Below are 61554 nucleotides of genomic sequence, written 5' to 3' on the forward strand. Positions count from 1 at the left end.
TTTAACAAATAAACATGAAAGGACAATGAAAACGATTGAAGAGTGCAACTTTCATGTGTGACCATCCGTCAGTTTGTATTTTAAGTTTTTTTTTTTTATCTAAAGAAGGTTGCTAATGTAGAGGTATTAACTAGGTCCCGACAGTATGTAGAATATCAGTTCATCAGAAAGAAATTAATATACGACATTAAAGGGACAGTTTGCGGCAGTAGACAAACTAATATACTTTTATAATCGTAGCGCAGAAAGTAGTGCGCTTACTGATCTACCTTCAACTTAGATGAAGACAAACCTACCATTGATAACGCTTTAATACCACGATACCCAACTTACCTTTGTTTTATATAACTATAGTTATTTTATAAAATATTGTTGTGTTTTACAACTTGTGAGAATCTTTATACAAGCAATCAAACAGTATGTAATCAATATAATTTGCGCACACCGACAGTTATCTGGAGCTGAGCAGAAATACATGAACCGAATACGATAGCATGCATATTCAAAGATAAAAATGCTTTTGCAATAGTGATGAGAAACACCTAACAAAATAAACGTGGGCAACACTTTATCCTTAATCTACAGTATAAACATAGTGTGATATAATGACAGCATATCCATCGTTCTCATGTGCTTTTCAAATTATGGAAATCCAGTGATTGAAACTGTCGTATACTAAGGACTAGATATTTCTGTCGTGTTCAAATTTTCGGGAAAGAGGCCGACTCCATCGTAAAGTTTGTCTCGGCATTTCTTTGGACGGGAAAGTCAAACAGTTTTCTGCTGTCTGGTGACTGAAAGGATTGGAGTCACCCTCTTCTTCTGCCAAACCCTCCTCATCTGAATTTTAATTCTTTCTGAAAAGGAAGGTAAGTGTCGAGAGTTGAGTACTGTTTATCTAAGCTGACACTGTACGCTGAAACTTACGGAGAAAAGAGGAGAAAACTGCAAACAAGATATTGAATACCAGATAATGGTAGAACCATTGTTAGGACTTGGAAATTACGGAATCCAGAAAAGCACTTTCTAATAATACAGACCAGAACTAGAGCTTCAATTACGCAGACGATCTCTGTCTTTGCACAGTTTGATACTGCAGCGTGAGTAGAGGAGGTACGAGCACTAGTATCAAAATTACTCACGCGCTATATGACAGCGATGTTCGTAGAAGCATTCAGCAACTCAATTAAAGTTAGTCGCATACAACAAGACATGATATTAAACTGTTTATCGTATCACAGCCCATAGCTATTACCAAGATTAAACATATATTGGTGAGATGAATGTTTTTCATCGATAATGGCATATTTAATTCTCATGGTACGGTGCACATAAAAATCATACTAGATGTTTTTGTCGGTGTGGGATTTAAATGGGATTTAAATATCAATAGGTAGAAAACTGTAGTTTTCTTTAGAGTCGCAACTCAATAAATCCAAGCAGCACAAACTCAGCCTATCGTCATCAAAGCTGGTAGAAGGAGACTATCGTAAATATTTTGGAAATACAATCAGTAATGATCAGAGGCTGCAGCAGGAAATAGATTTCAGGGTGAACAAAACCATCTCAGCATTCGGAAGGGCGAGAGATAAAGTACCAAAGACGAGCCCATGTTGATTTAAAGGATGCACAAAATATATTGGCCAATAATTTAATGCTCTCTGTTGTACAGAAAGATGATTAACCAGAAAGCAAGTAAAGAGCTACAACATGTACTTATAAAGAAATATCCGAGAGTGTGATATATCGATTAAGACTCATTAGGGAAGAGATATTGATACAGTGAAACAAACACTATCTTGGACATATCAAAAAGAACCTGAGGAAACACCTCTCCTAAGGAAGGTAATTGCTAATGCTCCATTCACATCTTCCCCCATATACTAGATATCTGGTGAAACCCAAACAGAAACACAATTATATAGTTATAGATTATATAAGCTACCTAACTACCTAAACTGATACAGGAAGCTGAGCTCACGTCATAAACCATTGGGAGAAAGCCATCTCTTTTTTATACTCTGTCTCACCACTTTATATATGGATAATTACGTCATTATTAAACGTGACTCTGTCACTTATGTTATTATCTATTTCAGTTCTTTGTGTTGTTAGTGATTCCATTTAACAGATTTATATGATTGATAAATAACTAAATATTTTCCATTCGTCTGTATATCAAATAATGTATCGATACCAAATTTTTGGACTGAGTCATGATATAGTATTGAAAATTGAAACAGTTGTAATCTGTTCAAGCATATTTCAACTTCATTTGAAACTGTATCATAAAATCGGCCATTTCAAGGACATCGTAAATACACAAGTATTAACAACAAGTAGTGTATTGTTCCAAACATATACTCCAGAAAAATATCTACAAAGTATTGTAAGCAACATGCTAAATTTAAATATCTCAATTATTCTGTTGCACTTCGTGGTTTTCGTGTACAATTGTTGAAGAGTAGTGCGGCTTGAAATTCTGGTTCTAAATTTCAAATCAGAATTCTGCATAGTCCTTCAACATATAATTAGAAACATAATTAACATACTTAACATATAATTAACATTTAATTAGCAATATAGTTAACCTGATTGTACTAAATTTCCATAATTAATTTAACAAAATAAATGAGGTGGGAGAGTATATGTTTCGTAGAGGAGAGTGTGACATGGGAACATGTAACATGATTTCGCTAGTAGATTTAGGACGTCTCTATAATCACCAAGAAACATAAACACTCTCTTGGCCTCATAACACATGATCCAAAGGAACAGCGATGAAGTGGTAGACGAGGAGTGAGAGCGGGCTGTATTAAGACTCATTTTACCTGCGTAAGATGAAAAATATGTAATGAAGGACTCAGCACATCAACTGTCAAGGGATCGAAACGACCATCTTATGATGTCCGGATTAACACACCAACCGCAATGCCATATCCCTACATGAGGTTTATGTAGATATGGAAATTATTACTTATAAAGCATATTTGCTTCTCTCTCATTCAGCACCTTTCGTTGTATATGTGCTTATAAGCCTTAGCTTATCATCTCAATTGTACTCACAAGTGATCAGTGTGCGTGTTGATAGGCACCTTGTGCTGTATTCCAATAGAAAACTATTCAGGTGAGGTGAAAAACAGAAAACGAATTGTAGAAGGGTGAGAGTATAAGAATCGTAGTAGCAGAGCCGAAGTTGGATTACAATACATCGTGAGATGTGTCTGCTAGGCCACAATTCCTATAGATGGGTACTAAACATCTCAGTATAAGCTAGGTGTCTTTTGGTATTGTAATCTCAAATGCGACTTCAATATTGTATGTGATTCACGAAATCTTTGAAGCTACATCGTATTATACGTTGATTTCTTCATCTTGTTGATGTTAGCCTGGTTGTTCTGATTTACTTTCATCGTTGCATGTGCGTGGATATCCGTCGTCATAAGAATATATAAAATACAGAAGGGATCAAAAAATGAAATGATAATGAGCTATGTCGTAGGTGGCTGGATTCGAGTAATAAAATGCTTATACAACGCTTTTGCTACGAGGGTATGCTGAAAAGCGCCTGGCTTTAAAGTGTATCGCGAAAGGCCTGGTTAGAACCTCAACATTACGGGTTCTTTTACAGGGCTTAGAAAACCTGAAGGACCGCTGCAACGAGTATGTGAATCTGAGAGCGGAATATGTTGAATAAAATAATAATTAACTGATCTTCCTGTATTTTCTTTTACCGAAATCCGGGAAAGTTTCAGTATCCCCTCGTGTTCTCCTGGCCACCATAGAAGGTGCCAGTGACAAACATTGCAGCATGACTGACATTATTTTGACTGCAAGTTCTATATCGGAGTATCTTTCTCCTAAACAAAAATTGCTTTCTCCACGGCTTTGTCAAAGATAATAGTGGCCTCTTCTACCACAGGGGTGTATAACATTTAGATGTGACCCTGACAGATAGTACATTTCAGGTTAAAACAGAGAGAGAGAGAGAGAGAGAGAGAGAGAGAGACAGAGAGAGAGAGAGAGAGAGAGAGAGAGAAAGAGGGAGGGAGAGAGAGGAAAGAAGTGAGACAGCATAGCGACGGTTTTAGCTGACTGTCATCCTGTACTCCCCTTGTTGCCAGCGAAATGGTAAGTGCCGGCTGTCTGATCAACTCGTTGGATTTACCCGTATGTACGTATTGGCATGTTCCACACCTGTAACCATTCCACTTGGATTCTGAGAATGTCTTATTCTGTTTGTTCGTGTTGAATTTTGCCTTTGTTACTAGTTTCTTTAGGTTATGTGATTACCTTTTGCTTAAGATAAAGGTTTGATTAGTTATTATATTTTTAAATTTTTCACTTTGTTTTATGATTGGTATATTTATTTTGATGATGTTAAAAATGTTTTGGTGATGGAGATTGTATGTTACTGGAAGTGGTATTGTTTTCTGTTGATAGGTCCGTTTTTTCGTGTTGCCCTAAGTTGTTTTATATGTATCCCTTTTGCTAGTTGCATGTTGTTTTCTATAAGTAGAAGAGGGTAATTTTGCTTGAACCGAAATCCTTTGACTTCTATAATTCGTGTGTTTCCGGTATTTAGATTATATACTATAGTACAAATTTTCCTGGCTAGACAGTACGGGATGTTGCGTTTTGTGTGTTGGCCGGCATGATTTGAAATTTAGGTACTAGTGTGCATCTGTGCTTTCGTAATAAATATTAGTTGTGATTGTGGTATTTTTAATTACCATTATGACAAGAAATGGTAATTGGATTTTGCTCATTTCTCTTATGAATGTAAAACTATAGTGTAGATTGTTGAGGAAGGTACTGAATTCTACCAGATTTTCTAGGGATTTGGTCCAAATTAGGAAACAATCATCGAGATATCTTTTCCTTGTGTCTTCTATATGTGTTTTAAAGGTCGTGCCGTAGTTCTCTTCAATTTTTAAATATAGGTTTTGTTTCAAGTATCCCAATACTGAGTTCGCTAAAACTGGAGCAGATCGCGTCCCAATAGTTATGCCTCGAATTTGGAGGTAATTTTTCCGTTGAAAAGGAATGTATTATTTCTGAGGATGAGGCTGAAGGTTTCAGTAAATTTACTGGGGATTGCCTCTCTATGTATTTTGACCCAATATTTTGTGGCAGTAATTCCGAAATCATGTTAATGATCGTATATAATTTTGTTACATCAAAACTAACAGCGAATTGGATTCTGTTGTTTTGGGCAGATGTGACAGGAAATCGATGTCATTCCGAATGAAACTAGGTATGTAACTACATAGTGGTTTTTAAGATAATGTCAATGAGGTTGCTGAAACGATGTGTAGGACAGGCTGGACCAGTTATGATGGGTCTTAGTTTAAGGTTATTTTAGTTTAATAGTTTTATGCATTCACTAGCTTATTCCTTCATAGCGTGTTGTGTTTCTTTTGGCTTGTGTATTTTGGTTAAGCCATAGAAGTTGCTGGATTTCGATTCAAAAGAGTTGATATAGTCCTTTTTATTAGTAGCGAGGGTGTTATTATGTTTTAAGACTAAATAATTGAGTTTCATCCTGATGTAGTGGGCAATATTTGAGAGTATTTCATGGTAAAATGTATCCTTCAAATGGTTTTCAGTTAGAGCCCAGTAATATTTCGTATCGGCTATAATAATGACATCTCCTTTATCCACTTGTTTGATGACAATTGTGCTGTTATTTTTGAGACGTATAATGACAGACTTTTCTAGTTTTGAAATGTTTGGTCTGATGTTGATATTATGCCTCAGTGGAAATCTGGTGAAAATGTCAATGAATTAGATGTGTATTTCGGAAATAACAATAAAACCAGTTAATGATGTGGGTTAAAAATATTTTAAACATATGAATATAAAGGAATTACAGAATATTGGCACAACTGAGAGACCATGACGTTTAAGTTACATGGAGATTGGTCAAGACCGTATTCCATAAATTCGGCTCGTTGGGGCGTTCTAATAGGTACTACAGTTGTCAAGAACTCAACTGTCAGCGAAATACATTTGAAGTTCGATGATTACTACCAAAGGTATGAAAGCACTAATTGAACTTTATGAACATTACAAAATATTTTTTTAATGTTACAATACCTTAATAAAAAACAGGTGAAAACCAGACCATGTTTTAATTTTATTCAACTGATATATATATATATATATATATATATATATATATATATATATATATATATATATATATATATATATATATATATATATATATATATATATATATATACATATATACATATATATATATATATATATACATATATATATATATATATATATATATATATATATATATATATATATATATACATATATATATATATATATATATATATATATATATATATATATATATATATATATATATATAATATATATATATATATATATATATATATATATATATATATATATATATACATACAGGCGTAGGAATGGCTGAGTGGTAAGTAGCTTGCTTACTAACCACATGGTTCTGGGTTCCGTCGCACTGCATGGCACCTTGTGCAAGTGACTTGTACTATAGCCTCGGGCCGACCAAAGCCTTGTGAGTGGATTTGCTGCACGGAAACTGAAAGAATCCGACAGATGGATTTTGTTATATCTGCGGTGAATTTAACAAGAGAAGAACAAACAAATACTCTGTAACATCTGCTAAAATTTGTGAGGTCAACAAGGCATATTTCGGCATATCTATCGGGGATCAAAATAAACCATGGGCACCTCATTTCACCTGCAGACTCTGCAAAAGAACTCTTGAAGGTATGATGGAAAATTTTGCTTATTTGGATAGTGGAATTTTTAATTGTAAAAATTTTGGATTTTTTTTTTCGATTTATTCCTCTTTTTTAACCAGTGTTATAGAAAATATGTATACTGTATTTAATGAAAATATAATATACAAAATCAAGACCCTACAATGACTAATGTAAATACATCTGTAATTGTAAATATTTCTTTATGGTTGGAAGATGATGAATGATTTGGAAAGCAAGTGTAATATATTTGTGTTTGTATACTCATATTTTTATTCTTCTCTTTTGCAGGATGGTACAGAGGGAAAAAGAGAGTCATGAAATTCGGAATCCCAGGAATTTGGAGAGAACCAACTGACCACTCAAACAACTGTTTCTTCTGCATGACTGACCTTTCCAAACGTTGAGCTGGGCAAGAATGCACCTGTTATCATATGTCCAGACCTTCTGTCATCAATCGCCCCAGTTCCACACTGCACTGAGCTCCCAGTACCCACACCTCCAAAGAGAGAGAAGCCACCTCCAGAAGAGAGCACACACTCGAAGAGGCTGAAATCGTTGATCCAGATTTCAGAGGTGCAGCTAAAAAGAGGAACTCATGCTACCCCAACCAAGAAGACCTCAACGACCTTAACAGATATCTTGGTCTCACGAAGTCCAATGCTGAACTTTTGACATCGAGGCTCCGGCAGTGGAATTTGTTACATGAAGGTGTGCAAGTCACGAGTCAGAGAAGACCTTGATTAAAGCCTTGAAATATGAAGAGTACGGTTCAGATGGGTCTCCAAGGCGACTTTACCAAGTTCTCATGTCATCGTTGCCTTTCGAACAGCAGGGCAACTGCAGAACACTACCAGAGGCGGGACTAGCCTCAGCGGACCGAATTCAGAGTAGGGGAAAAATCATCAAATGGAAGCCACTGTTGGATCCCCGGAAAGTATTGTTTCCTCCACTGCACATAAAATTGTGTTTTATGAAAGAGTTTGTTTCAGCTCTAGATCAGGAGTCTGTAGCCTTCAGATATCTTAAAGACTTTTGCCCTAAGCTGCCTGAGGCAAAAGTGAAAGCCGGTGTCTTCATCGGACCAAGAATAAAGAAGTGCAAGGAATTCCCCAAGAAGTTCACTGAGACGGAGGAATCAGCATGGAATAGCCTTGTTGCAGTGGTTCGAGGGTTCCTGGGAAATCACAAAGCCATAAACTATGTAGAGCTTGTTGAGACGCTGGTGAAAAACTACGGCAAAATGGGCTGCAGGATATCCCTCACAGTCCACATCCTTGACGCTCATCATGATAAATTTAAGAACATGGGAGCGTATTCGGAGGGTCAAAGAAAGCGATTCCACCAAGATATAATGGACTTTAACGCCGTTACCAAGGATCGTATAACGAAAGCATGAAGGGAGACTACATTTGGCCACTTATTCGTAAAAGTAATTTACAGTATAAGCGTAAATCGCGAAAAAGTACTCGCTTCTAAATATTTTGCGGTGTTTATTCTACAATCCATGAATAAATACATGCCACTTTTGCATTATATGTCGCTTTGTTCCTACCTTGTATGAATGAGAATGTTCACATTTGCTGGTTTTCCCAATGGTATTAGTTAAACTTAAGACGCATCTTTATCCTGGCCACAAAAACAAAGTTTGAAGTAAATAATAGCCATTATTCATACTTTCTACATCTAACTAAATAGGAAAGAGCATTTGTTTCCTATACACAAAAATTGTGTTATATAGTGAGTCAACGTGGCCCTGTCATTTATTATATTATCTATTTCAGTTCTTTATGCTGTTATTGATTCTATTTAATCGATTTATCTGATTAAAAAATTGAATTTTCTTCGACTGTCACTCTGATTTACGGGTAGATTGGACCCTTTAGTCTCAGTGGTGACAACCTGTCATTCTCCAGTGGTTCCATGCTTGGGATGAAGGTAGATGAACTGTGAATCGGGACTTAACTCCGGAGCAATATTTGGATGAAAATACGGGACTAACTGACGCACACCTATCCCCTTGTGAGAATCAAGATCATAGCCCCAAGCACACAGGGAAGGGAATATGCCCACATTATGGGTAGTAAGAGTTCTGCAACCCTGGTGGACTCTTTCGTCAAACCAACAGAAGTGTGAGGAAAGGAAGGCTGTAACCGTTAGACTTTAATGGCAAGCAGTGTATGAGAAGGAACACTCTGAGTTGAAAACCAAGGGTGTAAGGGTCCTGCCACCTTGGCGGACTACTAAGCAAAATGAACAGGGCTGGAAGCAATTGTGAAGGTGCCGCACCTGGCTAGTGCTCCACTGTGCAGCAAGGTGGGCCCGGTCGTAATCCAGCAACTGCTAGCTATACTACAAGACATAGGTGGAGTAAACAAATAAACACGATGGTTATGGAGTGTTACTTCTGGAGCACCCCAGTGGGCAGGAATGGCGTTTAGTAAAAAAAACAAATGCTCAATGAATGGAAGGCAAAGGAACTGTTCAAAATTACTGAACAGAAATTATGTGATCAAGCAAGAGCAATACAAATGAATGGATGGTTAACAGAATGGGAGCTAGAAGCTATCAAAAGAAGGATGTCGAGTGAGGTTGGGCATGCGAGAAACGAAAGTGATATAGTGGAAGAAATGGAAAGTTGTCCGCACGCTTATAATACCGTGAATTGTGAAAGAATTGAGATCAGTGACTACCTAAATAATGAAGACTGATTAATAATATGTGAGATTTGGATGTGAGGCTGTCATCTCTTATGTCCCAGCCGTAAGGCTTCACTTCCACACACGCCAGCTTAATTTAATTCGTCCTTAGTCGAAAGACACCCGTTGTTAATGTCCTTTATTTGTATTTGTAATTGTATACCGTTTCTTATTTTTTCCGTCCTTGTATTCGTATACATTCGCTGCTTTCTTCCAAGGAATCTAGTGCTCTTAGATTAGTTTTTCCTTGGAGCAGGCCAGATTGGAGCAATCCCGAATATAACCAGCCGAAATTGCAAAGATAATCTGGAACTCGACTTAAGAAAGACAACTCTGAATGACCCGTCCTTGTTTTCTTTTATCGTCTGTCTGGATGTGTTGTTGTCCCTCTTTTTGTATTATCTAACTGCCTGAATGTTTTGCGTTCTTGTCCCATTTTTGATATTCCTTTATATATATATATATATATATATATATATATATATATATATATATATATATATACTTTATTTAAAAGCAGCAGAAATATAAAAAAAGCATGTTACTCGGAGTTTCACGTTCCCGTTCATCGGACATTTCTATCTAAACTGTCCGATGAACGGGAACGTGAAACTTCGAGTAACAGTCTTTTTGTTATATTTCTGCTGCTTTTAAGTAAAGCATATTACTCTACCTCTTGTATTCGAGTACTCTTTTTCCACCTTGTGCTTACTCCGGTATATATATATATATATATATATATATATATATATATATATATATATATATATATATATATATATATATATATATATATAGGGCAGGGAATCATCAATTAGTAATAAAATTAATAATTAACAATTTTGCCGGGTAGCTCAGTACGAAAAAACCTTTATCGGTAAAACCATTTATAATCATAAATATATAGGGATTAGCAGTAGCCTGCTTCTCCAACAACTGAGAATTCAGAAATAGCAGCCAAAGAACTACTGATTCCAAAACTACAAATTTTTCTCTAATTGATAGCGATATTTATGGTACACACAGAACAAAAAACAGAAGAGAAGAGTAAAAAACAAACCTGCCTTTAGTTAATTGGGTACGACGTCTCACAGTTAAGGGTATGAATTTCCCCATTCCGATCTTCAGCCACAATATTCTAATAAATTTGCCAATGTCTAAATAACTCACGTTAATTTTGACCATGCGACATCAAGACCACGTGAGGCAGACATTAAGAAATTTATCGGCCAGTGAGTTTAAAATCTCTCACCCCAATGAATTTAATTCAGTGTGTGTCATAAATAGTCCCGCATAGAAAAAAGTCCCGTACGACTTGTTGCGGAAAATTTGTAGCTTTGGAATCAGTAGTTCTTTGGCTGCTATTTCTGAATTCTCAGTTGTTGAAGAAGCAGGCTACTGCTAATCCCTATATATTTATGATTATATATATATATATATATATATATATATATATATATATATATATATATATATATATATATATATATATATAGCTAAGGATAAACCTCTGTACCTGGCTTTCGTTGACATGGAGAAAGCCTTTGACAGGGTCCCCTGATCCCTTATCTGGTGGTCAATGAGGAAACTTGGGATAGAAGAATGGTTAGTGAGAGCTGTGCGAGCCATGTACAGAGATGCTGCCAGTAAGGTGAGGGTTGGAAATGAGTACAGCAATGAATTCCGGGTAGAGGTAGGGGTCCACCAAGGTTCCGTCCTCAGCCCCCTATTATTTACCATAGTCCTCCAGGCAATCACAGAGGAGTTCAAGACAGGTTGCCCCTGGGAGCTCCTCTATGCTGATGACCTTGCCCTAATTGCGGAGTCACTATCAGAACTAGAGGAGAAGTTTCAGGTGTGGAAGCAAGGTCTAGAATTGAAGGGCCTTAGAGTCAACCTAGCTAAAACCAAAATCCTAATAAGTAGGAAGGTAGATAAAACACAAACCCCTTCAGGTAGATGGCCCTGCTCAGTATGTAGAAAAGGAGTAGGTAGTAACTCTATAAGATGTACCCGGTGCAAGCTATGGACACATAAGAGGTGCAGCAACATCAAAGGCAGGTTAACTAGCAAGTTAGTTTTTGTTTGTGGCAGATGTTCAGGTGCAATAAAGACTGCAAACAAACAGGAAACAACTTCTATCTCATTCCAGGGTGAAAAACTAGAGGTAGTCGATAGCTTCCGCTATCTGGGCGACCAAGTTAGTAGTGGGGGTGGGTGCGCTGAAAGTGTAGCTGCTAGAATAAGAATAGCCTGGGCAAAGTTTAGAGAGCTCTTACCCCTGCTGGCGACAAAGGGACTCTCACTCAGAGTAAAAGGCAGACTGTATGACGCATGCGTACGAACAACCATGCTACATGGAAGTGAAACATGGGCTGTAACTGCTGAGGACATACGTAAGCTCGCAAGGAATGAAGCCAGTATGCTCCGTTGGATGTGTAATGTCAATGTGAATACCCGTCAGAGTGTAAGTATCTTGAGAGAAAAGCTGAACATTAGAAGCATCAGTTGTGGCGTGCAAGAGAGACGATTGCGCTGGTATGGACATGTGGTGAGAATGGAGGAGGATAGCTGCGTGAAAAAGTGCCACACCCTAACAGTTGAGGGAACCCGTGGAAGAGGTAGGCCCAGGAAGACCTGGGCTGAGGTGGTGAGGCAAGACCTTCGTACATTGGGCCTCACCGAGGCGATGACTACGGACCGAGACCTTTGGAAATGGGCTGTGCGTGAGAAGACCCGGCAAGCCAAGTAAGATCGTTGCCAGTGCCCCTGGACTGGTTCTTGTGCGGTTGGCACATGAGATGCACCATTTTGAGCGTGGCCGTTGCCAGTACCGCCTGACTGGCTCCTGTAGGATTTTCGAGCGAGATCGTTGCCAGTGCCCCTGGACTGGCTTGTGCGGGTGGCACATAAAAGACACCATTTCGAGCGTGGCCGTTTTCGTGCGGGTGACACGTAAAAGCACCCACTACACTCTCTGAGTGGTTGGCGTTAGGAAGGGCATCCAGCTGTAGAAACTCTGCCAAATCAGACTGGAGCCTGGTGTTGCCATCCGGTTTCACCAGTCCTCAGTCAAATCGTCCAACCCATGCTAGCATGGAAAGCGGACGTTAAACGATGATGATGATGATGATGATGATATATATATATATGTATATATATATATATATATATATATGTATATATATATATATATATATATATATATATATATATATATATATATATATATATATATATATGTATATATATATATATATATATATATATATATATATATATGTATATATATATATATATATATGTATATATATATATATATATATATATATATATATATATATATATATATATATATATATATATATATATATATATATATATATATATATATATATATATATATATATATATATATATATATATACACGTGGAGGCGCAATGGCCCACTGGTTAGGGCACCGGACTCGCGGTCACAGGATCGCTGTTTCGATTCCCAGACCGGGCGTTGTGTGTTTATTGAGCGAAAACACATAAAGCTCCACGAGGTTCTGGCAGGGGATGGTGGTGAACCCTGCTGTACTCTTCCACCACAACTTTCTCTCACTCTTACTTCCTGTTTCTCTTGTGCCTGTAATTCAAAGGGTCAGCCTTGTCACACTGTGTCATGCTAAATATCCCCGAGAACTACGTTAAGGCTACACGTGTCTGTGGAGTGCTCAGTCACTTGCACGTTAATTTCACGAGCAGGCTGTTCCGTTGATCGGATCAACTGGAACCCTCGACGTCGTAAGCGACGGAGTGCCTTGAATATACACTCACATATATGTACATATACAAACATATTATATACTTTACAAAATTGTTGAATTTGTGTTGAACTTAGGAACGCGAAACAGCAGTTTCAAGGTTATGGTGGTGTGAAAGAATGCTTTGATTTCAATACATGTAAATCATCCAAAAGGAAGAACAAACAATATTTTATATCATTCATTATTTTTATTCCTTATATTTTCTGCACAATGTTACTTTCAAAATTTAAGCAAATTATCTCTGATTAACGATAGGAAATTAACTAAAGTCTTACATGAAGAAAAGTGATTTACAACGTTTTATGTAATACGTTAAAAAGGGTTTCAAAATCGGCGTCAGCAGCATTATATACCCTACGTCAATAATAGCATCGTTTATTATATTTTTTGAAATTAATAATCTATATAATGAATGTAATTATATTTATCATTGAATCATTGAGACAGGATCGAGCAAATTGTCATGTTACATTGTTAGATAATTCCATAATCAGAATATACTTATATGTAGTTCGGATTTACTTCAGCATATGAAATTATGGAAAAAAGGCCAATGATGATGACAGCAATGTTCGTGGAAGGGGTGTGACGAGGTGTAAGGGATATATCCACAACAGGCATTATTAGACCAATGTCGTTTTGGAACGATATGACTGTTGCAACATATTTCCCAAAATTGGTTATGCGGTCCACAATCAGGAGGTTGAGTCCAGCCATTGACAGAGGACATTGCTGTAAAATAGGAAAATAAATGTTATCAGTAAACCTTATAGCACATACGTTTGGAAAGTGGAAAACAAGAAAATGTCGCTTGGTCAAATATCCACACATCACATCTGTATAACTTCGTATTTCATATATTGTGAATATTCAAAGAAATTAAACATTTTCCCCAAAATCTGTATTTACAGATGCGCATACATACATAAACACATACATACATACATACATATATACACACACACATATATATATATACTTACATACATACATACATACATACGCACATACATACGTACGTTTGAATGCATGAAATGCATCCCTACATGCATATATATATATATATATATATATATATATATATATATATATATATATATATATATATATATATACATGTGGAGAATGGAGCAACAAATACAAGAAGAAGCAATTCTGTTGGGCTAGTTAGCCGTTGTTTTATTGTGTGGAGGTTATGTAATGAGTCATTGTGGAGGTTGAGGTTATGTAGTGAGGTTATGTAGTGAATGTTATGTAATAGTCATTTACGTACGTTTCAATCTAGCCAATGGATTGGCAGAACTCATCAGAATGTTGAGGAGTATGTTAAGAGTTCGTGGTGCGAGAGATGTATGAGAAGTGATTGGTGGGTATATTAATGTATATGGTGGTGTAATAATAGCGATAGGTAAAGAAAGCCTTACGTTTTAGTTGAAGTTGTGTTGGTCTTCCTGTAAGGGGATGTAGGATGGGTGCTGTATAAGTTCGTTATTCCGGTTTTAATCAAGTGCATCTCCACGTGATTTTATGATTGAGGGATCCGTCGTATATTTATAGCACCGGCGGTGTTAGTACAGGGAAGCAACCTTAAATTTAGGTGAAAAGGGGGCTAACTCTGGTCTTATTCGTATCTACTTATAATTAATAATACTTGGAGGGAAAGTTCTTTTATGCATATTTAGTTTAGCTTAGGAGGTGTAGTGTATTATATATTTAATTATACTTAGAGAATGAGTATTTAGTAGCGTGAAGACAGATTAGACTAGATTGATATCTCCTGTTTAATAGGTCATTCTTAGCTGTTAGGATCTCAAGGCACTCGGTTAAACAGAGCTGACAGCGCCTGTTAGTTGGGTTATAGGAATTAGCTACTTTTAGAATGTGCCAATATATATATATATATGTATGTATGTATGTATGTATGTATGTATGTATGTATGTATGTATGTATGTGTATGTATGTATGTATGTATATATTTTTGTATATATGTCGCTTCTGTATATAACAATTTAAATTCCTCTTCCAAGAAGGAGTTGGTTTCTAACAAAGATACAAAGCTCTATCTTTGGAATGTATATAACGAAAACATTTTACATTTTAAACTTACGAAAAGTCTTGCTTAATTTTAGTGTTTCTCTCACAGTAAAAGCTTATCCTGACTGACAGTGAAGCGTTTACTTAGAAAACCAAGTCTTCTGATTATTTTTGGTATAAATGTAAATTTGTTATCCGCATAGAGAAGCCAGAGGTTTCGAAGTAATTGTCCATAATTATCTTCTTTTTCTTCCAGAATTTTACATCAGCAGCATATCTGACCCCTATGACGGTACATACTTTTCTTCTCTGTCCCAAGCAAAAATATCCGGTCTGTTATGCTTATGTTTAACAGATGTTTTGATGGAAATGTTTCATCAGTATTCCTTGATCTGATATTTGTGTACGTATTCAATAAAATGGGAATTCTCTATATTTATTTCAGAATAATCTTTTTTTTCGTATGGCAGTGTATATTGTTTTTGCGACATACATACAAAATGGTGCCGTCAACATCAGACGTGCTGGTGAAGTTGGCCGTTTAAAAAATATTTTTGAACGTTCCCTTCTAAATTTATGCCGACTTCTCCAGCCTAAAACAGTAACTAGTTTAGTTTTCCTATTATAAATAAGAGAAACACTTTTTCAGTACAAACGTAGCATTAAAGCGGATTTCAAAAATATATCTTATAACACGTGGAATTTCGCTAACGCGATTATGCCTGAAAGTAACACCAACACAACCGACGGAAGCCGCTCTACAATACGAAGATGTAAGCATGTATATATGTGTGTGTGTGTGTGTGTGTGTGTGTGTGTGTGTGTGTGTGTGTGTTAAAGCGAGCGTGTGCATGTAAGCGTATTCGGCTTAAATTTAACTGTTTGCATAAAAAAAAAAGAAAATCTCTTAACCACAAATGAAAGTATTTAAAACAATAAAAGAAAGCAGCAGGTGGATTATGGCTGGGAGACAACGGTCCACTAATGTAATCGTCCTCAGCTTCCACCACAACCTCAAGGCGGTTCCGGAACCGGGTACATGCATTCCTCATTATGTATCTGGAAACATCTTCAAACATCTCGATTTTCGAGCTCCTTGGACTTCACCACAAGAACAACGTGTCCTTCTAAACTGCGCTGGGATGACAATCCACTTAAGTCTTGAAAGCCAGAGTAAATGTTTGGGGCCTACTCTTTTGGGTCCATTCTCATGGAGTCCACTCTCTTAGGGTTCAGTCTCTTGGGTTTCACTCTGAGCGTTTTGCAGAAGAGACTCGTGTGAAAATGGAAACCACGGTTCACCTTTTCCCTTTGCAATATATTTCGCCACCATGTTCTATCGTGACATTCACAGCAAAAATAAATTTATCATAAAAAGTGTTTTTAATCAAGGAAGGAGCAAACTATTCACCTCACTTTTTAGGGATCTACTGTATGCTGACAAATTATGACCTTGTCAGTCATACAGAGCATGGAGTGCAGACGTTGATTTCTGCATCTAATTCGTCATGTGATGTCTTTGGTTTAAAGAAAATTTTAGTTTTGTGTCATTCTGCGCCTGATTAACTTGTGCAGCAACTTAAAACGTATGTGAAAGATAATTTTCTTATGATTGTCGAGTCTTTCATATAATTTGGGTGCGTTGTAAATAAAACGGAACATTTGTATCAGAAATATATCCAAGGATTCAAAAGGCAGCAAATTCTTGGAAATTTTGAATAAACAGTTAAATACAGGTAAATACAGGTAAATACAGTTACATAAAGGTAAATATCAGGAGAAAATAAAAGACGGACATAAAAGGGAATACGGACTTGGTGGATGTTTTTTAGTTGTGATTTCGTGGTATAATATACCTGTCTGAATCGGATTAATCTCACATACGAGCACACAATAATGCACTTTCTATTAATATTGGAACATACCCATAGTTTTAATCTTATCAATATCCCATATGTCACGGGATACGCAAATCTCAATGATATTTGAAGGATCATTTCAAGGTTCATTAAGAGAATACCACAGGTAGTTCAAGCAACATCAAAACTAATGCACGGTTAATGTGGAGGTCTGTTTAAAAGTATGTCTGGTCTAAAAAGCCACATAAGGTCCCATGGCAGAATTGAACATCGTGTACACAGAGGTAGTCGATGCGGAACGTAAAAGCGAAATAAGGATTAAAAATGTTGACAAAAACTTAATGACGTTCTTGAAGGGAATCGGATAAGCTCCCTTATTCAAAATCCCCTTCTAATAACAATTGCTTCAGACAGAGCCATGACATAGAATATTCAGAAGCTGTTGGAAGCATTAGAAACTGACAAGAATGTGGATAGAATGTAAATTTGTTGTTGGCATCCTTTTTGTCTCGGGAGACAATGGAGTTGCGCATGAAATAATCTAGTCCGGTTTTTACATTTTATTCACTTTAATTTACTTTAAGGTATGGATGACTGAAGTATACTTTTAACTTCCCCGCTCTTCTAAATACCTAGTAAATAACGAACTCGCTTTGTTATCATGAGTGCACCAAACCACGCATGTGCTTAGGCTCACATTTTTGGTGATGCTTCTATGAGCGTGTGTACTCGTGCCATGCAGCTTGCCCGAGGGCTTTTATACATCCATATCTTTTAACGGTTATGTCCAATACTTTTCTCGCTGGATTATGTGTTCGTTTCTCTTTTATCTTCTGCAATATTATTTTTGATCTATACATATGAAGATCTTTCCTTCGTTTGGCTGTTTTTACATTGTGGAACAGTCATTTTAACGAGTTGCTTTTATTTATTTATTTATTTATTTATTTATTTATTTATTTATTTATTTATTTATCACCCGATGAGATACATCTGCACCACCGGATGCTCCTGAACCAGTTGTGGAGTGTCCCACAAGAGGAATCGATGCTAGATGTGTCGAAACAATTGTCGTGATTAATAATATATTCTCGTATATTTCATCTTCTGTCATTCATTTGTTATATATGTATATGCGTGTGTGTGTGTGTGTGTGTGTGTGTGTGTGTGTGTGTGTGTGTGTGTGTGTGTGTGTGTGTGTGTGTGTATGTATATATGTATGCGTGTATGTATAATATGAACATACGTAGGCTTTATAATTTGACTTTGGTCTCTTCAAATGTCATGCAACTACAGCTTGAGTTTTCTGATATCGCCAAAGTCAGGTATTTTATGAAATACTATCGATGGCTGAATTTTCTGGAAGCATTCACATCGTCCATGAATACCACATCTACCTCTGCATAGAGAAGTTGATGCAATGATTTCTATTAGTAATGTTTTAACAACTTGTAATTGATACTTTTCAGTAGGAATTTATTACCGACAAAATTATACATGCAAACCTACCTTCACACACATGCATATGAATGTATGTATATATATATATATATACACATGCATGTGTATGCTTCCATATGTGTGTTATAGATTTGTGTAAGCGGCGATACATCTACGCAGTAGAGAAATCTGGGGAGAAGAGTTACCAACGACTTGTAAACGATGCTAAACTTCAAGTGATTATTTTGTCAGACTTTTAAAAATCTTTTTCTAAAAGTGAATATCTACTTCATAAAAGAATTTCTACAAACAAAGGCAGATGAATAGAAATAACTTAATGATATTCCTACTTTTCTATAATCAATAAAATACATTTTTCAGGAAAGAATGGCCAACTGGAACAAATTTACTACGAAGGTAGACTGAAAAGTTCATAGGCTGACTGTGAAAGAGAGCTGTGGAATCTTGCATGCATTAATTTTAACCCTTCTTCTTAATAACTGCATTGTTTCGTTCCAGGTATACTGATATCTGACTTTCAAACGTAACTAGTTGCAACAACAGACATGACAATACTAGTTTCCAGTGAAGTGGTTTTTACCTGGGTAACAGATGATAGTCAGATAGGGTCAAAACAAGGAGATTTGGGAGGTGATCAAAGCCACAGTTACGCACGACAGCCATGGAAACAAAGGACTTGTGTGCTGGAGCATTGTTCTGATGAAACGATACCCCTTTCCTCAGATTTTCTGGGCGTTTAGTCTTAGTAGCGTTTCGTAACTTCTGCAGCAATTTCGCATACTATACTCCATTGACAGCGCGGCCCTTTCGAAGATAGTCAATAAACGCAGTACCTTTTGATTCCAACAAAACCAAGGCATCTACCTTCTCTGCAAAGGAAACAATCTTAGCCTCGTTTGAAGCAGCTGAGTTAGGGTGTTTCCACTGCATATATTGTCTCTTTGTTTCTGGCGCAAAGTGATGAAGCTAACACTGAACGTAGGTTAGGAAACGTTTACGGAAACCAGTTGGAACTGTCTAAATGTCGGGTTTTCTCGTGATATGACCAACCTGATGCTATTTAAATGAGCACGCCAAGTTCATTCTGTAGGATATTCTCAAATCACGCCCTGGATACGTTAAAAGGATTGGCTGTTTGATTTATATTCAGTTTCCTGTTACCCCTCATCGTGTGGCGCACACGATCCATGTTTCCTTCAGCGTGGTATATTTGGTTATATTCGAGACTCACCCTTCTCCTCTTAAATTCAGCTGCCCACTTTTGAAGCAACCATGCTACCATGAATGTCAGTGGGGGCTAAACCCTTCTTCTGCAGGTAATTCACGATGCAAAATTTTGTCTATCTCCAAGAGAAATCGGTATTAATTACATTTGAAGTCTGCTTACCTTAAAAGTAATACGCAGGTATTAATAAGAAGATTTGAAATGAATGCATACAAGTTTCTACATCTCTAGTATCAACCCTCCACTGTCAGCCTGAGCCTTTTAGCTCAGCCTCGTATTTTGCTAGTTTTTAGAACAACAAGCGCAAAAACATTTAAAGTACAGTTTAATTAACTAAATGTCTCATGTAATCGTATTTTACGTTCCATTGACTCTGACAAGCTACTGATTGTTAATTTATTACACGGGTAGATACGGTGGTGCAAGGGTAAACTCGATCAATTCTATCGCAGTTCTTGATCTAAAATTAGCTTTATCTATCAGAAATTTAAGAAAACTAAGTTGATTGCAGCGAGAAGTGATCGCAAATGAGTGGACTGACTGTTGGTAGTCGTATTGTGAGACCATTACTGACTCAAACGAAATAATTATTTTATAACTTACGAACAGGATTTCATACTTTAAGGAAAGGTATAAGACTAGTATATCATCGACCCACTGATGAGTGAAAGTTAACATCGGCCCTGGCCCTTATCAAACGAGGAACATAAAAGGTCTTAACTAAATACAACAACGGTATGAATATTCCTTCAATCCATCAAATCTTGGCTGCAAGCCAATATAAATACATAAACGCGAAAGAAATGTGATAAGAGGAAGGCAAATGTTTGTGTAGTTTTTCTTACCTGTTACAAAGAGCAGGAAAGCGAAGATAATTAATGTTTTTTGCATCATGATAGTGCTTTGGTCAACTGCCAGAACAAAATCTGATACTGAAAGACTTTACCATCGATATTTATGCGTTTGGGGAACAATTGAAGGGGACTTCAAAACGCTTGTGATGAGAATTTCTCACAAAACTAATTAAGAAAAGAAAATATGCAAATTAAGACTGGCAGATATCATCATGATTACAAATATGTAAAAGTTATTTTTAGTCATCTACTTTTGTTTGTAGCAAACTCAATTGTTTTCATTAAGGCAAACTGGATTGGTGGTGTTTGAAATTATCACGTTTTCTAACACCCGATAGCAATATTATTATAACTTGATTAAGTTTCATATACAGAGAATGAGTCACTAGAAGCAATCCTACTTAAGATATCAAATAGTTCAAGTTTGTGAATTTTAAAATCAAAATACAAATTTAAACATGTTTAAACGTTTACTATCCAGTGGATCAAATATTTCAAAATATGATGCTTCATGCACTTATTAGCGTCGTTAGAAAACAATCAAATAATGCTGCAACAGGATGTATTAGGCCACTTCTAGCATCTACTAAATGTCTGCGTTCTAAAAACAAATATTGAAAATAATAAAATGTAAGACTGCCTTGACCAGAGATTTTCAACCGGGGTCCAAATAAGCTTTTTAGGGGTTCACGGATGCAATATAGGAAATTGGGTGTCCAGTGTAAGTTTTCAGGTCAAAAGAAATTGTGCTTCAGACCAGTAATTTCCAATGTGGACTCCAGCTTCTCAATATTGCACTCCCAGTCTTAGAAACTCTCTAAAAAAAAAAAAAACAACAAAAAATGCCCTGAAAAATGTTGCAAGAAATCTTGTCTTTCCTAATGTATTTATTTCGTTGCCTTTCGAAAGAAGGACTAAGAAAAGAGAATTCAAAAACTCAAAACATTTATCTGTGAAGCTGGTCATAAAATTCTCCAGGGAATTTCCGTGGAATGTGAAAGATATAATTCTGAGCAAAAACAGCGTTAACAACAATGATGTCGAGAACAGCAGCATCAACAAAATTTTTTAAATATTTACTCCCGTGCACTCACAGACTTAGCGCTTACTATCTACTAGAACAAATATTTCAGTATGATATATTCTAAGTTATTCTCGCTAAAAATATTCATTTCTGTTTTAGCTGGGTTAATTAGTCTACATTTAGGTATCCTACGAAAATTAGCTTTGTGGTCCTTAAGGGTAATAAAGGATTGACGTGGGTGAATGTATTCTATCCTATCGTTAAATCTAAGATTGGTAGTGATCCTTCTTGCTTCCATATTTACATCTTTTTATTCACCTGTTTAAGTAAATTACTGTATAGTCAAAGCTTAACAAACAGTAACAGAGCCTATAAGACTAGAACTAAGAAAGTTTTGTGATTTAATCCGACATTTAATATTGCCGTAAAAACTAATATAGGTAGGGAATTCTCGAAGCTAATTTTTAAGAACATTCAAGCAGACCATAAGTACCATTGAAGTTTTGATAATAACATGCTGAAGGTTAGCTATTTTTGTTGTTAGAACTTTCCGTCTTTAATTAACCAGCACAACGCAAAACTATTAGGAATAACTACAGTGTTGGAAAAAATCAGAAGAATTATAATTGTAAAGACCAAAATTGCTGTCCGTTGGGAGAAAACTAACTAGAGAAAGGAATAGTATGCAGAGGTAAGGTACAAATAGATGGCTCACAAACAGGACATATTCAAGGGGCACGGAAAATTCCTTCAAGGCAGGCCTATATTCTCATCGATATTCATGTCAATATCCTGAAAATAGGACAGCAATGAGTCTCGCTAAACATGTCTGACATTTGAAATAAAGTGATACTTTTCCTTTCAAATAATTCTGGACAATCTTGGAGAGAGCAGTACCATATGAATATCGAGCGTATAAAGGCTATCTGAGGTGCAATTTATGCCTGACTGAGAAAATATTACGTACTTTGTCGGGGTAAATACGCCCTGACTCAAAGGTTGGACCATTTAAATTTCTGTAGAGGCGCCACGATTATAAAATATCGAGCGAAAAAATACCGTACGGGTAAGATTGATTTTATAACCAGTACCAATTTGTATAACATTCATTTTACATTTTTGGCTTTAAAGAAATCCTTTGACTGGATATAAACGATATGCTTCGTTTTAATTTTTATTTTCATTATTTTATTGCAACTTTTACTCTTAAATACACCTTTTATAAACTATATGGATATTTTTACATCACAATTTAGTCCATAAATCCTTACAACGTTGGTGTTTAATGCACACCTAAAAAGAGCATCTACCGCCGCCCAAAATGTACTTTAAAAACTATCGAATATCCGAATGGATATTATTATTACTTTTAGTTATCGTATTTTTCCTCATTACTAATTAATTATTTTAATATCATTGTATTTATTCACCATTGATATTATTATTATTAACAAAGCAGCAACAATGGCATAACCTTAAGTAGCTAGAGAAAATGTCTAGCAATATTTTGTCAGCAGTTAAGTCTTGATTTAAATCCACTACAAACCAACTGATTCCTAACAATACTTTCTTCTATTCACCTCCAACCACACAAAGCACACGAAAAGAAACATTCCTTTTAATCTAGCGAAAAGAATTTGCAGAATTGTTTCAAATTAGGAAACGTGGGACAAAAGACCCCCAAGAATTAAAGGAAATTCTACTCAAAAGTCAGTACCCATCACCATTAACTGATAATAGAATAGAACGGGCCAAGGCAATAAACATCCAAGATTCACGAAAACCGAAACACACCGAAGGTACGCTTTCATATCTCTCAACACACAATCCAAGAAATACAGAAGCTTACACCATTATACACAAGAACATCCCACTACTGTGCCAAGACCCGCGATTAAAAAAGTACTCGAAACCCATAAAATAATAAAAAGCAAGAGACAACTCAAATCCTTAAAAAATTACTCAGCAATGCAAAATTACCCACCACAAATCAAATATCAACCGTCAAAAAATGTAATCGCTCTAATTGCGGGACTTGCATTCGCCACATTGAGGGTACAATGTTAGGACACACTTTTGTTGTAAAAAATTTCACCTGCGCATCAAAAAATTAATTTATGTAATTAGATGTAAAGAGTGCCACAAAGATTACTCAGAGAAAACTAGACATAACATCAGAGACAGGATAACAGTCCACCTCCAACATTTACGGGGCCCCACCACATGAAAGATGCCACGCAGTGGCCACTTAGCTCTCTGTGCAAAAGCAACTCTCCTAAATTCCAAGTTTTCTACTTTTATTGGAATTTTTAATTGTAATGATTTTGAATTTTCTTTCGATTTTTTATTCGTTTTTTAACCAGTGTTATAGAAAATATGTATATTTATTTAATGAAAATATAATATACAAAATCAAGACCATACAATGACTATTGTAAATACATCTGTAATTGTAAATATTTCTTTATGGTTGGAAGATGATAAATGATTTGGAAAGCAAGTGTAATATATTTGTGTTTGTATACTCATATTTTTATTCTTCTCTTTTGCAGGATGGTACAGAGGGGAAAAGAGAGTCATGAAATTCGGAATCCCAGGAATTTGGAGAGAACCAACTGACCACTCAAACAACTGTTTCTTCTGCATGACTGACCTTTCCAAACGTTGAGCTGGGCAAGAATGCACCTGTTACCATATGTCCAGACCTTCTGTCATCAATCACCCCAGTGCCACACTGTACTGAGCTCCCAGTACCCACACCTCCAAAGAGAGAGAAGCCACCTCCAGAAGAGAGCACACACTCGAAAAGGCTGAAATCGTTGATCCAGATTTCAGAGGTGCAGCTAAAAAGAGAAACCCATACTACCCCAACCAAGAAGACCTCAACGACCTTAACAGATATCTTGGTCTCACGAAGTCCAATGCTGAACTTTTGACATCGAGGCTCCGGCAGCGGAATTTGTTACATGAAGGTGTGCAAGTCACGAACCAGAGAAAGCGCAACCAGTATTTTAAAACTTTTTTGTAGCAATCAAGATCGGCTTTGCTTCTACCACAATCTGACTAGTCTGTTTGAGGCTATTAGAATCGCTTGTAACCCCAGTGAGAGGCGCCTCGTCATTGACAGCTCATCGAAGATCCTCAAAGCCGTGCTACTTGACGCTCATCATGATAAATTTAAGAACATGGGAGAGTATTCGGAGGATCAAAGAAAGCGATTCCACCAAGATATAATGGACATTGAACGCCGTTACCAAGGATCGCGTAACGAAAGCATGAAGGGAGACTACATTTGGTCACTTATTCGTAAAAGTAATTTACAGTATAAGCGTAAATCGCGAAAAAGTACTCGCTTCTAAATATTTTGCGGTGTTTTTTCTACAATCCATGAATAAATACATGCCACTTTTGCATTATATGTCACTTTGTTCCTACCTTGTATGAATGAGAATGTTCACATTTGCCGGTTTTCTCAATGGTATTAGTTAAACTTAAGACACATCTTTATCCTGGCCACAAAAACAAAGTTTGAAGTAAATACTTTCTACATCTAACCAAATAGGAAATAGTTTTTGTTTCCTATAGACAAAAATTGTGTTATATAGCGAGTCAACGTGGTCCTGTCATTTATTATATTATCTATTTCAGTTCTTTATGCTGTTATTGATTCTATTTTATAGATTTATCTGATTAAAAAATGAAGTATTTTCCAATGATCTATATTTTTAATGATGTTTTGAGTTGCCGATTTTGACGTATGGGGTATCAAAAACTTAGCAAGCTTTTGGCTACTAACTAAACTATATTTCCATTTTCATATTTGCATTACAAAAATTTAACTTTATCCTTTTTCTTTTAGTCACCTATCATAAACGACATTTTAAATCACCACAACAACGACGATAACGTCACATATTCTATAGGAGTGTGTTCGTGCGTTCGTTACCTACGTTAGGCTGATGAGTGACAAGTATATTTGTGTGACGGTGTATGTGTCTGTCAGCATACATACATTTTTGGTGATAACTGGCACACACACGGAAAGAGGTAGGCTTCAAGTGTGCCTTAATGTATGTGTGTATGTCTTAGTTTATGTATGTAACTTGCTCCCGCCCGACAGTGAAACCCGCCGATATTGAAAGTTTATATGCGGTCTGGACTTTAAACGAACAACAAAGTTCACTTTCAAGTACTACTAATATGAGGATTTTACTAATTTAACACCACTTACAATTCTTGCAAATATATCCGAAAAAAAATGTTATTGTGGTTATTATAACGAATTCGGGAACTTGGTGAAATGGAAAGCCTCAGCAGCTCTTGCAATATATTTACAGAAATATTATTCCACTCCTTCTAAGCAATTTCAAGATAATTTTTAACAGTCTTCCTAAGCTTCTACATCACTTTGAGTATCATCGTTGCACAAACGTTTTACTGTGTTAGTATTTATTCTACAGCCTATAGCGTTACACCGTAAAAAATATGTAGTAATGTCCAATTAATTTATATCTTGCTACATACATCCTTCAGTAAATATTTCAAATTAACGTTCACAGCAACACCATCTTCCTTTCTATACACTTGGTTGAGCGTTCGTTTCAAAATTGTAAAATAAATTATTTTTGTATGAAAAATTGAATTATGCATTCTGAATTTTCTTGGACTTTCACTTTTTTCACCATGATATTCAATCGTAAATTTTATAACATTTAGTACATGTTCCAAATAAATGTTGACTTTCTGTACTTTGTAACACTGGTGACGCATAGTTTCTTTTGCTAAATTGGTGACTTTCCATTATATTATAGCATAACTATGCTATAAAAAGTATGTTTTGCATCTATATTGACTACATTTCGTTTCGCTTGAACGTCGTATGTGTACATTTTGCTGTTTGTAGTATTATCAAGTGTATTAGTGTGTGTGTGTGTGTGTGTGTGTGTGTGTGTGTGTGTGTGTGTGTTTCTGAGTTCTTTACATCTATAGTAAACTATAGTAAAGAATATTTTATGCTGTTTTAATGAGCCCACATCTAATGAAGTAGCTATCCATATGGTCAGTGATCCCCATGAAAATCATGATATTCTCATTCGTGTTTAACAACCGTAAACATGTTTCACAGACTCATCACTCTTATCATGCTCTCTAGTATATTGTGTGGAATGTACAGGATGGGTATCATTTCAATATTCCACGGTTTGAACCAGCAAACAGTATAGCCAATTACATACAAAAAGGTTCTGGGAAGCATATGTGAATTTGGTCTTAATTGAGAATTTAGCCTTAATTGGGAAGTTGGCCTTAATTGAGGACACAGTACGCTTCTGTTATATATCCGTCTGAAAATGGTGATTCCTGGGGCTAAATAGCAGTAGCATTCTTCTCTTTCCTGGGACTGCCACATTAAGTTGGTAACAAACCATCACTTTATCGTGATGCTACTGTATAAGTCTCTCAGAGATTTAGAAATGCAATATTTCTGATTTTATATAATTTTTATTGTTCCTTTTTATATTGAAAATTAGTGTTAATGCTGCTATTATTATTGTAAGGTTCCATGTTCCTATTGATATGGTCAATGGATAATTTATTATTTATATTTTTATGATTTTGGCCATAACATACTTTTGGTTTATAATGTTTGGGTTGTAATGCATGTATGTTTACCTTATTATCAATATTAGGATAAGCTTTAGTCTTAAGGTCTATCTTTGTCGTTTCCACTACCTTATTTCTATGCTGGTTATTTTTGTTCAGTATATAGTTATTATATAATCTATTAAATGTTTTATCTTTATTTATTGTATTAATCATAGCTTTAGTGTAAAGTTTTTCGCACCAAGGTTATATTTTCTTTCTTGTAGATGTTTATGTTTGCCATGAATCGTATGTAAACCATGCTTAATGTATTTAATTTTCTGTTTGTACCCTGATTTTGCCAATGCAATATTATACAATTCCTTGTTAGAAATATCTTCGTTGAGTGAGAGGCAGTTTATTATTTATTTTATGTTATTACAGACATTGAATGATTACTTTTTATATTAACATAAGTGATTTTGGAGTTAGGCTTATGGTATATATATATATATATCATAAATGTCTTATAACAGCCATACCAACAATCCAACACACCTCCATCATAAGCCGCTCCATGGATATCACTATGGTTTCGACACCTGGGCAGTACCATTCATGTATATATATATATATATATATATATATATATATATATATATATATATACATGCATGCATACATACATACATACATACATAGACACACACATGTATATGCGTATATATGCGTACATACAACCATGTTCTATACTTTACCAAGGTGACAAATTTGTGTTGAGTTTAGGAACGTGTAACACCAGTTTCAATGATATAGTGACGAGAAAGAATGTTTTGATTGCAATACATATAAATCATCTGAACTTGTATTCAATTAGACTTTGACTTTTATAATAAGAAAGAGAACACACACGATTTTATTTCAGCCTTGATATTCATTTATTAAAATTTTGGTGCGATGATGCTTTCTGAATTTAAACAAATTATCTATAACTTACGAAAGAAAGATAAAGTATTTTTATGAAGAAAAGTATTTTGCAAAGTTTTATGCTATACATTAAAAAGAGTTTCAATGTCGGCGTCAGCGGCATTATATAAAGTATATTAATTATAGCATCATTTATTACATGGGAAGACTAGTAATCTATATAATGAAAGTTATTATATAATTGATTGAATTATTGAGAGAGAATCGAGCAATTTATCATTTCATTCTTGGACGATTACAGAATTAGTATGAACTAATATCAAGCTGGGATTGACCTCAACATACGAGTACATAGATATACCACCAAGGCCAACAGAACCACCATCGGCGACAACAAAATCTACGCCACCAGGGGATTATTTGTGTTCCACAACAACTATGAGTATATGGATTATACAATTGACCACCACAGACATTCCATTGATGGCAAGACTGTACTGCTGTAAAATAAGAAAATAATCGAAATGAGAATTAAACAGTTCTTATTGCATTAAAAAGCTATATAAAATCTATTTAAATTATATGAAAACTTGTTTTAGAAAAGCTAATTCAGAAAGACATGAATGTATGGAAATGTATGGTGATCTTTTTCTGTTTGGCTGCTGCTTTTCAATTTCATCTATTTTGTCCCAATTAATTTCAAGTTTGGTGTAGTTTTGCATTGACACAAAATTAATTCTCTGTTCTTAAAACAACAAAATATATTGCTTACACTTTTTACCGCACGAAATGCATATCACTTGCGTAAACTATAAAATATATGCTCATTATTTACATTATTTACATTTGATGGATATTTGTCCTCATGTTGTTTCTTGTTAACACAACGTTTTGGCTGATACACCCTCCAGCCTTCTTCAGGTGTCTTGGGGAAATTTCGAACCTGGGTTCTCATTCCTAAGGTATTGTTCAATGTTGTTGTTGTTGTTGTTGTTATTATTATTATTATTATTATTATTATTATTATTATTATTATTATTATTATTGTTCAGTAGTTTTATTTTTATAACGTGCTTTCACTTCACTACCGAGCGCAGCTCTGTGCGCCTTGGGTATGTGCTGTGGATTGCTGTGGTGCTCCTATGTTTACTGTATTGAAAGTGTTTTGCGTAGAATGTGTGCAGTACCCAGTAGTGCAATTTTCTGTATGTTATATATATTTGTAAGTTCTGGTGTTTTTGTTATGTATTTGTCTGAATATTTTTTTAATTATACCTAAGGCACCTACTATGATAGGAATTGTTTCTGTTTTTAGATTCCACATTCGAGTTATCTCTATTTCCAGGTCTCTCTGCTGGTATTGATACAAAAGATATGTGGCCCATATGACATCAGGACAGTATTCAAGAGTAGTACAACACTTAGCAAATATCTCCTTCGTGTAAAACCACCAATAGAAGAGAATATGACCAAAGACTGCGTGTACTCCATCCCATGCAGCTGTGGTAGGTTATACAAAGGCGAAACATGCCACTCCCTCAAAATAAGGGTAGACGAACATCGCAAAGCTGTGACACGAAGAGATATTGATAAATCGGGTATAGCTGATCATGTATAGAATAATAGAGACCACCTCCCTCTGTGGGATGAAGTTAAAATAATAGACAGAGAACACCACTGGAAAATAAGGAAACTAAAAGAAGCAGCACATATGCTAGGACACAACAACCTCCTAAGCAGACCGAGTGCAGTTATGAGCAACATATGGGAACTGGTGTTAAGGAAGGATAGAAAATATTAGATTTATAAGCCCCAAAATTCCCTCCATAATTGTCCATGGGCATATGGCGTAGTGGTTAAGAGCGCGGGCTACTAACCTCAAGATTCCGAGTTCGATTCCAAGCAGTGACCTGAACAATGATAATAATAATAATAATAATAATAATGACAACATCGAAATATACCTTAGGAATGAGAACCCAGGTTCGAAATTTCCCCAAGACACCTGAAGAAGGCTGGAGGGTATATCAGCCGAAACGTTGTGTTAACAGCAAACAAGATGAGGACAAATATCCATCGAATGTAAGTAATGTACATAATTCCTCATCTCTTAAATATAGAACTGAAGATATATGCTGGTTACTCGTTTTTTGATCATTTTGTTTTTGCTTATTAAATGCTTACAGCACGTGTCATCGTACAATGTTGACGTTATCCTTTTGTAGTCTCACGATCTCAATCACGCACAAAATGATAGCTTCCAAATGCGGTTTTTTCGACTGGATTTAAATTATCACAATTGAAACGCCTATAACTTGTTAAAGATTCTTTTGTGGAACAAGTGATATAGGCCCTACTACGTAGCGTGAAAAGTGACATAAATACACAAAATTTGAATATTTTGACTGAAATTTTAAAATTTCAAAAATTGCAGTCAAACAGAAACGATCCACGTATGGAGGTCATATGTCAGCACTTTTTGCAGTTTTCAGCAGTTTCATTCGAACATGTTATCCTGTAAAACTTATAACACATGTGTTTGGAAAGTGGAAAAAAAAAAAGAAGGAAAAGTCGCTCGGTCAAATATTCATACCTGAAATTTGTATCATTTCGCATATTTATAGGGAAAAAAAGAATTAAATTTGGAATCTACTTTTTATATATTATGAATATATAAAGAAAAAAAAGATTTTTCTCAAATTTGTATCTACATACGCATATATATATATATATATATATATATATATATATATATATATATATATATATTTATTTATTTATTTATTTATTTATTAAAAATCTCAGAGTAGCAACAAAATTTAGAAATAATTTTTGTTACCAGTGGTCTAGCGAGAAGAAAAAAACTAGTCAATAGACTATACATTACTCATATAAATACATACACATAAGCGAGATGTCCATAATAGGACATCTGACCCGCTAGAAGAAGCAGTCAATCTCCAAACTCCAATTAGGGATAATTTCAAAAGAGAATGAAAAATAAAACATTTACCATCTGTTCCCTGAACCATGGTTCCAAGCTATTTTCAGCAAAATAAAATAATTTGCCAGGTCAGCTATCATCAGCAGGAAAGCCAAGATTAACATATAAACACGTGGCAATACATAGAACATGCCTCGTGCTTATATGTTATAATTTTTCATATCTACCCCGCATGTGCAGTTTTCTTATCGGCAGCAAATACAAAAAGTGCCGATTATCTTCCAGAAATTAGCCAAAAAATCATTATATCATTATTAATAAATCTCAGGGTAGCAAAAAAAATCTAGAAATTCTTTTTGCTTCCAGTGGTCTAGCTAGAAGAAAAGAACTAGCCAATAAACTATATATCATTCATATAAATTCATACACTGTACATTTAAACACATAAGATAAATTTCCATAATAGTACATCTAACCCGCTAGAAGGAGCAGTCAAACTCCAAACTACAATTAGGGATAATTTCGAAAGGGAATGAAAAATAAAAACATTTACCATCTTATTTCCTGAACCATGGTTTCAAGCTATTGTCAGCAAAATAAAATAATTTGCTAGGCCAGCTATCATCAGCAGGAAAGCCAAGATTAGTATATAAACACGATGCAATACATAGAACATGTCTCGTGCTTATATGTTATAATTTTTCATATCTACCGTGCATATGCGGTTTTCTTATCAGCAGCAAATACAAAAAATGCTGATTTTCTTCCATAAATTAACCAAAAAATCATTTTCCCATTATTAATAAATCTCAGGGTAGCAAAAAAATTTAGAAATTCTTTTTGCTACCAGTGGTCTAGCAAGAAGAAAAAAAACTAGCCAATAGACTATAAATGTACACTGTATGTGTTTATATGAATAATATATAGTCTATTGGTATTACTTCATCCCAATCATATTTTTCTACAGCACAAAATGAATACAGCAGCACATAATGACTACAGCACAAAATGAATAAATAAATGCGAAAGTGAAGTAATGAGTAGGATGCAAATGTTTGTCTAGTTATTCTTACCTGTTACAAGCAGCAGGAAAGCAACGAAGATAATTAATGCTTTTTGCATTATGGTCGTCTTTTGGTCAACTGCCAGCACCACAACTGATCTTGGAAGGTTTACCATCGATACTTATGCGTTTAGTGAACAATTGAAACGAACTTCAAAACGTGTGTGACAGGAATTTCTCACGAAAATAATTAAGAAAATAAAAAGATTCAAATTAAGACTAACAAATATCATTAGAAATATGAATATCTGCTGGTTATTTTTAATCTTCTGCTTTTGTTTGTGGAAACCTTAATTGTTTTCATTAAAACAAGCTGTGTTGGTGGCATTTGAAATCATCACGTTTTGTAACAACTGATAGCAATACCATTATACCTTGATTAATTTTTCTACAGGGAATGAGTTACTAGAAGAAATCTTTCCTTTAAACTGTGAAACATATTAAGTTTATAAATTTTGAAATCAGAATATAAGCTTAAACATGTTTAAATGTTTACTATCTACTAGAAGAAATATTTCAGTATGATACTGCACGCAATTGTGCACAATAGAATCGTTAGAAAACAATTAAATTATATTGCAATATGTTGTTCTAGCTCACTTTTAGCATCTGTTAAAACTCCCCGTAGTATAAATAAACGTTGAAAATAAAATGTAAGTCTGTTTAGACCAAAGGTCCTCAACTGGGGTCAATATAAAATTTTTATTGGTCCACAGATACAATGTAGCACATTGGAAGTCCATGGTAGCTTTTCAGGGGTCATGAAAATATTGTGGTTTTCAATATGGACCCCTGTCTTCTTACTTTCCAATGGTGCACCCTCAGGCTTAGAAGTTTGTTAAAACATAAACGCCCAGAAAACTTTTACTAGAAATCCTCTCTTTACCAATTTATTTACTACTTTACTTTTCGAAACAAGAACAAAGACAATAAGAAAAAAAACCCCAAACATTCATATATGAAGCTGGTCATAAAATCCCCTTGGAAATTCCAGAGAAATGTGACAGAAATAATACTAAGCAAAAGCAACGCCAACAAGAACGATGCCCAAAACAGCAGCAACAAAATTTTAAAAACTACATACACATACACACACGTACTTGGCATTTATTATCTACTGGACCAAATATTTCTGTCCGATACTGCATGTATTTGCGAACAATAACGTCGTAAGAGAACAATCAAATAACCTTGCAATAGGATGGACTAGCTCACTTCTTTGCTTGACATAAGGCTCCGTTCTATAAGCAAACATTGCAAAATCTAAAATGTAAGACTAGTTAAACCAGCTGTTCTCAATCGAGGTCCGTATCAGTTTTTTAGGGATCGACGGATGCAATGTAGAAAATAGGTTGTTTACAGTAATTTTTAGCGTCATGTAAAAATTGTAAATCACACCTATAATTTTCAATGTGGACCCATGTCTTCAAACTTTCCAGTGATGCACTCTCAGACATAGAAACTTGTTTAAAAAAAACCCTGAAAAATGTTGCTAGAAATTCAGTCTAAACTAATGTCACTCTTATGTAAACAAACATTGAAAATACTATGGTCAATGCTACTCATACTATATATATATCTGTGTGAGCGTACAAGCACACATATATGTATCAATATATAAGTGTGTATGTATGTGTGTGTGTGTGTATATATATATATATATATATATATATATATATATATATATATATATATATATATGCCTAGGGTACCATATATTTGGATTTGTACAGTTTTGTTCTAGTGAATGTTTAAGAAACCATAAGAAAATTATGTGTTTGCTTTAAAATTTGAGATCACATAGACAGTATTTTACGTAGGATATGGGCAGTTCTCATGAGCACTATCTTTTGAACTTCAGCCCTTTTGGGGTTTCCTGGTATCTGAGCTAGGTAGTAATCAGCCCGTTTCGCTGTCATTCCCAGGGCACCTATGACAATAGGTATTGTTTTCGTCTTCAGATTCCACATTTTGCTAATTTCTATTTCAAGATCTTTATATTTGCTCAGTTTTTGGTAGGTCTTGACAGATACGTTTATATCGATTGGGACAGTCATATCAATGAGGAGGCATGAGTTTTGTCTGAAGTCTTTCAGTATGATGTCTGGCCTATTTGCGTCTATCTTTCTGTCAGTTTGAATGGTGAAGTTCCAGAGGAGTGCAATGTGATCATTTTCAAGTACTGGGGGTGGTTTGGGTTCCCACCAGTTTTTATCATGGGGCAAGTCCAGGTTTTTGCATATTACCCAGTGAATATATTGTGCAGCTCTATCATGCCTGTTGAGATACTCTGTAGGCGCAAGAAGACTGCACATAGAGACAACATGATCGATGGTCTCATTTTGTTGTTGGCATATACGACATAATGGGGAGCTGCCGTTCTTTAATATGTTGGCCTGGTAGTTATTTGTAGGTAGGCATTGATCTTGGGCTGCTATGATAAACCCCTCTGTTTCTGATTTCAAGCCAGAGGCCATTAGCCATTGATGGGTAAGGGCTTTGTCAATATCTGCATTATTCGCTCTCTTTGGGTATTTGCCATTAAGAGGTTTTCCATGCCATTTTTCCATGCCATAAGATGCTATCTTGCTTTCATGTTTTAAGACAAGTTTTAGCATCCAGTCCTCAGAGTTTTTCAGATAGGTGTCTAGGCCAATTGTGGCTACCTTCATTGATAATACCAGCTGTAGAAGTCCTCGGCCTCTCTCTTTTCTTGGCAGATAAAGACGTTCTATATCTGCCTTAGGGTGGTGCATTATATGCATTGTCAACAGTTTTCGTATTTTTCTGTCAACATTACATATTTCAGTAATTGACCAGTTAACGATATTGAAACTGTAAGTCACGACTGGTATGGCTAGAGCATTGATCGCTTCGATCCTGTTTCTCGCGTTCAGTTCTGTCTTCAGTATTGCTCTCACCCTGCGATAACATTCTCTTCTAATCCTTTCCCTCATCACTGAATGCTTGATATTGTCCCCTTCAATTACCCCTACGTATTTGTAGCTCTCCGCTGGTTCTAACTCTTTTATGACATTTTGCTGGTCAAGGTTCACATTAGATGTTTTTGTTATTTTTCCTTTGATAAAGCTAGCTTTTGCACATTTATCAAGGCCAAATTGCATCCTGATGTCATCACTGAATTGTTTAACAATCGCTAGTAGGCCTTTGAGTTGTTGGTCATTTTTTGCAAAGAGCTTTAAATCATCCATGTAAATGAGATGATTTATATTTTTATCAAATATTTTATAACCATACTGTGCATCATTGAGCAATTTTGAGAGCGGTATTAGGGCTAGACAGAAGAGGAGTGGTGATAGTGAGTCACCCTGGAAAATGCCACCTGAAATTCTTACATCTCCAGCATTTAGAGATTCATTGTCATTGTTCAACCTCAGTGTGGTTCCCCATGATCTCATACTTACAGATAAAAAGTTTCGCAGAGTAGGAGCTATTTTATACATTTCCAGACATTTCCTAATCCAGCTATGTGGTAGGCTATCAAAAGCCTTTTTATAGTCTATCCAGGCTATTGACAAGTTTTTCTGGTGCTTGTGACAATCTTCTAAGATCATCTTATTGATGAGTAGCTGATCTTTACAACCATAAGATCCACGTTTACATCCCTTTTGCTCATTAGGGAATATGCTACTTTCTATTAAAAAACTATAAGTGTACTCGGTTAGGACAGATGTTAGCGTCTTATACATTGTTGTTAAGCAGGTTATGGGTCGATAAATTTTTGGTTCGTTTGTTTCCTCATTTTTTGGAAGCAGGAATGTTAAACCATTAACTAGCCAAGAGGGCATCAAACTAGGATTTTGCAAAACATCGTTGTAAAGTTTTGTTAGCAGTTCATGGCTCTCTGGGAAGGCATTCAACCAGAAGTTAGGAATTTTATCCTTTCCTGGAGACTTCCATTTGCTTGACCTCCTGAGAACAGATCTTATATCTTCTACCTTGACCCCCTCCCACTTTTGCTCCTCTAAGGAGTCTAAGTCTGTAGATATTCTATCAATCCAAGGGGACTTTTCATTGTGTGTTTTATCTTCTGCCCAGATTTTATTCCAAAATTCTTGCACTTCTTCTTTTGATGGGACAGACTTTATTGTTACTGGTGTTTTCCCCATCTTTCTGTAAAAATTTTTGGGGTTCTTTTTGAACATGTTATTATCTCGGAAGAATCTAACACGCTTTTCATACCTTGCTATACGGGCAGCTTTAGCACATACCGTTTACTTGATGGTTTCTATGGTGGTATCAATGTCAACTATGGTTTTCACATTATATTTTTTCTTTAGTTTTTGGGTCTTTGTAGGTTTGATACTCTTGTCAAATTTAAGGTTTTTCAAACATTCTATGTCAGATCTAAGTATCTTAATTTGGTGTTGAATGCGCTCTTGCCAAGAAGGCTTTTTGTGGGAGTGTTGTCGTTTTCTAATCTTTTCACCACATAGAACCGTTGAGATTTTTGCGGATGCATAGTACAGGTGATTGAGATCTGTAATATCAACATCATTAGCTGAAATTATATCCTTAAGTGCAAGGCGGATTTTACCAATTATTTTAAAGTTTTGGTTAGAATTGCGAATTTTGGGGAGAGTGTCGCGTTCATTCATACTGTTTTCTTTAAAATTTTCAGCCATTCAATCATGATTTGATTTTTTAGATCATGTAGTTCTGTTGCGTCGATTTCTGTATGACTTTCTTCATCTATTTGATTTTCACCTGCCTCAGTGTTTATGGTTGGTTCAGAGAGTATTTCACTTTGCCTATCAGTTACCTTAACTCTTTCAGTCATTACTGTATTTTCATCAGCCTTGGGTTGGTTTATAATTATTTCCTCTGTAGTATCTTCTTTAGCTGCAGTTTCATTCTTTTTATCCCTTACTGCTAGTTTAATTTGGTCAATCTCTATTTCAGTTAGAAATTTGTTTTTCATAATGTTTCTTCTGACGTTGGCAAGTTTGTTACTGTCTATGTAGGGTCTTACTTCAAGGTGTTTCTGTCTCCAGTTTAAGTAGGCTTGTACAGTATTAGATTTATCTGTAGGGAAATATATGGCATGGTAGAAGGCTGTAAGAACTTCTTTATTATCTTCCCTAGACCATTTTTCATTCTTTTTCTTTTGGTTATTTGATGACGAGCATGGATGGCCATTCGTTGGAATATTCCGGTTGTGGGGTACTTCCAGCTCCTGTGTGTCGGGAAGATTTGAACCAGTAGCAGATTTCTCGTCTCGGATCTGGTTCATTATCCGAGTAAGTGGTCCTTTATAACCCGGTCGATGACCATTCCGGTTTGTATTTTGTTTTATTAACAGTGAGGCACAACAAGCTTCGACGTTGACGCTAGGGGACGGATCTATCTGTTTAGGGTAAATTTTTGGAGACAACACCGTCTCCGAGCTCTCGTGACGTAGCTTCTTAAGGCTAGCAGATCTATATCGAGTAAGTGGCCCTTTGTGATTCGGTCGACGACCAATCTGGTTTGTGATCTGCTTTGTTATCATTGAGGCATGACGAGCTTTGGTGTTGACATTAGGGGACGGATTTGTCTGTTTAGGGTCAGTTTTTTGAGACAACACCGTCACCGAGTTCTCAGCATGTAAACATTGCTCGTAGCGTAGTTTTTTAAGGCTAGCAGATCGGTATTCATATGCATTTTTTTTGTTGATAGATTTATCTCCGGGCATAGTGTATTTGTGTGTGTGTGTGTGTGGCGTTTTAAACTTATGAATGGTTCACTGTCTGTGTTTGTTCACAAAATGAAAATAAAGAAGAAAAAAAAGTTTTGGTTTTGCTTCGTGTGTGATATGTGTTTTCGTATGCGTGAGTGTGTCCTGTGATTTTCACGTAGTTGTGTAAGCATTAAGATGCATGTGTAGTTCTGTGGGTATCAAAACGTATATATCATTGTGTACACGTTCGAGTGTATGCGTAGTTATTCAATATATGTACTTACTATTTTATTCCATTTCTTTTTTATATAGTTTGTAAACTTTCCGGTGTTGGTTTTGCGTGTGTGATCGCACGTGTTTCACTGAGACATCGTGCATAGGAGGACCTGTGCTTTGTATGGCAGTAACATTTCATTTTTTAAGAATAAAAAATATTAAAAAAAAATTATCTTCGTTAAAAGACTGCTTCCTTCAAATCTTCCACCGGTTCTTTTACCTAATTCCATCGATGTTATTGGATTAGATTTGTTTTTGTATAGGGAGACCGGTGTAGCACATCCATGTTGTTATTCAGCCCGGTGCTCTTATCATTATTATTATTATTATTATTATTATTATTATTATTATTATTATTATTATTATTATTATTATTATTATTATCATTAATTATTATTATGATTATTATGATTATTATTATTATTATTATTATTATTATTATTATTATTATTATTATTATTATTATTATTATTATTATTATTATTATTATTATTCAATCCAAGGAAGAAACAATTTCCTTCATCGGTGTGGAAAACATACATTTTCACTGATTCTACAATTAAACACCACAACATAGTAGAGAAAAAAATCAGAACTTAAAATGGCATGATTTCAAAATATAAATATTAAAGGAAATAGAGAAATGCAATTGACATATTATGAATTTATGAACATTATAATATAACATAATTATACTATAGAAGCATATAATGTAATATAATATAATATAACATAATCTATACTATGTATAAAACAGAGATGTGTGTGTAATCGCTTTTCACGTGAAATCGACTTCACCAAATGCTTCCATACTTGTGATGCTTGAATAATTTGACCTCGGATAAATCTTAGGCTCTTCATTTGATTTTTTTAATTAAAAATAAATAATATTGCTTTATATTTAAGATTCACTTCTTTAAAAAGGTTCCTCAATGTCAACGTCCGGTAGCCATAGTTTTTTCTTCACTTTAACTTCAATCGTTACTGTTCGCACTTAAAGTTTACTCACATTTACTGATGTAAGTAATTTCATCATTTACTAACAGAAGTACGGTTTTGTGTTGCTGTTTCGTTCACTGAGTGACAAATTTCGATTCAACATCACTTTAAGTTCAATCGTTACTGTTCTCAATAAAAGTTTACGTTTTCATTCGCTAACAAGTTCACATTTACTGATGTAAGTAATTTCATCATTTACTAACAGAAGTACGGTTTTGTGTTTTCCTGTTGCTGAGGTTTTTTCTGGTACCTTCGATACTGGTTGTTTGGTTCACTGAGTGACAAATTTCGCTTCAACCTCACTTCAACTTCAATCGTTACTGTTCTCAATAAACGTTTACGTTTTCATTCGCTAACAAGTTCACATTTACTGATGTAAGTAATTTCATCATTTACTAACAGAAGTACGGTTTTGTGTTGCTGTTTCGTTCACTGAGTGACAAATTTCGATTCAACATCACTTTAAGTTCAATCGTTACTGCTCTCAATAAAAGTTTACGTTTCATTCGCTAACAAGTTTACATTTACTGATGTAAGTAATTTCATCATTTACTAACAGAAGTACGGTTTTGTGTTTCCCTGTTGCTGAGGTTTTCTTTTTTCTGGTACCTTCGATACTGCTTTCTGAAGACATTCTTCAAAGAATTCAATATCAGTGTGACGGTGATGTCACATTCAATGATGACATCTTCAATGAGACATTAAGATTAATAGACGACAAGGTTCAATCACTGGGTGGAAACAAACTTGAAATCTATGGTCTTCCAGCTCCTCCTGTCAGAGATGTTCAACACAGATTAGCACAAGAGCTAATCAGGGAAACATCACACAACATGGAAAGTTTGCAAGCAGTTGTCAATGAAAAGGAACCAATTCTGGTACAGGATCAAATGGATGTATACTAGCAAGTTCTTACATCTGTGGACAATAACACTGGTGGGGTTTTCTTCTTAGATGCTCCTGGAGGCACAGGAAAGACATTATTGATCAACCTGCTCCTTGCCAAGGTGAGACAGAAGAAGATTGCTCTGGCTGTTGCATCCTCTGGAATTGCAGCCACACTCCTAACAGGTGGAAGAACAGCCCATTCAACATTCAAGCTGCCTCTGAACCTCATCCAAAATGAATCTCCTTTATGCAACATAACAAAGAATACAGCGTTAGCAAAACTCCTTACAAATGCCAAACTCATTGTCTGGGATGAGGCAACAATGTCCCATAAAGCAGCCTTTGAAGCGCTTGATTGAACACTACAAGACTTCAGAAACAATAAGATCATGGGTGGTGTCACCCTCCTCATGGCTGGTGACTTCAGGCAAACGCTGCCTGTCGTTCCCAGAGGAACCAGGGCGGATGAGCTGAGAGCTTGCATCAAGTCCTCATATATCTGGCAACATGTCAAGCAGCTTACTCTGACAACCAACATGAGGGTTCACATTCATGGTGACCCGTTAGCCGCACAGTTCTCCAACAAGTTACTTGACATTGGAAATGGAAAACTTCCACAAGATCCAGAAGATAATTTGCATCATCTCCCATGTGGCAATATGAGTGCCTCCCTTGAAGAACTAAAGAGCAAGGTGTTTCCAAACATTGCCACAAACTACAAAAGTTACAAGTGGCTATGTGAAAGAACAATTCTGGCACCAAGGAACGATTCTGTAGACAAGCTGAATTTGAATTTGTTAACTCAGCTTCCAGGACCTGAATCTTCATACAGATCGATTGACTCTTCCTTGATCAACAACAGGCAACGCATTACCCAGTGGAGTTCCTCAATTCACTTCAGCCACCAGGATTTCCACCACACATTCTGATCGTGAAAATAGGTGCTCCCATAATGCTATTAAGAAACCTTGATGCACCCAGACTCTGCAATGGAACAAGGCTGGTTGTTAAAACAGCCATGCCCCATGTGTTGGAAGCAACAATAATTACAGGCAACATGATGAGTGAGAATGTCTTCATTCCAAGGATACCTCTCATTTCAAATGATCTCCCCTTTCATTTCAAGAGACTGCAGTTTCCGGTCAAACTTAGCTTTGCAATGCCTATCAACAAAGCACAAGGTCAATCTCTAAAGGTGGTGGGACTTAACCCCCTTCAACCTTGCTTCTCACATGGTCAGCTGTATGTTGGATGTTCTAGAGTTGGAGATGAAAAGAACCTCTACATTCTCAGTGATAAACATGGCAAGACAGAAAACATAGTATATGAAGAAGCACTTACATGAATAGCATGTACATGTCATATACAAAAGTGTAAAACCATTGAGTGTTAAAGTAAGTATTACTATTACACTTTCACTTTTCGACTGACATGCGTCAATGTATATCTGTGTATATAACAGTGAAACAATAATGTGGTATATTCGCTGTGTGAATTTTTTTCATTTAATCCCCATTTTAATTATCGTAAAAGTTTCCAAGTACCAATAAGCAACAATTTTATTCCCGGGCAACGCCGGGTGGCTCTGCTAGTATAATATAATATAACAAATAATTAAAACAAATATATATGTCTTACAGTTTATTTCGATTTATATCCACTAGCGAATTTATAAAAAAAAATTTATTGCATATGAATCTCGTCAGGGTAATATTTGTCTAAAAAAATAGACAAAAAATTCATGCAAGGACTGCGAAATCGTAATTATTTAGCAGTCATTTTATGAAATTATTGTCTAATTTTTAGAGAAATATTACCTTGATGAGATTCATATACATAAAAGTGAATTTTTCATTAATTCACTAGTGGATATGAGTCGAAACAAATTGTAGAATATCTTTTTATTTTAATTATTTAATTGTTTAATTATTTTAATTATTTGTTCTAGGCGCAGGAGGGGCTGTGTGGTAAGTAGCTTGCTTACCAACCACATGGTTCTGGGTTCAGTCCCACTGCGTGGCACCTTGCGCAAGTGTCTTCTATTATAGACTCGGGCTGACCAAAGCCTTGTGAGTGGATTTGGTAGACAGAAACTGAAAGAAGCCCGTCGTATATATGTATATATATATGCATGTGTGTGTATATGTTTGTGTGTCTGTGTTTGTCTCCCATCCCAACATGGCCGCAGTTAAATGACTGAAACAAGTAAAAGAGTAAAAGAGTATATTATATTATATCTTATATATATAATTAACTTCCTATAAATACATTACTAGTCTTATGTTTAAGGCGTGATTCTTTTACGGAAATATGATCCACTGACGATACATATGAACACATACACACATAAGCGTTTTGTATGTATAAACATATATCTATACAGGTATACATTTAATACTAATAAATGGAAAAGTGACAAGGCGCGAGATTTGAGGACTATGGTGGCTGTTAGACCTGGGGAATGATGTGCCTAGTCAAAACCTGATACGCAATCTTGGCATTCATGCGTCTCATATCCAAATCTTCAGTGATAATGGACTGAACTGAATCGTAACTGATCTGCACATCTTCTGATAACTCAGGGATGGTGATTCGACGATTTCCCCTCACAACTGCGTGCACAACTGCGATGTTTAACTCAGTTCTGTTGGTTGCGGGTTTCCAAGAACGTTCGCCACTATTTACATTATTTACATTTGACAGATATCTGTACTTATTATACTTGTTGTTAACATAACGTTTCGGCTGACGTACCCTCCAGCCCTCATCAGGTGTATTGGGGAAATTTCGAACCTGGGTTCTCATTCCTAAGGTATTGTTCGATGTTATTATTATTATTATTATTATTATTATTATTATTATTATTATTATTATTATTATTATTATTATTCAGGTGTCCGTAGGCATATGGCTTAGTGGCTAAGAACGCGGGTTACTAACACCAAGATTCCGAGTTCGATTCCAAGTGGTGACTTGAATAATAATAATAATAATAATAATAATAACATCGAACAATACCTTAGGAATGAGAATCCAGGTTCGAAATTTCCCCAAGACACCTAATGAAGGCTGGAGGATATATCAGCCGAAACATTGTGTTAACAACAAACAAGACGAGGACAAATATCCGTCAAATGTAAATAATGTAACTTTGCTTTTACCACAATTTTACTTTAATAAAAAAATCAGATATAGGCAATTCCGAATCATTTTGCACTATTTCTCTCTTCCGTTCACTCACTGTCTCTTTCTCTCTCACTATCTGTCTCTCTCTCTCTTTCACACACACACACATACGTACGCACACATTAATTGACAAAGAGCAAACAATATATATGTATTACTTGGTAGATAATTACTAATGTTATAATGTCATTTTCATCTATGATTATCTTTTTCTTCACCTAAATGTTTTAAGATCTTTATTTTAAGACAGATATTAAGTGTCGAGGATCGTATGAAACATTAATATAGCAAATGAAAGAAATGGATGATTAGGAATTTTATTAGCAATTTCACAATTCCAAATGTTCTATACAGTCGTGTTTTCAAGGACAGAAAATTTATGCAAACTTAACTTATGTAGACGACATAAGTATTCATTACCTCAGCTGACTAGAACAACATGTATGAATAATAAACGAGATCCTGCTACTTGTAAAAACATTATTAATATTATTAAACCTTGGGAGAGGCATTATGCCGGTAATAAACATATAATATTATTGATATTGATTTCAAATTTTGATACAAGTCCTGCAAGTTTCAAGAAGGAAATGAGTCGTTTGCATCGATTCCTGTATTCTTCTGGTGCTTATTTTATCGATACCGAAAAGATGAAAGGCAAAAATGATCTCAGTGGAATTTGAACTCAGGACAAAAGGCCGCTAAGTATTTTTTCCGGCCATACTAACGATTCTGCCAGCTCACCGCTTAACATTGTTTAATAATTGTAAGAAATTAAGGTGGCGAGCTGGAAGATTTGTTTAGCACGCCGAGCACAATGCATAACGGTATGTCCTCCGTCTTTACGGTCTGAGTTCAAGTTCCTCCGTGGGCAACTACGCCTTTCATCCTTTCGGGATCAATGAAATAAGTACTACTTGAGCACTGGGGACGATGTAATCGACTTACTTTCTCCCCTTATATTTCTAACCTTTTGCCAATATATGTAGGAAAATGCAATTCTTTCGTAAGTTAGTCGATAGGGATTTATATTAAGTTTGAATATTATTATATTAACTGTTTTAATTGAGCCGATAATTGGTTCGTTGGTGCATTATCTTGGTATTTTTTCAACGACAATTTTGTTCACATATGCATGCATTATTGAGTTAAAAATAAATATTCCTCCCATGAATTTGAATTACAAAACAACACCTGTTAAAATATAAAATTGGCTAGTTCTCATTCGATCTCAGACCTTTACAAATTCAAGATATTTCGCACTTCAAATTGAAAATGTTTTTTCTAGAGGCGCGTCTTTTTTGAGAACCTACCCAAGGACATTCAGTTTGCTATCAGATGTTATGCAACGTGAAAACATAAATCATTTTCCCCAATTTATCCTAAATGCAGTTTCCATAACCAAAAGTAGATCATAAACAAAACAAAAACAAACAAATTTCAATTATCGAATTGCTAATGATATTTGCCAACCAGTCCGAGCCATACATTCATGCCTATTGTTTCAATGCATATTACTACCAGAAATTCTCAAGTGTCTGCTTCTATTTAACAATCAGGTCAAGGAAAAATAAAACTGGCTTTAACATTTTAAATAATCAGCCTTGACCTGGGAACCAACCAAAACGCTGCAATAAAGCTAAAATTTCTGTCTTTGTTTTCCGGATGTAAATACAAGATGAGAAAAATAACATCAAAAGCATTCTACTTCCTCTTTCTCTTGTTCAAATCGTTGTTAATCAAAGATACCCAAAACATATACCAACGCACGAATCATTGGCTCAATTATAACAGTTAATATAGTTAGATATATACATCCAATATTTAAACTTTATATAAACTTCTATAAACTGACGAAATTACTGAATCTTGATACGAATATTAAACAATATTTTACAAGCATCAGAATCACATTTATTATTTATACATGTTATTCTCCTCAGCTGAGACACCGAATTCTAATGTTGTCTTCAAGAGCAAAGTTTGAATTCTCTGTTCTTGGAAATGCAATTGTATGGAACATTTGAAATTGTAAAATTGCTAATAAAATTCTTTATCGTCTATCTGTTTCATTTGATACATTTCATATGAACTTTATCTTTAAAATGAAGATCTTAAAATATTTTGGGGAGAAAAGAAATAATTTGATATATTGGGATGACATTACAGCGTTAGTAATTATTTGGCAAATAATACATATATATATATTGTTTGCTTTTTGTTAATTTTAATCATGATGTTATTGATTTGGTTGCAGATTTTAATAAGAGCTGGTATACCTGAAGATAGCATTGTATTTATTCTTCTGAAAATTTGTGGGAATCGACACTCTGTGGAGAGGGAGAGTCTTCATAACGTTGTTATATTTACTTAATGGTTTTCATGATTTTAGCTTGAATACCGCTTAAGTTGAAACTACATATCATCTTTTAGGCGTTACATAAAACGCAGCCCAGTCAAATATTATAAGATTTCTGAACATTTGTAACTATGTGATGGTATTAGAAATTAAAATTTTATCAGAATCAATAAAAATCAGGATGTATTCTGAGTGGTATTCTGCCCTGTATCTACTGAGATTAAGTTTATTTTTTTCCAAAATAAATTTTCTCTTCCATCCTTCTTTGATCGATAAAATAAAGTTCCAGTCAAGTACATAGATTCATTTCTGTATCTGTATATGAGTGCGCATATACGCATGTTAATTCATTTTCTTTTTTTTTTTTTTTTTTTTTGTTTTGGTGAATGCGGGATTAAAGTTTTTAACTTTCCACAGCTGTTATTGCATTACCCATAAAAAACGAGTGAAATGTAGATTTGATGTAAATGGATTAAACCAGCAGTTTCAGGAGAATCAATTACCTAATATTAGGTTAGAAAGAAAATTCTTTTGCCAAGTTAAAAATACTGTTTTGGTTGTAATTGATACATTTATGAGGAAAGTATTTCCTTTAATCATTGAAAAAAATTATCCAATGTATTTGGAAATTGTTGATCCTTCGGGTGTCAAATTCTTCAGATTGCGGAACAAATACACAATAGAAGTTTTAACGTTGTTGCAATTAAACTGTTTTCCTCTAAATAATGCTGCAAATGTCTAAAAAGGTGATAGTCTGAGCATGGGTAGGAGAGTAACGAGGATGGGGTTGAACTTTCATATTCCATCGTGTACCATTATATTTTCCGGAGAGATTTGGGCAATAAGTGATCTTGTATTAACGTGTAAAAGCAACACTCTTTTTCGATGGCCCTATGATGATGTTTTTTTTTTCTGAAGATGTTTGTACAATGTTTCCAGTCGACGACATTAAAATGTTCCGTGAATATATTGTGCAGCTCCATCATGCCTGTTGAGATACTCTGTAGGTGCAAGAAGACTGCACTTGGAGACAATATGATCAATGGTTTCATTTTGTTGTTGACATACACGACATGTTAGGAAGCTGCCGTTCTTTAATATGTTGGCCTGGTAGTTCCTTGTAGGTAGGCATTGATCTTGGGCTGCTATGATAAACCCTTCTGTTTCAGATTTTAACCCTGTGATAGCATTATCTCCTGATCCTTTCCCTCATCACTGAATGCCTGATTCCGTCCCCTTCAAGTACTCCTAGGTATTTGTAGCTCTCCGCTGGTTCTAACTCTTTTATGACATTCTGCTGGTCAAGGTTAACGTTTAGATGTTTCTGTCATTTTCCCTTTTATAAAGCTAGCTTTTGCACATTTATCGAGGCCAAATTGCATCCTGATGTCATCACTGAATTGTTTAACAATCGCCAGTAAGCCCTTGAGTTGTTGGTCATCTTTTGCAAAGAGCTTTAAATCATCCATGTAAATGAGATGATTTATATTTTTATCAAACGTTTTATAACCGTACTGTGCATCATTGAGCAATTTTGAGAGGGGTATTAAGGCTAGACAAAAGAGGAGTGGTGATAGTGAGTCACTCTGGAAAATGTCACATGAAATTTTTACATCTCCAGCATTTAGCGATTCATTGTCACTGTTCAAAGTCAGTATGGTTCTCCATGATCTCATACTTAAAGACAGAAAGTTTCGCAGAGTAGGCGCTATTTCATACATTTCCAGACATTTCTTAATCCAGCTATGTGGTAGACTATCAAAAGCTCTTTATAGATTGAGCCCGTAACACCGGTTTACTGGTGGATGACTTATTTTTCTCTATACCGTAGCACTACTCTACCAGCGGAGTGTATCTGCACTAAAGTATCATAATAAGCTTCAGGAGGTCAGGGTTCGAACGATTAAACTATTTCAATACACTCCCTTTTTCCTATACTCTCTTCCCCTAATTCTCTCTCTTTTCCCACGCTTTTTTCTCTTTCATTCTCTTTGCTTTTTTTCTATCTATTTTTATTTATCTCGCTCCTTTTCCCTTACCTTATTATTTGAATGTTTAATCTTTGATATTTCTTTCATATTTATCGTTTGATATCTTCACACATTTTTAGCCTTTTATACTTGTCCAGTTCAGTAACACATTAATTTTATTTATTAATTATAATTTATTATAATTTATTAATTTTATAAGAATATAAATAAAACATAAAAAACAGAGTTGGAACTCTTTTAAATAATATATATATATATGTTTGTATGTATGTATGTATGTATGTATGTATGTATGTATGTATCTATGTCATTAAGATGTAGATATCCATAGCATCTACATCATTCCTGTCGCTTGAATCTGAAATAAAAGAAAAATTCGTTTTAAATCAACTGAAATACAGATTGTGGTTGTTTTTAAAACTGGCATTGTTGTTTAGATAAAAAAAATCATATACGATGATGAAGAAATAGATTTGAAGTGAAGAATTAAATAGCTATTAAAAAGGACTTAATGAAATAGTTTAAAACTGTAAATGCAAGTAATCGAACATAACTGATTATTAGGAAAAACAGTGTTAGCTTTATTAGTTTAACCTTCGATATTTGTCAGTCAACGAATATCATATAACTCCTTGTATTTAGGATGCCTGGTTTTTAAGGCGATTTCATAATTATAATGCATTTTCAATGAATATCGGGATGAAAGATTAATATGGATTCCAGAATATTCTATCATGCTGTAATATTTAAGTTTTATGTTAAACGTTTTCTGTTCATATTAGAACTTCTTTGGAAATTTGCTTTAAAGCAACCAGATAGATTATATATGAATACACAAGTGAATATATAAATAATCTAACTACGGATTAAAATAAAAGCCGACGGGTGTATTGTAGCGGAGGGCATGATTAAAAATATGGAGCAGATTGCTTCATGATCTCCGCGTGATACAGTACAAAATCATAAAAAAATTTCATTACACACACATGCATATGCCTGTCTGTCTGTCTGCTTGCCTGTCTGTCTGTCTGTCTGTCTGTCTGTCTGTATGTATGAATGTATGTATGTATGCATATATATATATATATATATATATATATATATATATATATATATATATATATATATATATATATATATATATATATATATATATATACACTTGTAGAAACGCGCGTAGCGATGCATTAAATGTTTATAAACTCCATCCAAGGATTATTGTTATTATTGTTATATTTATCCTACATTATATCGATACAGCTTGAAACAACCCCAAAAATCTGGTTCACCAGTCACCATCAATTCATATAAAAGTACACACACTTAAACACGGGTGCATACGAAAACGTTGGTACGTTCCACATCCTCCAGAATACTTCGAACACACATACCTAATCAAAACCGTGACAAGCTATGAAGTCTACATACATAATAGTAATAATACTAGTAATGGTGATAATATTGGTTTCAAGTTTTGGCACAAGGTCAGCAATTTCGGGTAGGGGTGTAAATCCCCAGCGCTCAGGTGCTACTTATTTCTCGACCTCAAAAGAATGAAAGGTCAAATCAACCTCGGCGGCATTTGAACTTCTCCAGGCTTCCGAACAATTTTGCCAGCTCGATGTCTTAAATAGCGATAATGATACATTTGACTTTATGGCGGTGATCTGGCGGAATCGTTAGCACGCCGGGAAAAGTGTAGATGCTGTAGATGCATTATGGTATATGGTCTTATATATTTCTATTGGTTTCAAATTTTGGCGCAAACCCAGCAATTTCGGGGAAGTGATAATTTCTTTGCATCAACCCCAGTATCTAACTGGTACTTATTTTAATTATTCCCCGCAAGGATTAAAGGCGGAATTTGACCACATAAAGAAGGACGAGATGTGCCTAACATCTGGGATACTTGGCTGGTCTAATGTAAAAAGCCGTTCTATATACATTAATCGCAAATTTCCACGGAACCAGTGATATTGACAGCCTCCATCGCAGAAGAGAAAAGGGAAGACTGGGTGCTTAAGATTAGTATAGCAGCAACTCATTTACTTTGATTACATATTCATATTTATCTCAACGATTATATATTCACGTTTATATATTCAGGTTCATTCGTGAACTTGGTTACGTTGGTAAATGTCGAAGTGATTATCTGGAGAAGTTAAGATTTTCAAGCAAGAGAAATAGACCGACTAACTCTAACTTCACATAAAAGAAATATAATACTTACTTCTTAAATCCTCTCTGTAATATACAGCGTAACCTGTGTTGTTACCACTCTTCTTCTGTGCTTGCATCGCACTATATCGATCTTTTGGCCAGATGGCAAATCTCTCTTCGCTGCAATAATAGATTACAACTGATGAATTCAATAAAGTTCGTAATAGCGGAGTACTTTACGGCCATACTTACAACAATTAGTTCTGTTTAATGAAATCATTGAGTTTATCATTTATTCATTGAAATAAGGTAATATATCATTGTCAGTTTGTTATTTACTACATAAGATACAAAAAAATAACTTTTAATTTAGGAAAGTTGTGTCATATTTTTTAGCTCCAGTTCAGCTCGGAGCAAAGCCATTTCTACGACCATCACGGCATATTTCTTTTTCAGACGCATTTTATCTAGATCTACATAATCCAATGATGATAGAGTACTAGTCGAGTGAGATTTGACTCCTATATGACAAGAAACTCTCTACGTGTTTTCGAAGGGAAATAAAATTATTTTAGAAAGCACAATATTCCATCATGCCCAATCTGATCTTCAGTTGGAATTACAAAATCACATATAATTTTTAGCACATACTGAAACACGAAATAGTTGATATATTGTCTCAACTTCTGTCAGCAGATGTATTCTGAGAAAAGCGGGTTGTGAGAAGACTGGAGTTCTTGAATGGAAATTTTAGAAAATATGTCTGATATTATGAAATGCATTTTGACGATCAGCAAAAGAGCCGGTGAATCCTCAGGAGCTTGGATATGTGTTACGCAGTTTGAAGGTTCAGAAATTCATATTAGTAACGGTAGAAAAGACAGAGTGCTGACCACGATGCTGTTAGTCATTAGTTGTACTAATATTTATGCTTTGGAGGGAAAAAGTTTTGATTACCAGTTTCATTTTAATTGTAAATCTAATGGGAAAAGTTTCCGACTTAAAGGTATGGTTTCTTTTAAATTTTAAGTGTATCATATACATATATAAGTATGATGAAAAAAATATTCGTTACACACACATATCTACGCACGTATATACATATATAACACCAAACAAGATGAGGAAATCATCACAATCACCACTATCTCCATCACCATCAACTCCACCACCACCGCCGCCGCCGCCGCCGCCGCCAACGCCGCCGCCACCACCACCACCACTACAACCACCGCCACCACCACCACCACCACCACCACCACCACCACTACCACTACCACGTTTGTAAAGTTTGTAATTTATTCTTCGGAGATCGATAAAGGAACACTAATTAATAACTGAAATTGATGCACCATAGTTAATTGTACCCTTCTTCCTAAATATGTAACTGTCGACCTAGGTGAGAAATTGTAATTATTATCGTAGAAAAACTGTTGATACCAAAAATAAAAAAAAAACATAACAAGGGGTTAATATACATTATTTACATTATTTACATTATTTACGTTATTTACATTATTTACATTATTTACATTTGACGGATATTTGTCCTCATATTGTTTGTTGTTAACACAACGTTTCGGCTGATATACCCTCCAGCCTTCATCAAGTGTGTTGGGGAAATTTCGAACCTAGGTTCCCCATGACATCTGAAGAAGGCTGGACGGTATATCAGCCAAAACGTTGCGTTAATAACAAACAAGATAAGGACAAATATCCGTCAAATGTAAATAATGTAAATAATGTACATAATTCCTCATCTCTTAAATATAGAACTGTAAGAGGTTAATATGTACTTGAAAAACAAATTGTAGTTTGCTGATGAATTTCCAAACCACGGTGTGGAAATGAGTCTACTACCACTGAACCACGATTTGTAAGTTGTCCCTCTTCCGTCGAAAATTAATGAATGGACATCGGAATTATTTTTTCTCAAAGCTAATTTCACCTGGAAATACAAAATTGAACAAAAGGAAGAAGGAATCAGACAAGATTGAAAGAGAAGGAAGGCGAGAATGAGATGGAGTGAGAAATCAGGAGGGTGAGAGGGAGATAGAGAGAAAAACATGAGGACGGAGAGAGGGAGAGTAAGATGGAATGCGAGAGAGAACAAATGGGGAAAGGTAGTTGTGAGAGACAACTGATAAGAGAAACGCGTGGCGTGAGGCTTAAAAGAGACAGAATTCTGGAGAAAGATGTGAGTGTATTTTTGTGTGCCGCATAAGAAACGGAAGTGAACGACGAAGAAATAAACAAAAATATCTGGAAAGATTATTACTTGCAATGTCTGTTTTTTTTTCCATTTGGTGGAAGATTTACCTCTCCACTTATCTAGTATCGTGAAAGCGGAGGATTGAGTAGATTTAGGAGACATTTTAGATATACCACACACACACACACACACACACACACACACACACACACACACACACACACACACACACACACACGAGACAAAAATAGAATGGTAGAGGAAATGACAAAGAAGGAAAGCTTCCGACTATGCATTAACGTTTAAAAGCATTTATATTTCGGTTGCAAAGGCCTATGTTCAGAGGGATACAGTTTAAGAAATGGATGTTCCCATAAATTCTGCCAGTTATACTAGCCGGATACGAATCCATCACATTGTGACATTTTATCTATACCATATACATATAATATATATATACATGCATTATATATATATATATATATATATATATATATATATATATATATATATATATATATATATATAATGTATGTATATATTTTGAAAATGTATTACCTTTTCAATAGGCAAAATGTTCCAGTATCTATATATAGGACTCCTTTTAAACGTGTTAATGTTCATCTCAAATACTTTCTGCCAGCTTGTACCTGCATGTGTAATAAAAGATAATGTTTTAAATGTAAAGCAATAGACAAGAGTTTTAAGTAAACTTTATTCACATTTTAAAGAAATAATATTTCTAGCAGATCGAACGATCGGGAAAGACTGTTTTATGACCCAGTAAAACAAATCGATACAATATTTTATTGAAAGAGTTATGAATAAAGGTTACGGATAAAAAATTCATGAGTCGTTAGTTAAAATACAAAAATGAAAGCAATTCCTATAGGCGCCATCTGCTTGAAAAACAATAGTTCATTTAAAGTTAATATATTTAATGTGGCGGGGATAAACCAGTACATGCTGTCGGGCCCCGCTGCTGATATCGAGGGTTGCTTTCTATGCCTTGACCCGAAATTAAAAAAAGGCAACAATTAAAATGGAAAGACTTTATTTACTCACTGTTCACAGAGTGTCTCATATATGACAAACAGTTGCAATTTATATCTTCAATGTTTTCGTTGTAGAACAATTTAAAAATTTTGCACGGTCCATTACAATAGCTAAAGTAACCACACTCTTCATTCATCATACACCGTGCTGCACATTCTATGACGGATGTCGTATTTTCGGTCGCTACACTTGGAGATGTCAAGCATCTTGATGCGGTTGTTTTTCTAAAAAGTTGTTCGATTTTGTTCGATTCACCAGATTTCAAATTCAATATGACGAGAAAAATAATCGTGAAGACTTGCAGGAGACTGGCAATCATATTATATTGATTTGACGTTTTCATTCCTGAAAAATATACATACATAGATACATAGATACATACACACACACACACACACACACACACACACACACACACACACACACATACATATAAGATATAAGTTAGAGGTGTTAAAACCATCTAAGGGATAGATGTATCCAGAGGCACTCCTGGTTATTACCTCGGTATGTATGGTCCTTGTTGTAAGGTATACGGTGGTAGGTAATTTAAAAGGTAAAACTGTGGTTTGATATATATAAAGACGATAAGAAAATGGAGAAATAAATGACAATGAGTAAAACAATTCTTTATTTGTTGTAGTTCGTATTTATGCATTATTAGCGATTTAATTTTTACTTTGAGAAAAAAGAATAAAGATATTTTCAGTTGCGGAAAGAGACCTATTAAAATGGGATTGAATGGGGATTCCACAACGTTGATCAGATGGAATTAAATTATTTAAAAAAGACTATGTGAAGCCAACTCTGATTAATTGTTTTCCTTTTCTTATTTGAACATTAATAATGTTGTTTATTCGTTTCGATTTTGTAAATATTATATAATATTCGTAGATAAGTTTTTGATTTATGGGCGGTAGGGAATTAGTTTTGTGTATTGGGGTTTATTCAGTAATAGGGGCTGGTTTCTGTTCTAATTCTTAACCTGCATTATTATGGGTCTGTTTGTGCGTTGTTCGGAGCTTTCTTATGAGGTAAGGATATAATTGATTTTAATAAGGTGTCTGTTGATCGTATGAAGGGTGTGCTTAGTGAGGTTAGTAAAATTGTTGAATGGAAGAAAAACGTTAATAATTATAATGTAGGTTATTTCTAGTACTGTGGAAACTCATCGAATGACTTTTGATTTTACTGAAGGGGAGTCAGAGATATTTCTGGGTTTGATATGGAATATGGAGCAATAGGGTTTGCAGTGTTATTTATAGCTGAATATGGAAATGTTCTGCCTATGAACTTTGTAAGCAGAGCATTAATTTTACGAGGGGTGCTTTTATCAGGTTAGTGTGGCTGAAGGATATATTTAGTGATTAGGTTATTTAGGGTTAATATATTTTAGTTAAATATAAGAGAAAATATATAAATTTTAGATGCTAGCAATAGCCATTTCAAAAATAAAATATCCAATTTGAATGAGTAGAACTTTTAACGTTTATGAGAGAAAAAGACGAAAAAGAAATCGCCCGTTAAACCTAAAATACGTCCAGTTCTAATATTAGCTGCATTCGAATTGCAAAGGTAAGGGATTAACTCTTGACACTTGTCATTTTGATTAAGGGGAGAAAATGGGATCAAAGATTATGGCCCCCAGATAGCAGAAAGGAAGCTAAAGAAGACATGTTTTGATAGAATATAATTAATCCTAATCATAAAGGCAAGGAATGCCAAAAAGGTTTAGCTAAGCGACAAGTAGCACTAAAATTATAAGGGATTAGTCGTGTTAGATTAAAATTTATAGTCATTAAGTATAATGAGGAGATAAATAGTGAAAACCCTATATTATTTCTAAAAAATGAAGAAGTTGTTTAGTTACTTGTTTCCGCCATCAGACCGAGGTGATGCTGAGGCACGGATTATTGGTAATGAATTAATTGTTAATGAGAAAGTTTAAAATAATAAGTTAATGAAAAATAAAGGAAAAACAGTGTCAAATTATTAAGTTTAAATTTAAGGAGCAGAAATATAAAGAAGAATTACAATTATCGAATGAAAAAAAAACGTTTATTATATTTTGCTTAATTATGGAGATTTTATTTAATTCATCCTATAATAGATTAGTAAGAATAGATGAGTTAAGAGATGTTAAGTACGAAAATAAGTTCTATAAAATTGTCTCTAATCACACCCAAATTTAAACTCTGAGTATATTGCTTTCCTAAATCTTAAATTTATTCTTTATTTTCCAAAACAACCAAGTATTTTGCATGTTGTGAGGTTCTATTTTCTATTTACAGATGAACTGTTTTCTTGCCATGAGCCATGAAACTTTCGTTGAGGTGACAAGAGCGTCGCTGGGGCATACAATGTATTGTAGCTACTTCCAAATCTGCTGGAGCCCATCTTCCTCCAGGTATAACTATAGCCACTTTGTTTCAGAAAGTCACATAGAAAGAAAGTGTGTGTGTGTGTGAGAGAGAGAGAGAGAGAGAGAGAGAGAGAGAGAGAGAGAGAGAGAGAGAGAGAGAGAAGAGAGAGAGAAAGAGAAAGAGACAGAGACAGACAGAAGGGGAGGATCTTGCTTCAACATTGTCGCAGTAAATTATCCCGAAACAAGAAATAGCAAAGTCGACTTCGTCAGGATTTGAACTCAGAATTAACAGTGGAAAACATACGTTCTTCAAGAAAAATTACTTGCTAAGGTTCCCTCAACATAATTTCTTACGCATTTTCTACGACTGGATATTGAAGCTATTGCTAAGTCAATGAAATATATGTGTCATATTTTCGTGTTTGTGAAAACCTTCCACAATGTTGGGATCCAGTCCTGGTATAGATAAATAATATTCTTCTTATTGTAGTCCTGGTATAGATAAATAATATTCTTATTATTGTCGTTGGAATTATTTGTAGAATCAAAAAGAAACAAAAAAATGGTTAGAAGCTTTTAAACTGAAACATGAGATAATGAATTGAGTAATATTTTTAAGGTTGTATAAGTTCATAACATGTAGAAAATGTGTTACACTGTTCAGAAGAAATGCTTTCTTCAACTGTTCCCCGCTTCCACAATTTACAGATTAACTATTCCAATTGTTATAGTTGATATAAAAAATTTCGGTTAGTAGGTTTAAGTAATATTAGTTAACTGGAAATGGTGACTTCCCATGTAGGTACAAAATCACTATTTTCAAAGGCAAAAACATATATAATCGATTGCATCGACTTTGTCTATATTACTTGAAATGTTATTATCCTATTAATTACGAAAGGGATAGGCGCACAAAGACTAAATAGTGGAATTTAGTTAGGGATTGTCTTATCCCTTCATTTAATCTCTTCTATCTAGAAATAAAAACAACTTCTATCAGAAACAGAAAACATTACGAGACGGACAGAGACAGACAGCCAAAAAGAAAACTCGGTGGGATTTCAAATCAGAAGGTGAAAGTAGGTAACTGAATACTGAAGATATTTTATTAGTCGATCCATGTCTTTTAGAAATCTACCATTCTCCATTCCACTCTGGAAATGCGAAATGATAATACCAAATCTAATGTAATGAAAGTAGAAATTGGCGACAGTAATTTCCAACATAGAATCCTAGAAACAATTGTTATTATTTCTCTTATTATCATTAATCCACTTACCTTTAATATTCATGACTGTTCCAGAGTTGCTAAGTAAACTTGAAGATAAGCTGAAATTCGACCAAAAAGAGGTTTCACGGGAACCAATATTTTCTGCCTTTTAATGTTTCGTTCTCCAATTTCGATGAGCGGGCTACTTTTCAAATTTCTTTTACCCTGTAATTCTCAATTTACGATCAAACTTCGGAAACTTCACAGTAAATTTCTTTCGCCCTGGTTTCGAAAATGTTGCTATGTTCTTAAAACGAGAGCGTCATATTTATTCTACCCTTTTAAAGAGAGGAAAATTCAATTTACTTTCCCTCAGGTTCTAGAAATTGTCATCAGTCTATTTCACTTTTCTTGAGCACGTTCTTAAGTCTGTGATATTGTTTCTCTTTTCTCTCCAGAGTAGAAGTAAATTTTAATTTTTACTACCAGCGTTGTTAGTTTTTCGTATGAACGTCCACTTCTAACCACCGATCATTGCAAATAAACTAATCGAACTAGACCACATGTATCTATGCCATTGGTGAACAAAAGAATTATATTTCAACTTCGCAATATATTGATCGCTTTCAATTTGTTTAATTTTTAATGGCGTATTGAATAATTTATAATGAAATCAAAAGAGGTGTGTTAAGCAATAACAGTCAGGAAGTTAAGATTCTGATGAAATTGGGTTATGATTAGGGTTTTAATTTAAAGTTCATGTTCATAATGTTCCCCGGAAAAGGCATGAACGTCACAAATTCACATTTTAATTTGCAAACAAACATTTTGACAGCATTTATTTGAATCCTCTCTTGTGCGTTCGGATCTGGCCAAGGTTACATACAAATATACATTCGATCGATAAAGTTATCGAGTATGTACTAAGGCCGATTTTATTCATCTTAATGTGCCCTACAATTTTAAACAGTTCCAAATCAAAAGAAAAACAAAATTGAGAGACAAATAAGAGATGGTTTAGGGTGCAGTGAGAAAATTTAGAGAAATATATCATTGTAACAGAATACACAGAGCTTGAAATCTTATTGTTGCTGTTGTTGCTGTTGTTGTTAAACTACAGGCTTTTATTGAGTAACTTCTTTTATCAATGAAAGTGCAGGCATAGTCCTCCCGTCTCTTTGTTTTTCCTTGAGCAATAAGGACCATATTATACCATAATATTTTATACTAATAAAATGTCTTCTACAATTGGTTAAGTGAGACATGATAAAGTTGTGATTGTAATTTCTAATACTTTTACCAACAACTTAGGGTTAGTCTTTCTCATGAGCATGTAATATAAAAATGTATGAAGAATAAAGGCTCCGGAACTTACTACATGGCTATATTTGAATGCAGTTCGTTGAAGATTATCATACTCAACGTAGCTTCTAAAAATGACTTACCATTAATTGAAACTTCACCTGTAATTGGAAGACAAACCGTATGCCTTAATGTCAATTACTTTACAAGACATGTAAGGGAGAAAAGTATGAAATTATTAGTTTATTTAAGATTTAATTGTATCATGTAGTAAGATGTGTCTGTAGGTGACAACCAGAGCATGTTTCTATATTATTAGAACTCCTCAACATAGCCGAACCTATTAACTGTTCTGTTTTACTCGTTACATTATGTTAACCTTCATGCAATCTGATGCTTTTGGGGCAGAATGTACCCTAGATAAATTTTCCAGTCATGCATCTTTATATATAATCTGTCCCTTTATTTGAAGTGTATCATTTCAGCATTGTAATATGAAGCGTCTTTGAGTTGAGAAACATATGGATCTCTTTATTGATACTGGTTTTGTAGGGAATGCCCAGTTATTACAACGCGCATAATATCTGGTTGTCATAAAGAAGTATTCAGTTATTTTAGAGACTAGCATTAATGATGGTTGTAGTTGCTAAGCTCTAAATAATTCTGAAAGCATACTAAACACTGAGAAGAATTACGTTGTGTGTGCTTAGGTGTACGTTGAAAGCTATTTGGCTAAACTTCCTTGCTGATTGATCGTCCACAGTTGTTCACGAGCAGTGGAAAATTATTGATGAGTGATAGTGTTGTTTGAATAAGATTACGATGACAAGTTTCCATTGGAAAATATTTTGGCAGATATTCATAGCCATATGTTATTGATATGTGTTGTCAGTCGACGTAAACTATGTAAGAGTGGAGCATGGGTCAGTTGAATAAGAATGAATTTCTATTGAAAATTGCAGTGGGGTTAGCATGGTGTGTGTGTATTTAGCTGTGTATGTATATGAATCAATTTATCTAACCATTTATCTTATAATCTGTTCCCTCCTCTCTGTTTTCGGATCTGGAATTAAATGGTGTAGTAGAATGGCAGACTACCCTCTTCGGATTGAGCAGCTGTTTCGTGGATTTTGGCATCTATCCCGTTGAAATATTCTGCACTAGCCAGATTAATTCTGATCTCGACAGACAAATGGAATGCAGCTCTTGATTTTATTTTTCATCTTTTCTTTCTTTTTCCGTTTTTATTCCTCTCTTGTTTTCTCGCTCTACTTTTTGAATCAACCCTCTTCCCATTTTTCCTCCATTTTGTTCCTTTCGGGATTTTATCCCTAATTTTGATAACGACTTTACCTAGCATAAAATAATTCAGAAACCAATTGGTCCGGGAAAGAGATAGTAAAAGTTTTTATTTTTCATTTCGTTCTTTCGGGATTTATCTCTAATTTTGTGGTTCTAGAACCTAGCTGTTCTTTCTAGCGTAAGGAATCCCATGAGTGTATTCTCTCATGTATTTAAATATACACTGTACCTTATGAGTAATTCATAGTCTTTGGACTAAACTTTTATACGCTAGGTCACTTGGAGGTGAACATTTTATTAATTTACATTTCCTATTGATATGATTAAGTATACATACATACATACATACATACATACATACATACATATATATATATATATATATATATATATATATATATATATATATATATATATATATTTGCCGAGCCGCTAATTTACGGGACGTAGACACGCCAACGTCGGTTGTCAAGCGATGGTGGTGGTGGTGGGGGGGACAAACACAGACACACAAATCTCGCAAATGAATGTCATATATGGACGGGGGTAAAATGTGGTTTACCCTCAATTGATACGGCAAATTTCTTATCTGTCGTATATATATACAAATATATGCAGCCCCTTATTCTTTACAGATGCTAAAAAATTATTTTAAACGTTAAGTTTATATTTTGAAATGTAATGAGATAATCATCATCGACATTGTGAGTGCAAATAAACTGTTGGTATAATTCCATATTTAAAAGTTAACTAGATTATAATGCAGGCGGAAAATATGGCTACTTAAGCGTGTAAAATATTTATGCTACAACTGCTTAGAAGAAGATACAAAATATACCTGTAACAAATCAATCAGCAATGGTTATCTATTGATTGTAATTATTAATTTTTTTCATTAGCTTAATATTATTAATTGAGCAGTCTATGTCTCAACGTTTACAGTGTTACGTGGACATTACTTGTTTGAACTTGTTACTCTCATATATTCATGAGCATCTTTCCCTATTCTTTATATTCTCTTTATATGGGAGTTGATCAAGGACGTGTCAGATTTATCATTATTCTTTGTCAAACGATCTTTAATGAAAATTCATGCATATACATATACCTACATACATAGTTACATAGTAAGAAAGGTATATATATATATATATATATATATATATATATATATATATATATATATATATATATATATATATATATATATATATATATATATATATATATATATATATGTAGTCAATTTAGTGACATTTGTACTCGTGCCTTTTAGTTTTTAAATTGCAGATAGCCACATTAATAAGTCATAATTTTCACTTTACCAGTTTAACGAATCAGTAAATTATTCTTGCAGTATTTTTCATAAACTGACAAGGCGAGTTCCATTCAACCCCAGGCAATGGAGGAAACGTCACTGATGAGGATTAACTCTATCCGAAAACTTGAAGATTTGACACTCCCCGCTTACTTGAAGGAAGGTTGGTTTCGCTTCACAGTCAGTAGATAAGTACTTTTCCGTGGCTGATTAGCACCCTTAGTCGCTTTTGTAGCTTTTATACATACCATTTAAAACATCCTTGTAAGCTGCTCTCGAGTTTAAAACGATGTTTTAAATGATTAAGTAATAGATTATTATGAATGTGTAGAGAAGTCCGCTAACTTAACGCTGCCTCCAGCATTATGAGTTTTAAAACAGACATGCAACTCCAAAAAGTTTTGCCAGATATATTTTTATTTACTAAAATTATTACATCTTAATGGAACAGAAATGGCTAGAAAATATTCAAAATATTCATATGTGTCTCAACAAACTCAGCGAGTTGAAAATACAATTTCTGAAACAATTTTAATAAAATGTCTTTGGAAAATAAATCATTCACTTAAGTTTACGAATATGAAAGAATGTGTAATTTAATTTATGGATAACCAAGATTCAACTAAGTAATGTGGATGTGTGCATACGTACGTAGATTGAATGATATGCACCGATGGAGTAGTAGACAAAGAAAAAGTTCACTGGTTTGCTTACAGCTAGCATGTAAGAAAGGCAGACGATAAATTTAGTCGTTTAGAATGTAACAAAAGAGTAAAAATAGCGTTTAAAAATGAGAGCAAAAATACGGTGCGTGTGAACAAGAACTTTATTTAAAATTCCTGTTTGGATTATAATATTCAAAAGAAAAAAAAATATGCAAATGCAGTTATGCAAATGCAGTTATATAACAAAACTTCACTGCTCCAAAGTGTTTTTTGTCGTCAAACATAATTGATATACATAATTGTCCAAAACAGAAATGTGTAGCTCG

General features: G+C 34.7%; 1 protein-coding gene and 2 long non-coding RNA genes across 4 annotated transcripts; all 3 read right to left on the reverse strand.

The window, feature by feature from the left end:
- Window positions 1–13454: 13454 nt before the first annotated feature.
- Window positions 13455–20852, reverse strand: LOC128248561 (uncharacterized). The gene is made up of 2 exons (XR_008264734.2): window positions 20713–20852; window positions 13455–14019 (listed from the first exon to the last, which is right to left on the reverse strand). It is a non-coding gene; the product is annotated as an uncharacterized LOC128248561 (long non-coding RNA).
- Window positions 20853–28239: 7387 nt separating this feature from the next.
- Window positions 28240–32718, reverse strand: LOC128248512 (uncharacterized). Its single transcript, XR_008264682.2, has 2 exons — window positions 32270–32718; window positions 28240–28752 (listed from the first exon to the last, which is right to left on the reverse strand). It is a non-coding gene; the product is annotated as an uncharacterized LOC128248512 (long non-coding RNA).
- Window positions 32719–45617: 12899 nt separating this feature from the next.
- LOC128248537 (uncharacterized) lies at window positions 45618–57190 on the reverse strand. Of its 2 annotated transcripts, XM_089356332.1 has the most exons (6): window positions 56711–57190; window positions 53076–53411; window positions 52569–52660; window positions 51595–51746; window positions 49869–49978; window positions 45618–47996 (listed from the first exon to the last, which is right to left on the reverse strand). In XM_089356332.1, the coding sequence occupies exons 1-6, from the start codon at window positions 56721–56723 to the stop codon at window positions 47941–47943; spliced, it is 759 nt and encodes a 252-aa protein (XP_089212458.1). In that variant the 5' UTR covers window positions 56724–57190; the 3' UTR covers window positions 45618–47940. The 2 variants fall into 2 exon arrangements, with proteins under 2 accessions (XP_089212458.1, XP_089212457.1); XM_089356331.1 differs by lacking the exon at window positions 56711–57190 and having other exon boundaries at window positions 53076–54268.
- Between the last annotated feature and the right edge of the window lie 4364 nt (window positions 57191–61554).

Source organism: Octopus bimaculoides, chromosome 8, assembly GCF_046866305.1.
Source record: "Octopus bimaculoides isolate indiv1 chromosome 8, ASM4686630v1, whole genome shotgun sequence".
Taxonomy (NCBI): domain Eukaryota; kingdom Metazoa; phylum Mollusca; class Cephalopoda; order Octopoda; family Octopodidae; genus Octopus; species Octopus bimaculoides.

What these genes read in the sequence shown, in the direction of transcription:
- LOC128248537 (XM_089356331.1), bottom strand. Translation starts at nt 53,529, where the DNA reads ATGGTTTTAACACCTCTAACTTATATCTTATATGTATGTGTGTGTGTG. An exon ending in ACATTTTGCCTATTGAAAAG is followed by an intron (nt 51,747 to 52,568) that starts GTAATACATTTT and finishes TTGTATTTCCAG; the next exon opens with GTGAAATTAGCTTTGAGAAA. An exon ending in TTACAGAGAGGATTTAAGAA is followed by an intron (nt 47,997 to 49,868) that starts GTAAGTATTATA and finishes CTTTTATTTCAG; the next exon opens with ATTCAAGCGACAGGAATGAT.